Raw genomic sequence first — 71581 nt, 5'->3', positions numbered from 1 at the left:
TTGAGAGATTTGTTTACAGCCTCGACCTGGCCATTCGCTTGAGGGTCGGCTACTGATGAAAAACTCTTTATTATGTCGTTCTTTTCACAAAAGTTGGTGAACAAATCGCAATCGAACTGGGTTCCATTGTCAGATACGTTCTTCCTTGGTACCCCATATCGGCACACGATGCTTTTTACCACGAAATCAAGGATCTTTTTTGAAGTTATAGTCGCCAATGGTTCAGCCTCCGTCCACTTTGTGAAGCAATCCACGGCGACCACTGCATATTTTACTCCGCCTTTGCCAGTCAGGAGAGAGCCTATAAGATCGATCCCCCATACCAAGAAAGGCCATGGGGAAGTCAACCTGGTCAGCTCGGATGGTGGAGCTCGGGGTATTGTGGCGAATCTCTGGCATTTGTCGCATTTCTTCACGGACTCGAAAGAATCTGTTTTGATGGTTGGCCAGAAATATCCTTGGCGTACGATCTTCTTGGATGGGCTATGCCCCCCGGTGTGATCTCCGCAAAATCCTTCATGAATTTCTTCAATGATCTTCTTAGCTTCGGGAGGGGTTACGCACCTAAGTAACGGCATGGAATATCCCCTTCTGTATAGCCTCCCGTCCAGAATGGTGTAACGGGGAAGTTGATACATCAATTTTCGAGCATGGTTCCGATCTTTTGGAAGGACTCCATTTTCGAGATAATCAACTATTGGGGTCATCCAGGTCGGCTCTGTTTCGATCATACACACATCTTCCTCTTCTGGCTCGTTAATGCTAGGTGCTGATAGGTGTTCTATGGGTACAACATTCAGCCCTTCATTTTCGGTGGATGTGCCGAGTCGAGCTAAGGCATCTGCATTTGAGTTCCATTCTCGGGGAACTTGTTCGATTGCGTAAAACTCGAAACACTCCAATGCGAATTTTGCCTTCTCCAGATAAGCTGCCATTCTTGTTCCACGAGCCTGGTATTCTCCTAGGATTTGATTAACCACGAGTTGGGAGTCACTGTAGCAATGTATAGCTCTAGCTTTGAGCTCCTTTGCTATACGAAGTCCTGCGAGTAAAGCCTCGTATTCGGCCTCATTATTCGACGCTTTAAAGCCAAATCTTAAGGCAGAATGAAATCTGCTCCCTGCGGGGGTAACCAAAATGACCCCTGCCCCCATTCCATTTTCATTTGATGAGCCGTCGACGTAAAGTTTCCACAGCTCGTGGGACGTGGTTATTACCTCGTCATCGGCTATTCCAGTACATTCCACTATAAAGTCCGCCAATGCCTGTGCCTTAATGGTCGTTCTTGGGTGGTAGGTGATCTCGAACTGTCCGAGCTCAACAGCCCATTTAAGAAGTCGACCTGAAGCTTATGGTTTAGACAAGACTTGCCTAAGCGGTTGATCAGTCAGCACATGGATGGGATGCGCCTGAAAGTAGGGGCAGAGTTTACGAGATGAATGAATTAAACTGAGCGCGAGTTTCTCCATCAATGGGTATCTTGACTCTGCCCCCAGTAATCTCTTACTGATGTAGTAAACGAGTCTTGTCACCTTCTCTTCTTCTCGAACGAGCACTGCGCTTATCGCGTGTTCGGTGGTTGAAAGGTATAGGTACAGTATTTCTCCCGTTTCAGGTTTTGACAGGATGGGTGGTTCTGCAAGGTGCTTTTTGAGCTCCTGAAAGGCCAGCTCGCATTCCTCCGTCCATTCAAATTTCTTACCTCCTCTTAATAAGTTGAAAAATGGAAGACCACGATCCGTAGATTTCGAGATGAATCTGCTTAGGGCTGTCATCCTGCCAGTCAAACTTTGGACATCTTTGTGCCTCCGAGGTGAGGGCATGTCAATCAGGGCCTTGATCTTGTTGGGGTTAGCCTCGATTCCACGAGAGTTTAAAATAAAGCCCAGAAATTTTCCTGAAGACACCCCAAAAGTGCACTTCTGAGGATTTAGCTTCATGTTATACTTTCTGAGCACGCCGAAGCACTCTTCGAGGTCATCAACATGGTTTTTGTTGAGTTGAGACTTGACAAGCATGTCATCAACATAAACCTCCATGTTGTTCCCTATTTGTTCTGAAAACATCATGTTTACGAGCCGCTGGTATGTGGCTCCAGCATTCTTGAGCCCGAATGGCATGACATTATAGCAGTATAGCCCTTTATCCGTTATAAAGCTCGTATGTTCTTGGTCGGGGGCATGCATGGGAATCTGGTTGTATCCAGAATAGGCATCCATGAACGACATCAGTTCGTGCCCTGCCGTGGCATCCACGAGCTGGTCAATCCTTGGTAACGGAAAACAGTCTTTTGGGCAAGCTTTGTTGAGATCTGAGTAGTCAATACAGGTTCGCCACGTCCCATTGGGCTTTGGGACCAACACCGGATTGGCTACCCAGTCAGGGTAAAAGGCATCCCTAATGAATCGGTTTGCCTTTAACCTGTCAACCTCCTCCTTCAGTGCTTTCTTTCTGTCTTCGTCCAGATGTCTTCGCTTTTGTTGCTTCGGGGGGAAGCTTTTGTCTATGTTCAGTGCGTGGCTTGCTATATTTGGGCTTATCCCCACCATGTCTGAGTGTGACCACGCGAAGACATCCTGGTTTTTCTTCAAAAAGCAAATTAATTGCTATTTTGTCTCATCTTGGAGGTGTTTTCGACCTTCACCTTTTTCGAGGGATCAGCTTCCTCGAGCTGAACTTCTTCGAGCTCCTCTAAAGGTTCGAGGTCAACTTTCTCCTCAATCCTTGGATCAATCTCCTCGTCAATCTCTAAGACCGTTCCGTCTTTGTTTTGTATGATGACGAGTGTTTGTGGGCTTGTCTGTCTCTTTCCTCTCAAGGAGATGCTGTAGCATTCCCTCCCTGCTAATTGGTCTCATTTCAACGTCCCGACTCCGCTAGGGGTTGGGAACTTAAGGGCCAGATGCCTTACTGATGAAACTTCCCCCAGCCTGACCAGGGCGGATCTCCCGAGCAGCACGTTGTAGGCTGATGGTAAGTCTACTACCACGAACTCCATCATCTTGGTTGCCGAGACTGGGTAGTCTCCCAAGGTCACGGGGAGCTCGATGGATCCCATGCAGGCGGTTCCTTCTCCTGAAAATCCATACAAAGTAGTTGCACACGCTTTCAGGTCGCGAAGGGAGAGTCCCATCTTCTCGAGGGTTGCTTTGTAAAGAATGTCAACTGAGCTCCCATTATCTATGAGAACTCGGTGGACCCTTTTGTTGGCCAGCTGAAGAGTAATGACCAGCGGATCATGGTGAGGAAACTGGACATGGGACGCGTCTTCCGCACTGAAGGTTATTGGTTATGTCTCAATCCTCTGGCTTTTTGGGGCCCTAGGTTCGGGTTCATAAGGAGACCCGTCCCCGGTCTTCAGTTCGTTAACATATCTCTTTTGGGCGTTCCTGCCCACTCCTGCGAGATGAAGCCCTCCCGAGATGGTTATTACATCCTCTCCATCTATTGGTGGGGGCCTGTCTTCTTCCCGAGCTCGGGAATTATTGTTTTGTGTCGTCGGAGGCGCGGCTACTCTCTGGCTCGCGGCCGTCTGACTAGTACTCTGGTTTTTAACATATTGCCGGAAGTAACCTCTCGAGATCAATCCTTCGATCTCGTCCTTCAGTTGTCGACATTCATCGGTTGTATGGCCGGTGTCTCTGTGAAATCGGCAATACTTACTGGAGTCCCTCTTGGATTTTTGATTTCTCATCGGGTCCGGACGCCTAAAGGGGACCTGGTTTTCATTAGCCAGGTATATGTTCTCCCGAGACTCATTGAGCTCGGTGTATACTCTATACACGGAGAAATATCTCTCCCCTTTCTTTTTCTTTCCTCCCTCGGCTTCGGGGTTGCTTCCTTCGTTCTTTTTCCTCTTGGAGGGATTCTCGGTGACGGGTTTTGGAGCCGCTGGGTCCGCCGAGGTTGAGGCAGAGTTGACGTTTATCGTTGTAGTTTCGGGCTGGGAAGTCGCATTGAGCGTTGACCTCGCTTGCTCTACATTGACAAACCTCTGCGCTCGTCTGTTAAACTCAGTTATGGACCTTACTGGTTTCCTTTGCATGTCGTCCCAAAGGGCACTTCCCGGCATTACGCCGGCTCAGACAGCCATTAGGTGCCCACTGTCATCCATGTCCCGAGCTCGGGTGACTTCCAGATTAAACCTTATTAAGTAACTTTTTAGTGTTTCGCCCGGCTGTTGTCGGACGTTAGTCAAAGTGGATGCCTCCGGTCTGACCCCCATCATTGCTCTGAACTGCTTCTTAAAGTCTTTAGACAACTGCTCCCAAGAAGTTATCGAGTGTCTCTTGTATTTTTCGAACCAACTTTTGGCAGGTCCTGTCAACGATGCTGGAAACAACATGCGCCTGAGCTCGTAACCCACGTTACTGGCTCTCGTGATGGTGTTGAACGTGCTCAGGTGACTACACGGGTCGGTCTTTCCTTCAAATGTTGGGACGTGAGGAATCCGAAACCCTTGAGGAAATGGAGTATTGGAAATATGAGGAGCAAACGGTTCGAGCTCCTCGTCAGAGTCTTCATATCGATCATTCCTTTGCTCGTTTTTCAAAAGCTTAAAAGCCTTTTCAAGCTGGTCAATTCTTTCTTGGACTGGGTCCACAAGGGGTATTGTCTGGAATCGGCTGTCATCGATCACAATCCCAGGCTCGCGTCTCCGCAAGGGATCTCTACGCCTATTCAAGCGATTCCTTAAGTCCGGATTTGTCTGGTCACCATTACCCCGACTCTGATTCAGGTGATCTCGCAGGTCGGGACGATTTTTGCGGCTCCCAGTATTCTTACGACCTTGGTCATGCTTACTGACCGACCTGGTATCTCCGGACTCATCACTGGTAAAACTCGTTGCTTGGTTATTTCGTGATGGATTCTTCCTACGTCGCCTCGTCTCCACCGTGCGAGACCAAGACGTTTGAATTTTCTCAGATGGGGCGCCTCTCCGCTCCTGGAAAGCCTCCCCGTTTCCTTGTCTTCCCCCCGCACGCCCTTCCCCTGATCTCGAACTGGTTGAGCGTTCCTGCGGGGGGGGGCGAAGGATATCTTATGGGTGATGGAGGGAACCGTATAGGCGACGGTGGCTGCCACCCATGTCGCGGCCTAGAGGGTCCAGAATTTGCCCGAGATGGGTCGGTCGCATTTGGCGCGCTCCCAGGTGTCTGAGTTCGAGCCTCTGCAGGGGTTCGGTTATTCTCAGTTCCTGCAGGCACTTCCACAGGCGGGTTAGCCGGGGCTCGAGCCCGAGTATTCCTCTGGGGCCTAGGTGGAGCGGATGGCTCTGCTGGTGCCGGAGGTTGAGTCGACCTCCTTGTGGCAGCGTCTTTTCGTGGACGCCCACGGGGTCTACGGGGAGGAACATGCACGTCCCTTGGAGGAGGGACTTGGTTTTCGCGCGGAGGCGGGGGCTGAGCCACCTGCGCCTCTGCGGCTATCCTTGTCAACTCCTCATTCCGTTTGTTGGCCTCTGCCAACAGCTGCTTCAATTGTCGGTTTTCAAGTTCCACAATAGGAACATACCGCTCAGGATTGTAATACATATCCTTATCTCTTGGTGGAGGGGGTGGTCCCCGGGAATCAGATGACCCACTTCTCTCTTCAACATCCGGGTTCTCCATCGGCTGTTTTCCAGGACGCCTTGGGGTAATTTTCTTCAGGCGTGTTCTGATTGTTAGTGGCCATGACTTTTTCAGGGATGAATGCTTAAGGCTCTCAATGAAAGCACCAAACTGTTGACGCCGCTTTTCGTCAACAGTGAAAGAAGAGCACGTAAACAATAACTAATAATGGCCAATTAAAATATGACAACACACAACACAATTTTTTACGTGGTTCAGCAGTTAAATCTGCCTAGTCCACGAGTCTCTGTTATTAAACTCAAGATTATCTCTGAAAATTCTTAAGCATGAATTCTTCAGAGTTTTATCTCAAGGTTCAGAATTTCGGTCCTTTACAATGGTGCATGACATCTCTATTTATAGAGAATGATGCAGAATACTATCCCACATATTTTGGGTAGTTATTCTTTATGTGTAAATAAATTAAATGGCTTTAAATGCCTGTAATCCGATATAAAAAGAAACGTCCCCTGAAGACCAGGAGGCGTATAACTAATCAAATAATATCCCATGATTTTATGGGATTCACAATAATAAATGCAGAACACATCCCTTATAGACAACACTTGTAGATATTCAAAGTTATTATCATATATCTCCAAGCCCTTACTCTACCAGGTTTCTCATCAGCTTTCGAGCTAATGACATCTCCCGAGGTCACATGGCTTCGAGATCGTACATGTGTCAGGCTCGGAACCCTTGATCCGAGGTCTTCCCTGAGGATAGATGCGTCTCGAGAGCTACCCTTCGAGATCGTGAATATTTCGAGATCACCACATTCGAGGTCGTCTCAGTCTTGCTGGCTCGATATTTAGTCCTGGAGCATACTTCAAACTTTACGAGTTCATTCGTTGCGAATCCAACTTTCGAGGTCGCATTTAACATGACTCGAAATCTGGGTATAACATGATTGATACTAATTTTATATTCTTGCTAATGAAAAACGAATCAATACATAGGTCTGTGGGTGATATAGTTTACATCACAACTCCGAATTCTAGCGGAAAGGTCCAATCAAGTATCCATGGTGGGTCATGTTGTGCAATATTTGGACAAGTAATATAATATGTATAATTAATTTTGGTATGACACTTTTAAAGCACAATCACATATTTAATAAATAGATGACTAAAAATAATAAATAACTCTCTTAATTACCTAGTCACTAAAGAAGAAAACAAACTTCTCATATGACTACCTCGATCAAGGTCATATCCTTGAATGTTTGTATTGTATTGTATTGTATTAACCCATATATAATATATGGCAAGGCCCATAACTTGGAGAGAGAGAGAGAGAAAAAAGAGCCAACTAAGGCAGGCCACTACTATTTAGATAGATAGATATAATATTTTGAGATTTGCAAGCACCAATCTGAAAAGTACCTGTTTTTGGACACAAGTATACAAGTGACAAATTGTTTACATTGCATGATTATTTTTCTCAACGTCCCAATCCATGTCTCAGCCCCTACAACCACAAGTGAATCATAACATGGACACGCAGCTCCACTCTTTATCGTAAATAATAATAATAAGGTTTTTTATTTTGACAAAATTATTTATTTTTTAAAGTTATTTTATATTTTAGCTTAATTTTAATAATTTTTTACAAAATAATTTCTTATAATTTAGATAGTTAATCAAAAATTTAAACAGCAGTCTAAAACTTTAAAAAGACGGTTTAAAAATCATTTTACAAAAAAAACTATTAAAAATAGGCTAGACTACAAAATCACTTAAAAAAAAATCATTTTCACAAATTTTTCTAATAATAATAATAATATTTCTAATTGATATATACTTACATATGTATTTTTAAAATTTTATTTTATAGTAATAATATATATTATATTATATTTAAAAAGATCCTCGGTTTTATATGCGGAGTGATTGCTATCCTAGTCTTCTTTGGTCGTCCGCATGTCTATATCTGGTCTCAACTATTAAGGTACAAATTCTGTTATGTTATGCGTATTCAGATATTTTTGCTTTGTTACTGTTATTACTGTTTTTCCCCCTTAAAAAAACAAAACTCATAAAAGCAATTTCGTTAAATTCTATGGTACATTACATTCCTTAAAAATAAATAAATGAAAATAAATAAATGAATGGTAAGTGATCAGTTGAGTGGTGGTATAGATTTCTGACCACCCATATCTATGCCACTAGATTGAGTACAAAAATGCAGAAAATGACTTTTCATTGTCAGTTTAAATTGAAAACCAACCAAATTACAAACAAATTTTACCCAAAAAAAAAGACAAAAATTGAATATCATACCTTCCTTTCTATTATGTAAATCACTTTCCATCTACCTTTCTAAACTTTAATTTTATTGTCTATTCTAACATTCTCTTCCAAATAATTCCCCATTCCCTTTTTCCTAACTTATGTACTCTATTTTTTTTTGTTATAATATATTTCATCTTCGTAGTTCGTACATATAAAAATTAATATCATGTTCCAGAGTCAAAATTTATAAGTAAAAAAAAAGCTCTTTTTAAAAATAAAATTATACTACCATATATAATAATTTTTGTTTATTAAATTTATGATATCTAAATAGAAAATATATATATGATGCAATTACATACAATTAAAAATACAAATAATACAAACAAAAAAAATGTAGTGAACTTTTTTTTTTTAATTTAAAAAAAAAAACTAACACCAAGTAATATAGTGTATTAAAAAAAAAATTAGGGGACAAAGGCCCCTTGTCACCCATCTCCGTCAACGTTTGGCATGAATGGCCCCAACCCACTTTTTAATTATATATTTAGTCAACTTCCAGTAAAATGGTAAAGTCATTTGTACCCCTCTACTTGGCATGGCTAAAGTTTGCTATAATATTAAACCAAATGATAATTTACATACACCAAATTTGGTAGGTTGACTATTATTAAGTCATTTTTTTATTTAACAAAGTTAATTATTTTTACATGAATAACTAAATATCAAAAAAAAAAAAATTCATTCACATCATTTTTATTTAGCTTGTCCCACCTATCAACTCGAAGTCAAAGTTTTTTTATTGAAATGAATTGAAGTCAAATCTTTGTTGAACATATACTCAAACCAATACACGGTCATGTAATTAATTTTCATTAGTTTTACAATTAATCATGTGTTAAGAGATAAGTACAAATGATTTTGATTTTGCTAATTTGGAGGCACTTAAATTAAAAAATAATACCGGAATGCAAATTCCTTATGTATAAAAGAAAAATGGTTTAAAAAAAAAAGGAATGTTATGTTAGATTTGAATAAAAAATATCTCAACTATGGAGTTGTTTTATACCAAGGACAAAAGTCACGAGGTTAAAGGAACATCCAATTCTTTTTTTTTGGTGGTTACCTGAATAAAAATTAAAGTAAAAATCCAAAAGCAAGAAATAAAGGAAAAAATAAATAAATAATTACTGTTATATTGAAGACAAATTTGTATGTTGGCCAATTGTCGGGTTATATTATATTTATATTTATTGCATCTTTTGTTTCTATTCGTTGGTTTTAAATTTAAAGTTTTGTTTTTTATTTTCATTTTGCTAAATGTTGGTCATATTATAGAGATCCAGCTAGGAGATAGTACTGTGAGCCAATAAATAATGCTATGGCATTTCTTACTCGAATTAAGAGTATACCTCCAAAAGATGAATTCAAGTACACAATTCCAATCAGTAACATTTCATCCAAAAAAAAGGTTAGAACTTCATATATATAAAAGTCAATTATAATATAACAAATTCAGGTAACTAATGAACAGTAAACAAATAACTCCTCTCTCTCTCTCTCTCTCTCATTGTTTGTTTCAGCTAAATTAGAGTTCAAAATACACTATCATGGTGTCTACTTTCATTCACAGTAGTACACTACTAAAAATTGTAATTTAAATTCAAATAAATATTTTAAAGTTTATATATATGTGCGTATATGTGTGTATGTATATACATATGTATAAATGTATTCTCTACCAATGGAGTAGAGAACAAAATAAATTAATTCGTGTGGACCTATAGTCCACTTGGGAACCCAAAACAAAATGCAACGATAGAAGTTAGCTTATGAGTTATCTCTTAAATGACCAGGCGAGATACTATTTCGAAATCAAATCTTCTCTCTCTATATATATATAAAGATAAATATAAATATATAGATATAGATTAGATATATCCCAAAATTTCAACCTATAATCAAGTTTTATTTACAAAAAAAAGAAAATGGAGGAATCAATTAATTAATATACAACAAAAGTATGGCATTGTTTAGATGGTGGGATTGGATATAATTGACTAATTTTTATAATGTAATTTTTAAAAATTAAATTAGAGAATATGTTGAAAAAATTAATCTAATAACCTAAATAATCTCCCTGGTTGGGCGTAACTTAATCCCATTAAGAAATTTGAGATATTCTTATCCCACTTAATCTCCATCTCTATGTATTTCTTTGATAAGAGAAAAAAAAAGTTATTTGCATCCAACCAATTTTTTTCTAATTTAGTGCTGACAAATGATCACCCATTAATTCTTATATATTTTTTCTATTATATTTTTTAATCCAATCCAGTTATATCAAATCCCCCAATCCAAAGGTAGGTATATATTAGATCTAAACACTACAAGAAAAATGATTTTTACCAGCGCGTTTCGAAAAAGTGCTGGCAAAAATGATTTTTTCCCGCGTTATTCATGAAACACGTATCTAAATAATTGCTGACGTTTTTTTATGTTGGCAAAAGTCAATTTTGTCGGTGCTTTTCTGTAATGCGTTGGCAAAAGTCTTCACATTTTGGCGATCAAACTTTTCTTTACTTTTGTTGGCATATGTATTTAGACTTTTAGTGACGCATTTCGCGAAAAATGCGCCGGGAAAAACATTTTTAGCGGCGCATTTTGTGAAATACGTTGGTAAAAGTGTCTGAAAATTTTATTAACTCGATTTGTAATCATTACCGATCTTATCTCGAGGTAGTGCTTTCTGACAACCTTGGCTAATTATGAGATATTTCATATCTAATTAACAGTTTGAGTATGCCCGAAAAAGTTGCAAGATATACAATTTTACTAATAAAGACTATTCAAGTTGACTGTTGATGGTTAAAGTTTTGCTATCGATGTGAATCATAGTTAATATCACCCCCGACATTAGTTTCTTGCAACCAAAGTACAAATTATGGGGTATTTCAGACCTAATCAACAATCTGATTGCCCACGTGATGTTCCAAGATTAACAATTTTACTAACCGCAATATTGTTCTTCTTGACTGTTAGTGATCAAAGTTCTACTATCGGTATGAATCATAGTCGATCTCACCCTGGGGTAGTAATTTCTTGCAACCTTTGGATAAGTATGGAGTATTCCAGACCTAATTAATGGTCTGGTTATGGCCGATGTGACTCAAGATTACCAAATACACTAATTAAACAAATTACATTAATAGACTTTTAGTGGTGCATTTCGTGAAATGCATTGAGAAAAGTACTTATAGTGGCACATTTCGCGAAATGCGCCTGGAAAAACACTTTCACCAGTGCATTTCGTGAAATTCGCCGGCAAAAGTGCTTGAAAATTTTATACTCGATGTGCAATCATTACCGATCTTATCCCGAGGTTGTAGTTTTTTACAACCTTGGCTAATTATGGGATATTTCAGATCTAATCAACGGTTTGATTACGTCCGGGATGTTCCAAGATACACAATTTTACTAATAAAGATCGTTCAAGTTGACTGTTGATAGTTAAAGTTCTGTTATCGATGTGAATCGTAGTCGATCTCACCTTCATTAGTTTCTTGCAACCAAAGAACAAATTATGAGGTATTTCAAACCTAATTAATAGTCTAGTTGCCAGTGGGATGTTCCTAGATAAACATTTTCACTAACAAGACTGTTCTTGTTGAATGTTAGTGGTCAAAGTTCTGCTATTGGTGTTAATCATATTCGATCTCAACCCGGGACAGTAGTTTCTTGCAACCTTGGCAAATTATAGAGTATTTCAGACCTAATCAACAATTTGATTTATCACGGGATGTTCCAAGATTAACAATTTCACTAACCAAGATTGTTTTTGTTGACTGTTAGTTGTCAAAGTTCTGCTATCAGTGTGAATCATAGTCGATCTCACCCCGGGGTAGTAGTGTTTTGCAACCTTGGCTGATTATGGAATATTTCAGACCTAATTAATGGTCTAATTATGGCTGATGTGACTCGAGATTAACAATTACACTAATTAAACAAATTACATTAATAGAATTTTAGTGGCGCATTTCACGAAATGCACCGAGAAAAGTACTTTTAGCAGTGCATTAAATGCGCCGGCAAAAGTTGAGCGGGAAAATTCACGCCTTGCCCATTTTGAAACCCATGTGAGAGAGACTTTTGCCGGAGCGTTTCACCTAACGCGCTGGCAAAAGTCAACCCAACTACCTAATTAAAACGTTGGACTTTTGTCGGCGTGTTTTGTTGCACCGGCAAAAGTCTCATTAAAAGTCATTGCGCCGGCAAAAACGATGTCGTTTTGAATTAGGGCAGCAGAGACAACTTTTGCCGGCGTAATTTTTTATTTTTGCTAGTGCAACTAAACGCGCCGACAAAAATCTTAGCGATAAACATAGCCGCCCACCCCTTCTTCCCCATTTCGAAATTTTTACTGTCTTTTCTCCTTCTCTCTCTCTACTCTCTCCCTTTCTTTGGTTTCATGGCCCTCTCTGCCCCCTCCCACCCTTCTCCGCCCCTCTCCGTGCCTCTCTCTCCTTGTCCCTTTGTGCCCCTCTCCGCCCTACGCACAACCTCCACCACTACCATCCATGGTATTTTCTTTTTATTTTTTTTTATTTGGATGTTTAAATATATTTTTGTTTGCTAAGTTATTTTTTTAGGGATTGTCAAGAGCCACTGTGAAGGAGCCTCCAAGCACCTCTGCCCTCTACCAAGCCCCCGTTGTATTTTTTCTATATTTGTTTTATTTTTTATGTCAATTATTTTTTTTGTTAATATGTTTTTTTTTCTATGTATATATATGTATATGTTTAAAAAAAATCATATTTTTTGTGTAGGATGTGTTTTTGTTATTAAAAAAATACATATTGTATATATTTTTCTTAGGTATATATGTTTATGAAATTGTATTTTTTAGATAAATATGTGTATAATTAATTTTGGTCGGAAATTATTATTTGTTATGTTTTTATTTTTTGCATGTTCTTGGAATATTATGGATTTTTGTGTGTGTAATTTGCAGGTTTTAAATTTTTTTAGTAGTTAAAAATATAGCTGTTATGCTGCCTAATTTTTTTTTTTGCTTAAGAAAATTAACATTGTTGCACCCAGATTTTGAGGATGAAAATCTTGATCTCGAAATTCAGGTTCGTAAGGTGTGAGCTCGAAATAAGCACAATCATCATGTGATCTTCCAGTCATAGTTTGCTGTAAATGACGACCTCGTAAGCTCAAGCAGTACATAGCCTCGAAAAATGCTCCGAGCTTATAAAATAGGCGCGCAACTCGCGTTAGCAAGGGTTCAACACTTGCATAAACTTCTTGATGCATCTCTTGCTTTCAGACAAGATGCTTCGAGCTCGAGGGCTGTAAGCTCGAAGGTGACAGCTTTGTAAATGATTACTTGGTGGGAACATAGGCGAAGCAAGATGACAAACTCGTAATAGGCAAATGGTCTCGAAGGCGCACGGATCTGGTGTCTAAGCTCGTCAATTCTGTGTGAATGTAATTATTGTTATAAATTCCCTATGTTTAAGGGATCTGATGTAATTTGTTACTCAATCCCACATTTTATGGGATGTTACTGCGTGCGTAGTAAATAATCCATTTATTGGCATTATATTATTTGATTTACAGAATATCTTCCCGAAATATGTGAGAACCAATTCTGAAACCCTCTCTATAAATGGAGATGTAAACTTCATTTGTGAGGGACCGAAATATTGAGATTTGGAGAGAAAATTCTGGGCAATTATTCTCTGAAAGTTTCCAGAAAACTCCAAAGAGCTAATAATATAGACTCGTGGACTAGACATACTTTAACTGTTGAACCACGTAAAAAGATCTTTTTTTCATTTTTTTTATTCACTTCTTCTGGTATATTCTTGTTTAATTGCTCTTCTTTCTTAAGTTGACGAAAAATGGCGTCAACAAACATTAATTAGTTAAATACTTAATTATTATCCTTTATTTTTTTCATCATTTTATTTAAAATAATGTATAATTTTTTAGAAAAAAAAACTATTTTTTAACAAGTTTTTATATATTTTTTATGTTAATTTTTTATTTAAATATTTAAAAATATTTTTTTATGTATTTTTAGAATATGTAATAGAAAAAAAATTAGGAAAAATATAAGCACAAGTTGATTTTTTTTTTAACATATATTAATTTTTAAGAAAATGGTGTGTACTAATCAAATTTTGGGGTGCAATTATAATGGTACTTAATTAAATAAATAAGTGAAACTTTAATTATTATTAAAATAGTAAAAATAATAATTAATTTAATTATTAAATAAATAATTTTAAAATAAAATTGTTATTACTTACTAATTAATAGGTTAAAGTAACAAAAGTTTAACTATAATTAAAAATAATTATAATTTAACTAAATAAATTAGTAAAACTTTAATTATAATTAATAAATAAATAAATGATATTGTAATAATTAATAATCAACTAAATTATTAAATAAAATTTTAATTGTAATATAATATTACTAATTTACTTATAAGGAAAAAAAAATTGCATATGACATAATAATTTATTCTTACATAGCACATCATAATTTTTATATTTGAAAAATAAGAAATCATAATTAACTACATTTTCTTTGGTAATTATAAATATTTTTTTTTGCAAATATTATTCTTACACAATGATAATTAGGGGGACATAGAGTCATGAAATTATGACTATCATTTCCCTCAATTTAAGATACTTATTAATGTTTTCATAATTATTTTTGTTGAAGATATGGAGCGATAGAAGTTGATGAGTACTAGGAATCGTTGATCACCAATTATTATGAAGATGACGATGACGATGACGATGGTGCAGCTCACGAAGGCGGGGATGATGAGCACACCACTACCCATTTGTAGACATTTTTTCATTATTTCTAGTTTATATTATTAGAACACAAGGTATGTTTTTAATTTACTACGCTACTTTAACATTTTTATGTTTAGTGGAAACAATTAACATTAATAGTTATAATTTAATTTTTAATTATTACAAATGAATTTTTATTAAATAAATTAGGGTTTATACATTTTTTAACCCTATGTTTTTTCTGATTACCTGTTTGGACCCTGTGTTTTAAAAAATTCATTTTTGGACCTTATATTTTGTAAAATGGTTCAAATAGACCCCTAAATTCAATTTTGATGAAGAAAAAAATGAATATAACAACACAGTTTTTAAGCAGAATGAATTTATTTTTGTTCTGAATTGTTAGTTTGGTGAATTATTTGTGATTTCAGTTGAGAAAAATTTGACAAAAATCGAGTTTAGGGTTCTATTTAAACTATTCTACAAAATATAGGGTCCAAAATATAATTTATCAAAACACAGGGTCCAAAAGGGTATAAACTCAATAAATTATTATAATCACTAAATGAATTAAAAAAGAATAAAGAATTAATTCAATGTAGATTAAAATTATTAAATTAAAATATTTAAATATTTTTATATTTTATTTTAATTTTATAAAAATAAATATATTTTACTTTTTCTCTGCGTAAAATTGCGTCGGCAAAATACTTTATTGGTAAAAATAAAAAGAGTTTTGCCGGCGCAAGCATAAACTTTTGCTAGCGCAAAATTGCGCTGCCAAAAGTCTTACCCTATGCTAGGAGTTTTGCCAACGCGATTTTGCGCCGACAAAGGCTAAGATTTTTTCCGGCGCAAAATTGCGTCGACAAAAGTATTTTTTACGATTTCGTGCAAACTTTTTTCTCGGGTTACTGTTATTTTGCCGGCTCATTTCATTTTGTGTCGGCAAAAGTCCTATTATTGACAGAATTTCGCCGTCAGCATTTGCCGACGCACCCAGACAACTTTTGCCCCCGCGATCGGCAAAGGTATTATTTTTTGTAGTGAAATACTCAATTAACCAAAACCAATAATAATGAAAAGGGGCTTGACTTAAATTTTGAAAAGCATACACTATATACAAACATATATTATGTAAGGGGCATTCGTATTTACATATAATGTATTCGTATTATGGATTAATTGGTAACGTACGTAGAATTTGTTTATAATATATTTAATTTATGCTTAATTGAAAAGTAGAATTTGTCAAATATATATAATATATTTAATTTAGGCGAAACATATATATTATTTTACCGTAGTAATTAATATTATTATGAAAAAGGATAATTAATAAACTAATATAACTCTAGCGTCTTAATTTTCCTAATAATTAGGCTTAGTACATTGATTAGGGGATCAGGAGGACAATAATTGAATATTATGTGCATGTTTGTTATTATATGCATGATTATGTGAATTATGTGAGTTATATTATAATATGACTGTATTGACATGTTTAGGTATATTAATGCATGTGAGCCCGTTTCTTATTAGAATGTCATTTTCGTAATTTTAGCCCATTGATGACATATGTGAATATATAGGTGCATGTTGATTGAGACCACATTATTATGTGGATATATTTGAGTTATTCGGCACAAGACGATCCTAGGGAGCAAATTAGTGGTTTTGTCATAATGGGGACAAATACCCAGCTCGGGGTGAGCCTAGTGATATTTTAGTAATCTAGTATATTACTAGGATTTATCGGGTAATGGGAAATTGTTTAGTGATTATTTGAGGATATTGGAAGTAACAGGAATTATGATGCGTTAATTATGATTAGCGGGAAAAGTGGCAAAAGACTGATTTGCCCTTGTGGGCATTGAAGAGGGCATTAATGGGCAAGGGGTAATCTAGTCATTTCTCTCCTAGTAGTGACTTAGTCTCTCTCTCTCTCTCTCTCTTGGTGTGCCTTGGTGCCTTTTGCTTTCTTTGATTGAAGTCTCAAACTTGGATTTGGTGGATATTGATGGTTTAAAGTTGGAGGATTGAATCAAAGGCCGTCGAATTATATTGCGAAGGTAAGATCCCTAGCTCTGTTTTGCTAAATTCTGGTCTGGTTTTCATAGTTTTGAGTTTTGGAACTCAAGGTTTGAGTTTTGTTTTGGAAGGATAGTTTGTTAAGATTGAGGTTGGGTTTTGATGATTATAATGTATTGATGATGTTTTGGGACTGAATTATGGGTTTGGTACCACTTTGGGGTGAATTTTGGAGGAATTGGCTTGGGGAAAATGTTGGAAAAACTGGGTTCACATGGTCACGTTCTTCGGGCGCTGCGGCCCTCACGAATCCAGAAGCCAAGGCGGTTCCCTGAACTGCCATTGCGCTGCGACGCCTGGTAGGCTAAGTCGCGCCCCGTGTCTAAAAAATTGAGGGCTTGGCTCTTTGACTTGAGGAGAGCCGCGGGGCTTGAAAGGAGCGCCGCAACTCAAATTGGAAACCTTGGCCAAATTAGGTTTTGGGTGATGGGAACTCAAACCTAAGGGCTCAGGAAGGATTCTACTACCTGGTTTAGTAGAATTCGAGGTCTTGGAGACTAGTACTCGGTTCATAAGTCTTTATTTATTGGATATTGATGGATATCGTTTATTATGGTTGTGACTAGGGTACCACTTGGGCTTAGGATAGGAACGTGCTTGGGGGTCGTTGCTAATTAACTCGTGCTTGGACTAGTGGTAAGAAAACTGCACCCAATATGTGATATATGTGATTAGAGCTTGACCCGATTGTTAAATGTAGATATGGTTAGAGCTCGGGCCCCTATGAATGAGCATGATTATGATTATACGTGTGATTGCTTGATTAAGCATGCGTGAATACTCTGTATGTGAATAATTGTTAATGATGTATGCTTGTTTGCATTATCAGATTGAAAAACATTGACTTATAAGTTAAGGACGGCAATAGCGCGTTGAGGGCTGTCGATATGGTTAGACCTAATCAGAAGCGTGATATACGCTTGACTGACCCTAGTCGTTGGAAAATTAAAGCGTCAGGTACGCTGGGCCAACTCTAAGGCTGGTTGTACAGAGGATAGGGCAGTGGGCCCCGGGGTGACTCTATAGTCCTATATCCTAGGGCAACGGGCCCCATTATGACTTATTAGTCATTTATTTAGGACAGCGGCCTCGGGGTGGCTCTATGGTCACGTATTTAGGGCAACAAGCCCCGGTGTGACACTATAGTCACTTATCTGAATAGAATGCTTGCATGAGTAGGGTTATTACTACTAGGCATACTTATTATGATTCTATCGATATGTTATTAACTGCTTATGAGTATGTTTAAGTTTTCTTGCCGAGCCTCGGCTCACGGGTGCTTTGTGATGCTGGTAAGGGGAAAGAGATGTTGGACCAGCCATGAATTGGAGAGCTTCAGTGACGACGTGTACATATGCGGCTGCTCAACCACCACGGTCAGGATTTCTCCGAGGAACTAGGGTCAAACTCTATTTTTCTGCTTAGGTTAGCTGGTTGTAACATTTGAATAGTAATTAGCCTTTTAAACGTTATTTTGGAATCTCTTGTATGAACGTAAACATTTTTATAAAATGGTTATTCCTTTCGACCAATTTTTTTAACCCTAACATATAGTGTAACGATCTTGGCTATCTAGAGCGTTACAACTATTAAAACTACCTGAGAAAGAATTCGTAGGAATGAAATTAATTGCATTAATTAACTTCTCTTGTACTTTCTACCGATTTGGGATTGAAACAGTTTTAATATTTACATGCATGGTATGATTTTGTACCTGGATATATAACACTATTGATTTAAATTCGTACACATATATATTATTGTAGATAAACTTTATAAAACTTTCATATATATTATTGTGTGTAATAACTTTAATCTTTCTGTCTGAAAGAGACGTGAAAAGTGATAAATATACAATATTGCATGAGGACTATAATGTAATGATTATATATTCAAATATATATATAAGCAAAGAAAAAATTAATGTATGATGATAGATATATAACGGGCAAAGGTGTGGGGAGACTTTGGGTGCAAAATTTGTCCCTTGCCTTGCCAGCACATGGCATATTGATTGCCTTTTGGCAATATATATTATATATACAAACCAACGAGTTGTACACAGATTGATCCTATATATATATATATATATATATATATATGCAATTTCATTCTAACCCTACCCATGCCATGATCTCTCCACTCCACAATATGCTTTTAGTATTTCTTTTTATTACAGTTCTTATTATAAATATTGAATAATTGATGTGTGGAGAGGCGTATTTCACAGAGAGACAAACATTCTCGAGCTATAAAAGTATAAATGAACTTTTATATTAATTAATAGACATAACCCCCCCCCCCCCCCCTCTAAAAAAAAAAACCCTTCTCATTATAATTAACTATATAAATTTAACATATAAAGAGCATAAAAAATATTTTTGATATATAAAAGACTGTGCAAAGCATGATTATATTTTCTAATCAGCTAAATAAATTGCAACATGCGTTACTTAGTTGTACTTAATATTTAAAATAATGAATTTATTTTTATACCAAATTATTATATTACAGAAGGTTTTTTTTTCTTCATTAAAATATATTATTACTATATATATATATGTTTGACCCCTTTCTAAAAAAATATTTGACATTATATGTATTTAGAGATGTTGAGCTATATATATATTTAGATTTTTTTCAAAAAAATTGAATTTCCCAAAATAGATACGAATAAAATGCGAATATATGTATATAAATATTATTGAATATACTCAAACCCAACAAAAAAAAAACAAAGAATATAGTTAATTGTGTTATTTCAGTATTTTAAGTATCACAGAGACTGCCACGCTCACAGTATTGGTGTATGTAGACAGTGGTCAGTAGTGGTCACGGCCTGTATTGTTCATATATATCCAATATCACTATTCAAACTCCAAGTTCAGTTAGGGTCCTGGAGTACCTTATTAATTGAAAAAAAGAAGGAAAATGCGATAATTATAATAGATAATATAGCAGTGTTAATCTTCAAATGAGAATTAAGTAATCGGGGCATCAAATCAACAGTATAATAGGGCGGCTGGTGATTTGCCTTATCATCACATTAAAGACATTAAATTCTATATCATGATTAGCTTGTTCATTATTAATAATCATGATCACTCGTATGTTAATTATGTGAAATATGTGGAATATACATGATCCCTAATTTGTGTGGCCAAGATCCAAGCATCTCCGTACGGCGCCGCGTTTGGTTGGCTAGCTAGCTAGGGCTTCTTATTATACTATGTGTGAGGGTACTGAAATTATAGTGTTCCATTGCAGATAGGGTTTTTGTGCAATGGGGTCTCTCTACTAGCTTTCCACACATCTCTTTGGTTTATCTCTTTTTCTTTTGTCTTTTTTTTAACTTTGTTTGTTTGGGTTCTCTCTCTCTCTCTCTCTCTCATCTCATCTCACATTTGAACTCACGTGAATGCCTTACACACGCCTCTTTCTCTCTCTGTCCCTCTGATCTCGATCCTTTAAAATAGTTTTACCACTATACTGCTTAGGCCCTTTTGCCATCATATCATCATCACTATCATCTCTCTCATGACTATATTATTTTTCCATCTCAAATTTCTAGCTCTAGTTTGATCCACCAATATTGTTGGAAAAATACACAAGATTTAGTTACATATATATATGTTCTTCTTTCATTTTTGATAATATATACTTTTTCTTCTCTCTAAATTTGCCCTAAATGGATCTTCCTTCTTACCATAATAATTTATCATCACCATCTTTCGTCGAGCTTAAAGAAGATCACACTTCTTCATCTTTGTCTCTCTCGTATCCTCATCATGCTTTCATGAATCCAGCACAAGATCAAGGAAACTTTTTCTATAGATCAGAGACACAACGATTCCAACTTCAAGCGGTATATACTATTCAATATTAAATAATTAATATGCATGCTTCGTTATTATAAATAGTATATAATATATATATCTTTTGTTATTAAATTTTCTTTCTTCATGATCTTCTAAAGGCTGATCATAAAAAGATGAACGTTTCCTCTGGTGGATCATCATACGATCATCATCATCACCCAAGAGCTGAAGAAAGCCATGAATCATTTCATAATCATCATGATTTGAAATTAAGCATTACTACTACTGCTGCTGTTGCTATTGCTGAAGATCATATCAATTACGATATGAAAAATCATACCAGCCACGAAGAGAATATCAATTCGGTTAAGTGGATGTCTTCAAAGATGAGGATGATGAGAAAGATGATCACTAATTCGGATCAAACGGCCAGTAATGATACACCAACAAACTTCACTACTACTCCTCAAAACTTTGAACCACCGCCACCACTACCTGTCATGAAGATCAATATCAAGCATCCTGGATCGCCTCCTGGTAGTACTGATCACAGCACCAGTTCTTCCTCAAACAACAACGCCACAATCATTAGGGTTTGTTCCGACTGTAACACAACCAAAACCCCTCTTTGGAGAAGTGGACCAAGAGGCCCTAAGGTATATATATTTCCTATAATATATATATATATATTTATATGTAGTAAGCTTAAGCAAGATTTTTTAAAGATAAGACACAGAGAAATGACAGTATATAATTTTAAATTTGGTGCAGTCTCTTTGCAATGCTTGTGGAATTCGACAAAGAAAGGCGAGAAGGGCAATGGCGGCGGCAGCGGCTGCCGCCAACGGAACAGTTGTTCCGGTGGACGCACCATCTATGAAGAATAGTGCTAAAGCTCAGCAGAAAGAAAAGAAATCAAGAGTCGGTGGTGGTGATGATAATAGATGCGTTCCGTTCAAGAAAAGATGCAAACTCCCATCTCCATCCAGAGGGCGGAGGAAGAACAAGCTTTGTTTTGAGGATCTCATAGTGAGTGTGAGCAAGAATACTACGGCATTTCAACGAGTTTTCCCTCAAGATGAAAGAGACGCCGCTATCCTCCTAATGGCTCTATCTTATGGTCTTGTTCATGGATGATGAGATTATTATTCAACTATATATTTGTGTTATCACCATGTTCTCTCTCCGAATTTTAGAACTTTATTCGTTACTTTTTTCTTTTCTTTTTTATTTTTCAAATAAGTTTTGAGTTATGTTTTAGTATATCCATGTGCGTTAGACTGTACGTATATTGAAATGAGAGGGAGAGACTATCTAGCTTCTGCGAAGCTGGAATAAAAGTAGAGTTTATTATAACTTAGTGAGTGAGCTTAGGGTGCATTTGGAGATAACCAAATCGTGGGTCTCTTTTGTGTTCTTTAATCAGTATTAATTTCATCGTTATGTTATCCCCTCTGATATACTTAATAAGTTAAGTCACAAAAGTTTTTGTTTTTTCTTTTTTGGTTAATATGTTATATTTGCAGTACGCTTTTGATAAGAAAATTATTTCATTTGATCGGCTTGTTCTGACACTATTTGACCATTACTCTTTTAATGTTTTTGGTATGTATTAGTTCAGCTATTATGTATTTATTGATAATGATTCAGACTAGAAAGGTGTCACGAGGCTATAATACTTACTTAAAAAAAATTCCAATGTAATTTTATATATATATGGTGGCTATACTGGCTAGAAAGAATGTAGGGCTTCAATGTAAACATATCCCAGATCCCAGTACAATTAGAAAGCAGCACAGTGCCTAAACATGAGACACGTAATGATGATTGTGATGATTCAGATTAAAGTTTCAGCTTTTGGTGTGGTGAGATATCGCCACCTTGAGGATTGTACTTTTTGTCTCAGACATTGTCTGCATGCATCCCAATTAGCTATCATCTAGAAATTTCAATTCAAAGTATATAATTCACAAAAAATTCAATGTATGTACACACTACTGAAACTTTGCTCCTATACGCACCCAGATCAATTATTAATTGGTATTATTTCTATGATGATTATATACAATATTACTCTTGATTATTATGCTTTTTTGGCAATAATTGAGCTTTATAAGGAGAAGGATGATATATATATAGATTAGCTAGGTCGATCTCTGTAAACATGATACACAATTCGTAGGCTTTATAAGACGATCACTAGCTCTAACCTTTGGGGCAGTCTGTTAAATATGAGGTGTATTATGAACTTGTGATTATAGCTTTGTATGAAAAAAGTTGATGACACGAAATTCTTTTAGCCTGTCTCTACCTACTAAACAATAAACTGTAAGCATGGCAGTGAAGTATTCATTACTTTTATTATGTATCATGGTCAAACCCTAGCTAGATTGCCAGCTGGTTTGCATTGGTCGTCGTTATGTTCTGACTGATAACCTAGGATATATATATATATATATTGATATATGCTTGTATATATATTTATAAGATGTTTAATAATTCGATTCCTTGAATTGTTTGATCATAGGTAAATAGCACTTGGTCCCAAGTTTTATAATTTGTATTAATTAAGTCTCTAATCTCTAATTTTTTTTGGAGCAATTAAATCTCAATTTTTATATTTTGGCTCACATAGGTCCAATATCATATTTTATTGAATAAAACCTAATTTATAAAGGTAAAATGAGATTTTTAAACAAAAAAATATATAATACCCATTTTTTTCTTTTTAACTTTTTCAATTAATTAACTATTATTAAATATATTATTTTGATAAATATTCTTATCACTTATATTGTACTTCTAAAATATTTAATATATATTACTTATATATATATTGATTAGTTTATCTTCTTAATGAATTTTTTTACATACTTTAAATTTCATAAACATGAAATTTATCTATAACATAATTTTTTTTTCTTACTATAATTATTTTTTTTTAAACTCTTCGTAAATTGTTAAAGATTCTTTTCACTTTTGTAATTTATTGCTTAATTACATATGTATAAAAAAATTAAGCAATAGAGTTTAAATAAAAATGTATGTAATGAGAAAAATAATTTAGATATATATAAAAACACTCTTAATAAATTTTACTATTTTAAAATTCTAAAGTATACAGACTTTTTAATTAAAATTAATAAACTAATTAATATATAAATAATATATTAAATATTTTAGAAGTATAATAGAAAATTTATATTTTTAATTATTTCTAAATATTTCAAGAGAATATTTAGCTCAATTACCGAAATAATATATTTAATAATAATTAATTAATTAAGAAGGGTTTCAAGAGAAAAAAAAAAGTGCTATGTTTTTTTTATTGTTAAAATCCTATTTTATTTTTATAAATTATGATTTATGTGAACCAAAAAAAAATTGAAGATTTTGTTGCTTCAAAATAAAAATTAAAAACCTAAGTGATACAACTAGTAAACTTACTCATATATCATTCTTCACAAATGTGCATATCACGCGAGCGCACTGACTAAGTGACTAATATAAATAAATGTTATACATATATTGTTAAATATATAGATTTCATAAGGTAAATTAAATTACAATGATTTTCCTTTCACTTTTGTCTATTTTTATATTAACTTATAAGATAATAAGCATTATAATATATATTGTTTGTCATTTACCAAGTACAATTGATTGGTATATTCCTCTGTCCACCCATTTTTATACTTTCCTCAAATTTCGGGATGTAAAAAATGACCCATCGGATAGTATGTACTATATTTTACGAATTTCAAAAATAAATTGTAGGATTTTGTTCCCCTTCTTTTTTGATATTATATTCAATGCATTTATTATTATTATTATTATTTTGGCAAATTCTTTAGTGCCACACAGGACTGAGTTTTTCAGTTTGGGGTCCATTTTTTTGTCAAGTGTCAAAATTTTATAGGAGTTTGTCTCTTTTTCACATTTGTTTTTTACTTGCAATCACCGATTGTGTGAACCGGTTAGAAAGTTGTTGGTGATGTGGATATAAAAAGTATAGGCAAAAAAATAATTCCTTGTCAAAAAATATGTACAGTTGAGGGCTTGATCGTAAACTTAATATAAACTTGAGAGATATTTACAATTTTGATAACGTAAAAATTGTACTTCCGCTAAGTGATTTATATGTTATGTTGAGTAAGACGCAACAATAACCACGTAAGTAAAACTTATATATATTTTGTAATTGTTTTATAAGATTTTTTTAAGTTTTTCCCCTGTTCCCCAACAATCCTAACTCACCCCCCATCAATCATAAATATATATGCATATATATATATATCAATTACAACAACATATACGAAAAATTTAAACATCATTCATAAAAACAAGTTATAAAAATGCACACAAAACCTTATTTTGAACTGACCCAAGGTCACCGTCATGTGCGAAGAGCTCCGTTAGCCACCGTTAGCGAAGAACTCGACCCACCGTAATGGAGAAGTTGAGCCACCGTTTCTAGCCCCGTGCCTATGCTCTACACCTTGTTGCCGCCAACCCATGAGAATGAAAGAGATGGAGATATTTTACAACCAGTAGAAATAACTGATTCATGGAGTATATCCAAAAGAAGAATCAACGTATGTATATATATATATATATATATACCTAATGCCCAACAAAAAATTCACAAACAAATAATGGATATAATAGGAAATGGAGATTCGGAGTTAGAGTCGACTTAGCAGTTGGTGGAGTAGAAAATCGACTGAGCCATTGAGTTAGAGTTGCATTCTTGAGGTTGCAGCAGCCATGCCGACAAGGATTGAGATGGGAAGACAAAAATGGTCTTTTGAAGTGAGAAGGAAAGACATGCAGGGATGATGGAAGGGAGGGAAGAAGAGAGACGAAGGATTGTTTTTTTTTTTTTTTTTTAAGCAATTGATTGATAAAGAGTAACAGACCCCACCAAAAAAAAAATTCTAACCAGTTACAGGTTTTTAAAGGTAGTGTGGTATTTTAACAAATTTTTACAAAATAAATTGATCTGATGGCTGACAATTTTTATAGCTTAATCTAATGGTTAAAAATTTATGACGGATTTAGTCCGTCAAAAACAAGTGAGGGACTAAAAAATTGCCCTATTATTATTATTATTGTTGTTGTTGTTGTTTTTTTTTTTTTTTTTTTACATACTTCGGTGAACACCTTTTATTGACTGAAAGCCTCTGAAATCTAATAATAATTTATAATATTATTAAAATGTAAGATAATTGAGCAAAATTAACATATCAAATATATATGGAAATTTTTAGGTAGTGGGACATCATTTTTGTTTTTACCGGTATTTTTATATTTGGTACATGCAGAAATTATAATTCAATTTTTTTATATGATGGTGTACAATATTTATGTAACAAGCATTCTACCAATTTTTTCAAAAATTCGAATAATTTATGGTGCCGAAATAAGGGTTTAAATAGTCATTTTACACGTATGCCTGACTTTTTCTTGTACTCGTGTAAAACACATTGTTTGAACTCTGATTTCGATACTATAAATTATTCATAATTTTTCGAAAAATTAGTGGGATAGCTAACTATTATGTATTTTGTCATATAAACAAATTACATTATAATTTCTCAAATTGCCGAAAATAGAAAACACATTATCAATATAGACAAAAAGTGACGTTCTTACCTAAAAAGCTTCTTATATAGGGTGCATGTCTAGTGTAGGGGCGTGTAATTTTTCCCTACTTGTGGGGGGATTTTTTTTTTAATTTTTGATTTTGGAGCCAATGGTTAAAAAAGGAAAGGAACATGACATTTATAGTGGAAGTACACGCATCGTAATGTTTCCCTAGTGGTAGTGCCCAATAGGGTAGTAAAACACTAAAAGATGTGGGTGGTGGATTAACGGTCTCACGAACGGAGGGGAAAATCTGTGGGTTTACACAGGGCTGGGTGGTCGATGGGCAGGATTGGGTTGGGTGGAGTGGGAAGGAAGCAATCACTAGAGATGTAAATGAGGTGGGTCTGCCCTGCCTCGTAATAAACTTGACTCGCCCCGATCGGGGCAGGTCAGATCCGACTCGACTAGGGCGGGGCGCGCTGGTTAGACCCGACCTTATTTTAAAAAAAATAAAAATAAATAAACAACAACTTAGCATGATTGATTCATTGCCTTATCCACCTTATACCAAAAAAAAAAATACTTAGCATGATGGCCTAACATAGAGATTCTTCTTATTATATATGATCATCATTATATAGTGAGAGAGATGAATCTTAGGGCTTTCTTTCTTCCAAACCCAATAACCAGTTTCTCTTTCTCCTTTTCAAGACTTTTGAAAGACGTTGATGAAACATCATTTGCAGTAGTAAGATAAGTTGGAGTACATTACACTACAAGAAAAATGACTTTTGTCGACGCGTTTCCAAAAAACGCAGGCGAAAGTGAATTTTCCCGGCGTTAGTCATGAAATGCGCTGACAAAAGTCTAAATCACTGCCGGCATTTTTTTACGCCGGTAAAAGTCAATTTTGCCGGCACTTTTTCGTAATGCGCCAGTAAAAGTCAATTTTCCTGGCACTTTTCCGTAATGCCCTAACAAAAGTCCTCACCTTTTGGCGATCAGAATTTTCTTTACTTTTGTCAGCATGGAAAAACACTTTTGGTAGCGCATTTCGTGAAATGCGCCAGTAAAAGTGTCTGAAAATTTTATAAACTCGATTTGTAATCATCACCGATCTTATCTTGAGGTAGTAGTTTATGACGACCTTGGCTAATTATGAGATATTTCATATCTAATTAACAGTTTGATTATACCCGAAATGTTCCAAGATATACAATTTTACTAATAAAGACTGTTCAAGTTGACTGTTGATGGTTAAAGTTTTGCTAACGATGTGAATCATAGTCAATATCATTCCCGGCATTAGTTTCTTGCAACCAAAGCACAAATTATGGGGTATTTCAGACCTAATCAACAATCTTATTGCCCACATGATGTTCCAAGATTAACAATTTTACTAACCAATATTGTTCTTCTTAACTGCTAATGATCAAAGTTCTGCTATCGATATGAATCATAGTCAATCTCACCTTGGGGTAGTAGTTTCTTGCAACCCTTGGCTAATTATGGAGTATTTCAGACCTAATTAATGGTCTGGTTCTGCCCAATGTGACTCAAGATTAACAAATACACTAACCTAAACAAATTACATTGATAGACTTTTAGTGGCGCATTTCGTGAAAAGTGTCGGGAAAAGTACCTATAGTGGCGCATTTCGAATGTGCTGGGAAAAATACTTTCAGCGACACATTTTGTGAAATTCGCCGGCAAAAGTGCCTGAAAATTTTATAAACTCGATGTGCAATCATCACCGATCTTATCCCGAGGTAATAGTTTTTGACAACCTTGGCTAATTATGTGATATTTCAAATATAATCAATGGTTTGATTACATCTAGGATGTTCCAAGAAACACAATTTTACTAATAAAGATCGTTCAAGTTGACTGTTGATAGTTAAAGTTCTGTTATCGATGTGAATCATAGTCGATCTCACCTTCGGGCATTAGTTTCTTGCAACCAAAGCACAAATTATGAGGTATTTCAGACCTAATTAACAGTCTAGTTGCTCGCGGGATGTTCCCAGATAAACATTTTCACTAAAAAGACTGTTCTTGTTGAATGTTAGTGGCCAAAGTTTTGCTATTGGTGTTAATCATATTCGATCTTAACCCGGGACAGTAGTTTCTTGCAACCTTGGCAAATTATAGAGTATTTTAGACCTAATTAACAATCTAATTTATCAAGGGATGTTCCAAGATTAACAATTTCACTAACCAAGATTGTTCTTGTTGAGTGTTAGCTGTCAAAGTTCTGCTATCGGTGTGAATCATAGTCGATCTCACCCCGGGTAGTAGTGTTTTGCAACCTTGGCTAATTATGAAATATTTCAGACCTAATTAATGGTCTAATTATGGTTAATGTGACTCAAGATTAACAATTACACTAATTAAATAAACTACAATAATAGACTTTTAGTGGCACATTTCGCAAAATGCGCCGGGAAAAGTACTTTTAGTGACACATTTCGCGAAATGCGCCGGGAAAAGTACTTTTAGCGATGCATTTCACGAAATGCACCGACAAAATTTGAGCGGAAAAATTCCCGCCTTACCCATTTCAAAACCCATGTGGGAAAGACTTTTGCCAGCTCGTTTCACCTAACACGCCGACAAAAGTCCACATTTTAATTACGGTAGTTGGGTTGACTTTTGCCGGCGCCTTTCGTTGCGCCGACAAAAGTCTCATTAAATGAAACGATATTGTTTTGAATTAGGGCAGCAAGGGCAACTTTTGCTGGCGCAACTAAACGAGTCGGCAAAAGTCTTGGTGATAAACACAGCCGCCCACCCCTTCTTCCCCATTTCAAAATTTTTACTGTCTTTTCTCCCTCTCTCTCTCTCTCTCTCTCTACTCTCTCCCTTTCTCTGGTTTCATGGCCCTCTCTGTGCCTCTCCCTCTCTGTCTCTTTGTCCCGCTCTGCCCTACGCACGACCTCCACCACCACCATCCATGGTATTTTGTTTTATTTATTTTTATTTTAATGGTTAAAATATATTTTTGTTTGCTAAGTTATTTTTCTTAGGGATTACCAAGAGCCACTGTGAAGAAGCCCCCGAGCACCTCTGCCCTCTGCCGAGCCCCTACTGTAATTTTTTCTATATTTGTTATATTTTTTTTTTGTCAATTATATATTTTCTAATTTTTTTGTTAATATGTCTTTTTTTCTGTGTATATGTATATGTTTCAAAAAATCATATTACTTGTGTAGGATATTTTTGTGTTATTAAAAAAATAGATATTGAATATATTTTTCTTAGGTATATATATTTATGAAATTTTATTTTTTAGATAAATATGTTGTTATACTCAAAAATTGGAGATCAATGACGTGGCAATAGAGGTGACAAATGGTAGTACATGGTCCGTAAACGACACATTAAATAGTCAATAAATACATTGACTCCTCAGAGTTGTGATAAAGTAACCCTGTAGACTGATGAAGGATTTGGACTGCTTGAAAGATGTCATAATCAAGCCAAGTGCACCTTGGTCCGAGGAAAGCTAAGGAGAGTGCATCCTAGGAGGCTAAGGAGAATGCATCCTAGGAGAGCTAAGGAGAGTGCATCCTAGGAGGCTAAGGAGAATGCATCCTAGGAGAGCTAAGGAGAGTGCATCCTAGGAGAGCTAAGGAGAGTGCATCCGAGGAGAACTCAAGAGAGTAGTCCTAGGAGACCCCAAGAGGGTGGTCCTAGGAGACCCCAAGGATTTGGTCCGAGGAGAAACATGGCATGCTAGAGGAGAGTGCCATGTTAGAGGAGAGAAGTGCATGTCCTACCACCATGCACGTCCGACCAACAAATGTTTGTCCTACCACCATGCACATGTTCGACCAGCACTTGCATGGGTGGTCAGTAGGAGGTGGATCAACTAGCTAGAGGAGACTAAGTCAAGATTCCCAGAAACAACTTCAACAAGATATGCGGAAATCTCTCATTCTTCCCACAAATGGGGGGTTTGTTACATTTTGAATGTTTCTTTGTAATTTAAATGTAATAAATATAATAAAATATCCCGGTTCTAGGGGATACCGTATGTATGACCCTAAGCCTATAAATAGAGGGCTTATGGGATGAAAGAGGGGCTTCTTCTGCTTCTTCTTTCTAAAGAGAGAAATTTGGGTCTGAGTATTCTAGAGAGAGAAAGTGCTGGCATTTGAGTGAATTCTTGTATTTTTGCAATCTGTACTGAAGAAACTCAGTTGGTTCAGTCCATCTGATCTTGAGTATAGATCTATAAATCACAACTCTAAGTGAATTAGGCTATTACCAACAATCGGGGCTGAACCACTATAAAAATCTTGTGTGTTCTTTATTTTCTTTATTAAACCGTCTGTGTCGTTTAAAATCTCTTAAAGGCTTGTTGTATTTGATGTTCTCACGTCGTTGGCTAAAAACGCAGTCAACATATGTGTATGTATGTTTTGTATATGTTATTTTAAGAAAAATATGTGTATAATTAATTTTGGTAGGAAATTATTATATGTTATTTTTTTGCATGTGTTTGGGAATATTTTGGATTTTTGTGTGTAATTTGAAGGTTTTAAATTTTTTTGGTAGTTAAAAATATAGCTGTTATGTTGTCTAAATTTTTTTAAACTTAGGAAAATTAACATTAATTAGTCAAATACTTAATTATTATCCTTAATTATTTTCATCATTTTATTTAAAATAATGTATAATTTTTTTAGAAAAAAACTCTTTTTAACAAGTTTTTATATATTTTTTATGTTAATTTTTTTTATGTATTTTTTAGAATATGTAATAGAGAAAATATAAGCACAAGTTGATTTTTTTTAACATATATTAATTTTTAAGAAAATGGTGTGTACTAATCAAATTTTGGGGTGCAAATATAATGACACTTAATTAAATAAATAAATAAGTGAAACTTTAATTATTATTTAAAAAGTAAAATAATAATTAATTTAATTAGTAAATAAATAATTTAAAAATAAAATTGTTATTACTTACTAATTAATAGGTTAATGTAACAAAAGTTTAAGTATAATTAAAAATAATTATAATTTAACTAAATAAATTAGTAAAACTTTAATTATAATTAATAAATAATTAAATGATTTTTTTAAAAAAATATTGTAATAATTACTAATCAACTAAATTATTAAATAAAATTTTAATTGTAATATAATATTACTAATTTACTTATAAGGAAAAAAAATTGCATATGACATAATAATTTATTCTTGCATAACACATCATAATTTTATATTTGAAAAATAAGAAATCATAATTAACTATATTTTCTTTGGTAATTATAAATATTTATTTTTGCAAATATTATTCTCACATAATGATAATTAGGGAGACAAAAGTTATGAAATTATGACTATCATTTCACTCAATTTAAGATAATTATTAATGTTTTCTTAATTATTTTGGTTGAAGGTATGGAGCGTCAGAAGCTGGATGGGTGCTAGGAATCGTTGGTCACCAGTTATTATGAAGATTGTTACACCCAAATTTCGAGACCTGAGGTTGTGACCTCGAAAGCTGGATTCGTCAGGTGTGAACTCGCAATACCAAAAGTGCATGGGTCGTGGTCCTGGTGCCAAACCTCGAGGCAAGGTGGCAATCTCGAAGTTATGTAACCTCGAAATTATTTCTAAGCTCGAAAGACATAGTATCGGAGTATGTCCGTTGTCGGGTGTCTTTGGATCAAGTAGCCCGAGCTTGGCAAGGGTGTAAGCTCGGAATGTAATGACCTAAGTGGTATTTACCCACTCCTAGCTGGTCCTGGGGAAAGTTATACAGCTCGTAATTTACTCAGAGACCTAGACTGGGATGATGCTGATTACTGACCTCGAACGGCTTAGTGAGTCACCTGAGGAGACGCAGTCCATGCGTTCAAGAGATATTTATTGTTGTAACTTCCCTACAATATAGAGATATTAACTAGTCTGTTATACGCCCCTTGGTCTTTAGGGGACGTTTCATTGTATATAGGAGTTACAAACTTTAAAGTAATTAAATTTATTAATTTACAGAATAACTTCCCGAAACGCGTGGGATTAGATTTTGAGAACTCCTCTATAAATAGAGATGTCATGTACCTTTGTAAATGACCGAAATTTTGTGATCTTGAGAGAATCTCTCGAGAATTCATCCCTGAAAATTTTTCAGAGATTTCCTAAGTCCTAATAAAAAAGACTCGTGGATTAGACAGAGTTAACTGCTGAACCACGTAAAAAACTCTCATTGTTTTGCTGTATTATTCTTCTATGCCATAGTTTTTATTGTTTACGTGCTCTATATTTTAAGTTGACGAAAAACGGCGTCAATAAAGATGACGATGACGATGGTGCAGTTGACGAAGGCGAGAATGATGAGCACAACACTACTCATTTGTAGACATTTTTTCTTTATTTCTAGTTTATATTATTAGAACACAATGTATGTTTTAATTTATTCCGCTAACTTTAATATTTTTATGTTTAGTGGAGACAATTAACATTAATAGTTATAATTTAATTTTTAATTATTACAAATGATTTTTTATTAAATAAATTAATATAATTACTAAATGAATAAAGAATTAATTCAATGTAAATTAAAATTATTAAATAAAAAATAGTTAAATATTTTTATATTTTATTTTAATTTTATAAAAATAAATATATATTACTTTTCGCAGCGCAAAATTACATCAGCAAAGACTTTATTGGTAAAAATATATAGAATTTTGTCGGCGCAAACATAAACTTTTGTCAATGCAAAATTGCGCTGCCAAAAGTCTTATCTTTTGTTGGTGTAATTTTATGCCGCTAAGATTTTTGGACTTTGCCCATGCAAAATTATGCAGGCAAAGGTGTTATTTTTTGTAGTAACAATATGCTGAGCTATAAATATATATATATGGAGAGAGACGAAGAATATGAAGAAAAGGGTGCGACTTGTGGTTTTAGAAATGGATCTATTTATAATTTCTTAAAAAAACAAAAACCATAAATAATCATTTGGTTTTGCCACTCCTAGCAATCACCGAGGGAGTTAAGAGCCTCAATATATTTCTGATTAAGTAACCCAGATATTTAGTAACCTCGAGCCTATCCTGAATAGTAATACCTTGAACATCTTTACAACCAAATGATGAAGATAAACAAAACGAGTCATATATAATATATACATCTTTACATGTAATCAATGATATTCAATTTCACTAGATTTGTGTCCACAAATATAGAGTATTAGCACTCTTAAGATAGAGTGCAAGCATCTCACTAGTTCAATCTCCTATTCTCTGACATAAATAACAACTCAGCCCTGAACAAAGCTCGCATGCCAGCTCACTTTGGCTAAGGTTTGCAGATGGACAATAAAATCAAACCTGAGTACTTTAGTTAGTGTCGAAACAGAAGTTTGGGGTTCAATTCAATTTTTTTTTTAATTCATTTTCTAGAAGTTAGCTTTTGACTTTTGAAAAACACTAAAAAGTGGTCAAATCAAAGATTAGTACGATGCAGACAATAATGCCCACAAAAGTACTATCACAATAATAAAAAAAAGGCTTAGAACTCCAACAACGTTTAATATATCACAAATCATTAAATGTAAATCAATTTTCATTATTTTTTTTTATTTGTCATATTTTATAGAGTACAGGACATCATTTTAATGCAAGAGCATTCCCATTAGATGTTCTTCTCTATTTTTTAAAATACCTCATTAAAATACTATTTTATTTATTTTACCTCTAACTTTTACATTACACTATACATCAGCTTCTCTATTTTTTCTCTATATCATTTAAATATATTTTTTATTCATTTAAATCTTTTTCGATCATTATCAATATTATTTTTATATCTTTTAATATTTATCCCTATATAATATCAAAATATAATTATACTTTATTTTAGATTATTCCAAAATAAATAAAATACAAATTAATACAAAATTTAAAAATAATTCTCAATATAATAATTATAACAAAATATAAAATAATAATATGTTTATAAGTTTTAAAATAATTACTAAAATCATACAATACTATTCCTAATATCAAACATATATATAGAAAAGTTAGAAAAAAAATAATAAAATATTTATAAAGGAGTGAATAGTTGTTTCTACATGTAACTAATGAATAGTGTATTAAGCTAAAAAAAAATTAGAGTAGCTCATTTGATGGAGAACCATTTTATCATATTTGAGCTATAATTTTAAAATATAGTTATTTTAAAGGAGCCAATGTGAGTGCTCTAATAGGTTTTTTAATATTTTAGTAGAATAACTATTTTATTTAAAAATTTAAAGAAATATTATTTCAATATAAGATTGAAAAAAATTTAATAATTTTTTTATAAATTTTTTTATTTATATTAATATTTATTCTATTTTATTTCTATTCATTTTTTTTATTTTTTTTCACACTACTTCAATTTCATTTGTTATTTGTTTCAACCAAACGCGACCTAAGTTAAAGGTTAGCGGTAGTTCAAACAAGGAACAAAACAAAAATGCACGCTAGCTGAGGACGACGACCACTGAATAAATAGAGAAGTAGTGCATATAATTTGGACTTGTGAAACCAACCTCTTTTCTTTCCTTAACTTTTTTCTCCCTTCTGTTTAATGTTTTCGTCATTTTTTTTAATAAGAAGGTGTGACTAATTTGTTGCTTAGTGTAACTATTTTTTTTTTTCTGAAAAATAAATAGAGAAATTATAGGAAATGACCCAAAATAAAGCCATTAAGAAGTTAATGTCCTTATTTTTAAAATTGTAGATAAATGACCATTTTACATTGTTGATTACCTAAATTGCTCTTTTTTATAATTTATTTATTTATTTAGGACTGTATGGCTTTAATATAGTGGTATATGTATAATAGTTTTGTTTAATTAGTTTTTATTTTAAAGTTATATTGATTTTTTAAGTTTTTTATAGGTTGTTGGTATATTATTTTCCAATTAGTGTATATGTTTTTTGTGGTATGGTATATAATTTTTTTTGTGATATTTAATTTCTATTTTATTATACATAGTGGTAGTATATAATTTTGTATCATGGTATATACATTTTAATAGTAGTATATAACTTTGTTAGTATAGCATATACATTTTTTAGTAATAATTTTGTAAGTTTTGATGGTATATTATTTTTTAAGTCAGTATATATATTTTGTGGTATGGTATATCATTCAACAACCCATAAAAAACGAAAAAAAAATCAAAATAACTTTAAAATAAAAACTAATATACATATACCATAATATTAAAATATTTAGAATAAAATAGTAATTTGTTAAATGGTGTATTTGGTAATATGTGATATTAAATAGATGATTAGACTATTTTACTACAAAATTAAAAATATGGACATTTACTTACTTTCATATAACATTAAGGGTCATTTTGTACCATGTCCCAAATAAATAAATCAAATGGACGCATTCCTACTCTACACCTCTTCAAAACTACAACACTGGGCAATAAAACATGCTAAAAATAGTGCTGCCCTACTCTAGTGTTTTCTTATATAAGTAATGATATGTACACTCAAAATATGAATAAAAATATTATACACATTGATGTAGTATTATTTTTGAGTAATGCTAGCATACATTTAAATTGTACATATTTTTTTACACACCATGATGTGTATTTAATTTTAGCCTTATATATTTTTAAGTAGGGATTACATCAATTTTAATTATGTGGTTGAGATTAAATATTTGTCATGGTGTGCAAAAAGTATGCAAAGTGTATTACAATCATTACTCATTGTTTTTTTAAAACAGTGGGGTCACATCTTAAATAAATGTGATTGGTTGAAGAAAAAAAAACTGGCACGTCATTGTGTGTAATGTTTTAATACATATTTTGGGTGCACATATGATACTCTTTCCTAAGTGTGGATAGTATAATTTTTTTAAAAAAAATAGAAATATATATTGTTTGGTAACACCTTTTCTTATTTAAGTAAACATATGTGGTTAGTAAAAGTGTTTCTGAAAATTCTAATTGCTACTTGTTAATCATATTTCCATTTCAATTTTTATGAGGGTGAGTACTCCTTCAAGTACCTAGCTAATCTTTGAGATTTGGCCTAGAAAAATTCAAATTCACTATAAGATGAATATGTCCATACCATTCACAAATCCAAAATAAAGAAATTGAACTAAACACTATTATACTTGCATAGTCGAATTTGCACAACCATACTTGAGCATCCCATTCAAAATTAAACTTCTAAATCACTTAGAAACCTTCAGGTCAAACTCCCTTCTACTTCAAGATCAAGTTTCTAAATCTGTTTATAGAAGTCTTTAACCAAAATCCCATTGGTTTCACCTTCAAGATCTCATTGAGGTACAATCTGGTCTCCAACCAGAGTTGTTCTGACTGCAGCAACAACTAGAGCATCATAGCCATTTGCCAGAGAAGACTGAAATAGAAACACAAAAAAATGCAGAGAAGAATAGAGAAAGAAGATAATGACCAAATAAATCTATAGAAAGCAATATCAAAAGGGTTAGTTGAGACAAGCTCATAAGGAGCATATTTATATCCCTCCTCACTATGATATATTTAATTAAGGTGAATGAAAATTATTTATGTGATAATGATTCTCATTCACATGTTTACTAAAATAAAGAATGTGAGAACTTGGTGGGATAATATATTTCCCAAAATAATTACTTTATATTTTAAAAATATATAATTTAATTAATTTAAGCATTTCGATTACGTTGTTTTTTGATAATGTAAACAATATAAAATTATGATTCTTATTCCAAACAATTTTAGTAAACAACATAACACAAATATTAATTCTAATTCTTTTATATTTTATTCTCACTTATTTCTCAATTGATTTATTTAGATGACTATACTTTATTGAACATACCATATTAGAATTAATATAGAAATGACTATACAAAATTTTACCGAATATTTAACTGAATTAAAAATGACATAAGCTGACTTATAGACTTAACTAAAATAGCCACAGTCACAACCACAAATAATTTTTTCAACTAAAATCCTTGCACTTACAATTTTCATTTTCTAAATTTACGGTCATCAATTTTTAAAATTGTGAAGAATTAAAAAACAACACATAAATTACTAAAAAAACGCAAAATATTATTTAAACAATGATTTAAAAAAATATATTTTAGTGTATTATATAAATATCAACCCTAATTTGGAAAAAAAAATAAAGCTCATTTTAATCTCATACTTTTTAACTAAATATCAATTTTGTCCTTTTATTTTTAAAACTTTCAATGATAATCTCCTGTTTTTATAAAATATACAAAAATTTACTATTCACTTCATTTTGGTTAAACTTATTTTTTAAAAATAAAATAAAATAAAATCTTAACCTTATTTTTTTTCAAGTAATGAATATTTTATTAAAAAGAATAAGATTGTAATACAATTAATGTAATTTAATTAATTCATTAAATTTGTATTTTTGAAACTAAAAATAAAATAATATTATTAATAAAAATAAATTTGATCATTTTTAAAAAAAAAATTATAATAAGACATGAGATAAAAAAATGAAAATTAATTTTAAAAAACTAAAAATTATTAATTATAATAAAATAATGGTAAAAATGTCTTATTAAAAAAATTGAACATATTCAAACATAAAGTTAATTTTATTAAGAATTTTTAAAAATAAAGGTTCAAATCTGATTTTGTTTTTCACTTATATCAAATCTATTATTTCTTGTAAAAAAAAAATCTTTTATTTCGCTATAACTTCATGTACCGTAAAACGACCAGTAGCTTAGAGATAAACGAGAGCAAACTAAATGCGACATGTCGTTTATTGGACAAATAAAGGCACATGTTTGAGTCTTACAGACGGCGTCGTTTGTGCCCTCTAATTCCACGCAACGCAGCTGCGCCCTTTTGCTCCATCGTCAACTGACCTAACGCTGCAAAATCTTGAAGGAAATGGAATGAAGTGAAGAATCAGAGTTGAGTAAAGAGAGTTGGGACACGAAAAAGTGAGTGGTTCCACGAACTTGTTGAACAAAGCTTCTCAACACTAACTTGCTCTCCACTCATTCCCATACTCAGGGAAAGAGAGAACAACCCCCACAAGAGAGTTATTCACTCATTCGTAATCAGCAATGGCGGAGCCCTCATCATCAACACCTTTACCTCCAAAGGAATCGCTTATCAGGCGCTACAAGCTCGTTTGGCGTGTTCTTTTGATCTCTAATCTAGCTCTCGGAGGTCAGCTTCCAACTTTTTATTCTTCTACTTCATTACTTGCTTTCCGTTAACCTCATTTTGTGAAATTGTTTTACTTCGATTGCTTGGTAATGTTTTTCTTTTTTGTTTTGCCCCTCGTTTTGAAATGTCTCTTTGCTGTAGTTTCATTCGAATGATTTGGTTTATGGGTTTTGAGTTTTGGAGTCTATGGTATGCTGTGTTTGATGTGTGAAGTGATAAACTACGATGTTCTCAATGATATGTAATATCTTTTATGTGTTGTTTTATAAGAGATGAAGCTGTCATTACAAATCAAGCATGTCCTGTACAATACAAGGGGCATTTTTGGCTGTGGTAATGAATAATCAAGGATTGTTTAGTGTGATGCATAGCATTAATCATCTTATAGAGCCTGTTGTTTTGAGATATGGAGAGGGTCATTTGCAATTACAGGAAAATCTGATTATTGGGTAGTATGGCACTTTGAATATATTGATGATGCTTGAAGCAGATGTATAATGAAGTCAAGAAACAACTTTTACTGTGTTATGATTCAGTTGCTTCTGTTATGTCTGATGACACACATTGTGTCATTTTTATTATTGTGGTTATGAATTGATGCTAATTCGCGCTTCGTCCTTAGCATTTAACCCGGTTTGCTCATAGGTACACAGTCTGAGTCTTCCTTTTGCTGTATCATTTAAAATGATAGACCTCTTTTGACCAAGATAATTGGGCCATAAGTTTTCCATTTGAGGTCAAACACCACTGCCCCCACTCATATTTTGATGACACGAAAAAGTTAGCTGAGTTTACTTGTTTGGAGTAAAATTTGATATTATAGGTGGTGACCGTTCAGTTTGTTGTGATTTTAAATATGTAAGCAAGCAATGAAGTAGAAGAATAAAAAGTCTCTTTCTAGGACTCATGTTCTGGACGCTGAATTGTGTTTGTATTTCTTGCAGCTTACATATTTGCAAGTCCTAAAAAGAGAGATGCCAGTGTAGTGAACAAGCACAAAGCTTCAGAAAAAGGTGCTACAAAACGCAGAGCAGAAGAGGAGGTTACAACTGAGGAGGAAGTTAAAGCTGAAGAGGAAGATCCCAATTCTATCTATTTTCCAACTTATGAGACAGCAACATTCCCTCCACCAGCCATAAAACCTGTGAAGGTTCGGGAACCAATCCCCGAAGATCAGCAACGTGAGCTTTTCAAGTGGATGTTGGAAGAGAAAAGGAAACTTAAACCAAAAGATCCTGACGAAAAGAAACGAATTGATGAAGACAAGGCTATACTTAAACAGTTTATTCGTGCCAAAACTATACCGAAATTCTAGTTAGTGATTTCTTCTTCTTTGTTGAGAAAATTATCTTGTAGAGAATTACGAGAGATGAGGGGCCGTATTTCAGTGCTCTTCTGTTTCTAGATGGTTTTTTAGTATCCAATTTGAAAATCAGAGAGTTCTAATTCTTCTTAAAAACCCTGGCTATATGAACATAACATGCCAAACTAGGTAACGATATGCCTCGGTTAATTTGGTTTGGTTGCAATGACAACGACCTTTATAATGGGAAAATCATTTATCACATGGGATTGAAAAGATAAATTAACCATGAAAAAAATCAAGTAGCAAAAGGGGACTCCTACAGTCAAATACAATCATACATGTTGATGGAGAATCAACACAGATGATTAAGTTCGTTTACTAAAGTTATTTTTTAACGTGGTTCGGTCCAAATGGAAAATTTCAGTATATTATTATATCAAATTGTTGATTAAAGTTCTCACTATATTTAGAGAAGAGGAGAGAAAATGAGATGTTTTCCATGGTTGCAAGTATCTGTAAGCAGTTAGTCTTTCCTGTTATCCAATCAAGTGTAGTCAGTAGTCAATTCTAGTGAACAAACTACTTTCAGATATTGTTAAGAGGAACGATATTTGTATTCAAAATATGAACATAAATATTACACAATATTGTGGCAGTTTAACCTAGTGATTCATAATTATCAAAACTAGGATTACTGATTTAAAAAGCAGTGCCACGCTTGTAATGTTTGGATGCATCTATTGTTAAAGATGGCAAAGTGATTGGCATATTAAACATGTTACTATCTAAAGCATATGCTGACCTCTCTTTGTAGTGAGAGGTTAACAATGCCCTCTTTGTAAGGTGAGATATTTGCTGGTTTATACACTGTTAAATTTTAATAATACAAAGTAACGCGTGGGTGTCAGCTACAATACCTTAAAGAAGCAGTGAGTCTCATAAACAAAACAGCAGAGTATACGAGTCCCTCGGATGAAAACTTAAAGAGACGATATAAGCCCTGTAAGTTGTAAGATAAAACACAACTTTGACGTGACACCAACAAAAGAATAGCGCTGAATGATAAGATGAAAAGTGAAATTGAATTCCCTCTTTTACTTAATTCAAAGTTGTTGGAAGAGTTTTAAGTTACAAACTAGTCAAATATTTTAGGATCTATAGACAGCAGTAAGACAAAATCAGAAATTTCTCTTCTTTGCTTTTGTGAGGTGTTAATATATTTTTGGAAAATTTATGGACCCCACCATTTCTCTTGCCAAACCACATCCACACTTTTTATCCAATATCCTACTTTCAGCTCTTTCTTTAGCGATCCATTATTTACTTTGCAGAGAAGAGAAGAGACAACAGTCAGAAGAAGTATCTTGAAACCAATCAGCCAAAATTTCAAGCTGAAATCAGAGAAGCAATTCTTTTTACACTACTTAACCTTGCTTTTGTTTTCGATTTTCAACATCTTTGGAGCACAAATTGTCTTTGCCATGCCAGGAATTATCTTAGTTTCAGGTACTAACTTTCATGCCTTATATTGTAGTTCTAAAATGGCAAATTATAGTTACACTGACTCCTTTCATGTGATGTGAATTCATGACAGTATTGGAATTTGTGGACCTTCCAGTTTCATCACCTTCTTCATCAATATCAATAAAGGGTACGGAATTGTCTCGTCTTTAAACCATTTTTCCTTTCTTCTTTAAATCTGTTAATATAAACTAAGCTGTCATTGTAAATGCAGTTTCAATGGGGAAAAGAGAATACCAAACTTGGGACAAAGGAGACTTTTCCTTGTAATAATCAGTGCTCAAATTCAATCCAAAGGCTACACTTGATTTTCTTTCTTTAAAGTTTAAGCCTTGGTAATGATATACAGCTTCTGTTCATTTCTACAGCCCATTGACAACTCTCCGTGACAATTTGACTGTTGTTCTTCAGGATACTGAGGGCAATGAGATATCACAAGCAGGTTTGTCAAAATGTGCTCCATACGAACATATCTATCAAAGTTTTTAAGATTTTGAACTTATATCATAATCTATTTATATCATGGGCAGGTGTTGAAACCAAGTCAATAGTTGGAAAAGGTGTTTGGGATGATTTTTTCCCTCTTGAAGGAGGTGGGCATGTTCACATGAAGCTGCAGTTTGTACTCAACGAAGCCGAGCGAAACAGAATCCGCATAGTGGTATTTTTCAAACAAATCCTTTCTTTTTGTAATTCTTAGTATGGAAATGACAATGTTGTGTATGAGCAGTCTCAATTATTAGCATATGTTCTCATTTTTCATTGTAGAGAGAATCTGCAGTGAAAAAGAAACGTGGAGAACCTCTCGATTGCAGAACTAGTAGTGTTGCAGTTCCTACTGATGACAGTAGTCAAGTTGCTTCACCTGTTTGGCATATGATCTCATCAGGTTCGATATCGTTCACTGAAGAAGAAATCACGTTGTACTATATTTCAGAATAACATGAGTTCATGATCACAACTCAGAAATAAATGATAGATAGTTTTTGCAGTACACCCTTCTGATATATTTATGGAAAGCAAGGATTGAATAGTACTATTGGATTCTTTTTAACGGTTATGAACCTGTTTTAGAATGATGCAGATAAAAATAAAGAGACGTCATTAGCCATTCCTTCAACTCAGAGAGTTGATGTGCATCTAAGTAAATTGGATCAGAGGGAATCAAATGAGAAAGTTGAGGCTCAATCACTTTCTTCTAAGGCTCCTACAAGAGCTGTTTCTTCAAACGAACCATCTTCAATGAAGAGTTCAGAACCAAACTCTTCTCGTGGGAGACGAGGATCTTTGGAGAGGATTCCAAGTGTCAAGAAAATAATAAGTGCCTTCGAAACTAATGTAGATCAGGTATATTCTATTCTATATTAAGTTGAACTGGTTAACATCTTTCCTTGTGATGATTCACAATCGTTCCACACCACATCAGGATATGAGGCCTCAAATCAAATCACCACCAGAAAAACTACTAGAGAATAAGATTGGATTGGACCTCAAGGAAAGCAAGACAGTGATGAACATGAAAACTGTTCAGGGTACTGAGAAGTTGGAGGAGTTGAGTACAATGAAAGGAACGAACACCAGTCAGAATGGTCTGCTAAAACTAGTACATAAAGAAGTAGCCTTAAAGGAAGAGGTATCTCATGAAGACTTGATAAGAACATCAAATTTTGCAACACCTTCAGCTGCTGAAAGGATGCCTTATCAGCATGGGCCAAAAAGTCAACATGATGGTGACAAGCAAAATTCTGGTGGTAGTTCAGTTGTTGAAGACAGTGAAGCTGAACTTTCTTTGGAACATTCACAAAGTTCTACTCATGATATGACATCAGTAGCTGGCTATGAAAATATGGGTGATTCCTTTAAGGGCTCTGATGTATGGATATTCCCAGATCAAGTAAGACGATTCTGTGTAACAACTGGTGGTAAGAAGTTGATGGATTTCAGGGGAGGTTATAGTATTAGGCCAGAAGATCACAAGGAGAAGATGAACTTTTCCACACCAGAAAAGGTCATTGTTTTCGGACTTTTGGTTTTAATGAAAGCAAAACTCTAATCTTTTGGCTTTTGGATGTAATCTTATGAATTGGGGGTCTTATGTTGATACAGTTATTGTGTTTCTCTTCGTTTCAGCCCAAAGAAGATGGTGGCATTGGAAGTGAGGTGGACAGAAGCAAGAAAACTCACAAAGGGAGAGAATTAAAGGCTAATAGTGAGGAGGTTAAATCTACTACTGGACCAGTTGGGCAGGTTGTATTTACTCCTAAGCACCATATAGTTTCATGTTACTAAATGTCTTCATGAAGTTTTATCATTGTTAATTTTATGGGGGAAAGCATTCTTAGATATATAACCTGCAACTATTTGTAGCATGGTACTTTTCAAATGACTTGGCAAAACTAGTTGGCACTTGAAAATAAAATGGTGCTAATATCATTTTTCTTATCAGGTCATGAAAGTTGCAATTATGGTCGGATTTGGGGTACTTGTTCTCTTTGCAAGACAGAAATAACAGGTATATATGTCAGACTTTCTGGGTTATTTTCTCTGAGAAAAGTTCTGTGAAGTGAAATAGGTACTGAATTTCATATAAAGATGCATTGTTTTAATAAAATATCTGTCTTGATGTATCTATGCATTCTAATTTAGGTGTCTTGTTTTTTTAATTTCAGATAAAAATCAGGCAATGATATGACTTGATCATCAGCGAAGTTTTCATATTCACATTTCATATGTAAATTTTTTCTAAATGTACTATTATGTATATATTATTGTCCAAGTGATTAATTTTTCTTGTATTTCGAATTTGGAATGTTGTAAATCTTTGGTTGTAAGTGTTAGTTTAAGAGATAGTTAAATGTTGATTTGTTGCAAATTTTGATCATGTTGAAATTCTTTACCATGTATTTCAATGCTTGATGAAAATAAACAAATTTTTTTTTAAATGGCTACTGTTATTGTATACTATTAGCCTACATGTATGCAAGTTCATCAATTATGAGTTAATTATATTATTACGAAATATATACCTAATATTTATGTAAATTGATTTATTGCATCCAAAATATATAAAAAATTATTCTATTTTGTAAATAGGATGGTCTCAAATTTGACTAAATCAAGTATATAAAAAATATATAATAAATGTTTATTTATGTAATTGAAAAAAAAACTAACAAAAAATGAAATCCATTAAAATGTGGTGGATTTTTTAAGTCAAACAAACTAAATTATAAAATCCATTAAAAAATAACTAAATCAAAAAATAAAATCAAAAAGAAGGGACATATTCGTCATTTTGATCTTGGGGTTTCATTGAGAAAACTCTCAAAGTTTGTGGATGAAAGTATAATATAGAAAGATAATGAGAAAATCGTACAAATACTATAATTATAGAGTTTCTGGGAACACCAACCTGAGAGTGTAACCATAGCTAAAACCCTAGCAATCACCCCCAAAGCCCTGAATCCCTATTTTTAACGTTGGACCTCTACTGTGAATTTCTCAAGTGCCCTAACGTCAAAATGGTTCGGAGCATCAAAAACCCTAAGAAAGCGAAACGAAAGAACAAGGTCAGATTCAAATTCCCTTGCTTGAATCAATAGTCGGATATTTTGCGTGGCAATTTTTTAATGGGGATTTTTTTTTCTTTTCAGGGTAAAGAAAATGGGTCGTCTTCTGCTGCAGTACCGTCTATGCCAGTAAAAGTGTGGCAACCAGGTGTGGACAAGCTGGAGGAAGGCGAAGAGCTCCAGTGTGATCCTTCTGCCTATAATTCTCTTCACGCCTTCCATATCGGATGGCCATGTTTGAGGTATCTACTACAGTTTCATTGTTTTTCCCGAGAAAGTTAAGGAGATGCGTTAAGCTTAGATTTTTACATTTTTTTTTGTGAATATAATATTATTATTATTATTGCAACGCCGAAAAGTTAAGAACTTTGATCAGCCAAATGCGTAATTCTGGAAGTTCAACTATATGAAGTGTTCTTCTGAATTCAAGTAATTGTTTTTTGTACTCTAGTTTGATTTAAGGGATGCAAAAGTGAGGGGGGAAATGCATTTTTAGATGTTAAAAGTTTTCATTATTCCAAGACAAAATAAATTATTTAGATTTCCATGGGGATTTATAGAAATCTCATTTAAGTTATTGGTGTTAACGGTTAAATTACTTGGCAGCTTTGATATTGTTCGTGATACATTGGGGATGGTACGAACAGAGTTTCCACATACAGCGTATTTTGTTGCAGGAACTCAGGTAAGGTTTATTTTACATTAACATGTATGTTTCTTGTTCTGCAGACAGAGAAAGCTGCTGGAAACATCAGAATAAGATACTGTTTATTTTATGAATGTGAAACATTTGATGTTGGTTCAGTTGGAGTTCTTGGAAACTTTTATTTCTTTTGTATGTATATATAACAATTCTAACCAGTCTATCTTGCTCTGCAGGCAGAGAAAGCTACTTCGAACTCCATAGGAATATTTAAGATAACCAATATTTCTGGGAAAAGACGGGAACTAGTTCCTCCTACAAAATCCACCACTGATGGTACTGATATGGGAAGTGATGATGATAGTGATAGTGAATCAGAAAGTGAAGATGAAGGCCCTGATGGATCTGGGTCACAAGTTCTGCAGGCAATACTGCAGTTTTACTTTATTTACCAATTTTAGTTGCTGAGAAACATTGCTTATTCTCAACTTATCTTTATCTGGATCTTAGTTTCTTGTTTCTTGTGTTTACAGTTGCGTAGTGTGGCTCATCAAGGTTGTGTTAATCGCATACGTGCCATGACACAGAGCCCTCATATATGTGCATCATGGGCAGATACAGGTCATGTCCAGGTCAGACTTTGTTAGAATGCTTCGTCCACTTATTATCACTTTATTTGTGATATAATATGACCTTGCTTCTCTAAATGCCAGATCTGGGACTTCAGCTCTCATCTCAATGCTTTGGCAGCATCAGAATCAAATCTTGAGGGCGCTTCTTTAGTTCATACTCAGGCTCCCTTGTTTAAATTTGGGCACAAGGATGAAGGCTTTGCTATAGACTGGAGTCCACTTGTGCCTGGAAGGCTTTTATCTGGTATTCTTATAAGATATTTGTTTATTTAATTCTATTTTATATTCTTTAAAGTTAGTTGTTTTGTGGACAAATAGTAATTTAGTTATTTTTTTTATTAAAGGGGACTGCAAGAACTACATTCATTTTTGGGAGCCTACATCTGATGCATCATGGAAAGTTGATAATACTCCTTTTATTGGTCACACTGCCAGTGTAGAAGATCTTCAAGTAAGTTTTGAACTTATGAAGCAACAATTTCATATGGTCTTTAAAATGGTCTCCAGTTTAAGATCTATTTGGGATGCCTTACTTTTAATTCAGTGTCGTAATCAATCCCATTTCAACTTTTATAATTGCAGTGGAGCCCTACAGAACAAGACATATTTGCCTCTTGTTCTGTGGATGGAACTATAGCAATATGGGACGTCCGTATAGGGAAGAAACCTGTAGATTCTTTTAAGGCACATGATGCGGATGTTAATGTTATTTCATGGAACAGGTCTTTCAACTTGACAATCTCCTTTTCCTGTTGACTTGATATGTCATTGAGTTTCACTATATAACTTTTGGCCGTTCTCTATGAATGATTAGGCTTGCTAGTTGTATGTTGGCATCTGGAAGCGATGATGGGACATTTTCCATTCATGATCTCAGATCACTTAAGAACAAGGTATATACTACTGTATTAGGATGATATAACAATTTTTACTATCTTGAGATAAAATCCAGATGAGAGGACTGATATTTGTGTTACTTTATTTTCATTCTACTCTTTTATCTTTCTTTCTGCTCGTGCAGGAACGGGATACAGTGGTGGCGCATTTTGCATACCATAAACATCCGATCACATCTATTGAATGGAGTCCGCATGAAGCTTCCACTTTGGCAGTGTCTTCAGCTGATAATCAGCTCACGTAAGTAACAAACAATGACCAAATATATTTCATGAAATGATTCATCTCTAGAAATATTACAACACTACTATCTCTCTCACACCTTAGAGTTGAACTTGTTTTCTCATTTTCTATTTGCTTTCATACCAGAATATGGGACCTTTCTTTGGAGAGAGACGAAGAAGAGGAGGCGGAGTTCAGAGCTAAGACTAAAGAAGAAGTAAATGCCCCACAAGATTTACCTCCTCAACTTCTTTTCGTTCATCAGGTAACTATTCTTCAAACTTGTCAACACATGTAGAATCTCTCCTGGGTTAAGTAAGCTAACTTGTCATCCTTTCTCATTTGACAGGGACAGAAGGACATAAAAGAGCTCCATTGGAATTCTCAGATTCCAGGCATGATCATATCTACCGCAGGAGATGGTTTTAACATTCTCATGCCATCGAACATACAAAATACACTTCCCTCTGATGGTGCCTGAAATGCGAACCTCGTTGCTGAGAGACCTACAAAATTTTGATGATTTCCAAAATCCCATCTCCATCCCCCGTGCATAGTCACCTTTTTCATTTCTTTCTTTTTTCTGGCCAAGAACATTTGCAGTTTATTTTTTTTTTAATATTATTATTATTGAAAAAACATAATGCAGTGTTTTGGCTGTTTGGCTTTAAATTGTTTTTATAACATGTCAGTTTTGGTTTATGTTAAAAACTTATTTTAGCATGCGAGTTTGTGGAAGTTTTATTTTAGCACGAGAGTTCGTATAATATTATTTTAGCATGTTAAAGGCACATGTCATTCTTCCATTAGCCCACATTAAAAAAAAACTTTTTAAATATTATATAAATTATTATCTCTTAAAATTCTAAAATAAATATTTTTGAAATGTGAATATGAGTGCAATAAATTAGAAATATCAACTTTGGCTGTAAAAAATCCATAAAGATATCTGTAAGAAACTAATGATTGAACTAACCTCATGACCTCATTCGGTAATGCTTTCACTTTTATTTTTAAAAAAAAATGAAAGCACTTTTTTTCTTTCTTATTTTGCTTTTATAATATTTAATAGTAAAACTTTGTTTAGCGACTATGTTTTATGTTTTTCACTTTTATAAGATTGGTAAATTTTACTTTTAGAAGTAAAAAAAAGGTTAAAATTATAATTACAAAATTAATTTTAAAATTTTGTGTAAAATATTTGTTGCACGTGCTTTTTCGAAAAAGCCTAACCTGAGGCGTTATCCAAACATGTGCTTATTGTGTCCCAGTTGGAATACCTAGCTTGAGACTCTCAAGAGACTTAATTGTCTTCATTGCCCATCTCACGACTAGCTATTCAACACAATGCCACTTGGGCATGTAAAACATGATGGAAAAGGTATTAGAGAATATATGTTATTGATTCAATAGAAAATGTAAGATAATACAACTCTACGCAAAATATTATAAATAAATAATGATTGATTAAAAAAAGTGTTACAATTTATAACTGAAAATACAAACAAAGAAAAGAAGAAGAAGAAGAAGAAAAAGAGAATGGTGAAAGATACAACTCTAAACAAAATATTACAAATAAAGGAAAAGTGTTTGAAATGAAAGAAAAGAAGATTACAACTCTAAACAAAAGTTATAAGTAAATAGAAAATGAAAATAAGAAGAAAAGAAATAGAGAAAAATGCAAGAACAAAACAATAGTAAACTCTCACTTACACAACCTAAGTGAAGAGGGTTGGGGATCACCAACTTGAACAAGATTTAAAACATTTGTCCAAAAGCTTATTTCCCCATAACTCAAGCACTAAGAGATCTCTCACAGATTTTTGGAAATGCTTTCTGGAATAATCAAACTTCAAGGTGTATTTTCCAACCAAGTGCTTTGTGGATGGAAAATTGTATGTTTTACAAGTGAGCATTAGGCTCATATTTATAGAGTTTGAGATACCCCTTTGAATTTCAAATTCCACCAACCCACATGGCTGTTACCAATGTTTAATTGGATGTTTATGAAATTAAAATGGAGATTTGGGATGTTAGAACCGTTCAATTTAGAAAAAACTGAAAAACCAAATAGGCTGTCAGCCTCACTCGTTGCGGCCAGGACTTTTCAGTGGCCGCGGCCACAGGCCATTTTCAGCACAAAAAAGTCATTTTTCCAAAACGTCTCAAATCCTTTCCCACATGATTTTATAACCTTCAAACACCTATTGGGAGTTAAAAACATGTCTCCAACAGCCATATTTCATCATGGCTTTGTGAAATCCAATCTCAAATGTGTAACATATAATATACACATCATTGGGTAATATTTGGGAGTTACAAATTTGTAACTCCAAAATATGTCACATTTGGGCACACACATGTGTCTAATTTTTGTGACTCAATAATATGTTACAAGGTGTGACAAATCACATTTTGTCACATTATTTAATCTAATATTATATTATATGAAATAATATAACACATGGTGCACATGCCCACCTACTCTTGAGACCTAGTGGCGGCTACCAACAAGCAGTGGGTGTTAGTTCCGTGCAATTGACAATCCAGACTGTTAGACCCAAGATCATGCTTGGGAAGTGGATGGACGATGTCTCATCACCTCCCCAAGCATGGTCGCATCCTCGTTTCTTGCTCAAGGAAGGCTACTAGATGGTGACCAATCTTAAGAGTAAATTACTTTATCCATTTATAGGGTTTATAGGGCATAACCATGCAACTATCCTAATGTAATAATTTCCTTGCATGTAATCAAACATCTAAGCAACTTGCTTAACCCCATTGTCCACTACCACCTATAAATAGAGTTGTGGGAGTCATTGGTAAGAAAACAACCATTTGAGCAAGCCAAAATGTTGACAAATTGTAAACTCAAAGAAAGCTTAAGCCTTGCAAGTCCTTGTTAATACAATGACTCATTAGCTAACAACCACACTACGTAAAAATCCTTGTCTTAATCACCTTCTAGCTTTCTAAATCTTTAGTTAACAAAATCTTGCATTTACAATATTAAATAATATAATAAATGAAATAAGAGATAAAGTTTGAAAATAAAGATGAACGAGAAAATATCGATAGATGATAGAACAATTGAATAAATAAAAAGTAGACTAGAGAAAATGAAGTGACAGAGTAAAGGGGAAATAAAGTGGGGAGCAAGAGAGCAAATGATGAGAAAAAGTGAGAAAAAAATAAATAAAGCGAGGAAAGAAAATAATAAAGAATATGAATGATAGAAAATGATGGTCAAGAAAGTAATGTAAAAATGGAGGGAGTGAGGAGAGAAATATAATTGGGAAAAAGTGAGATTAAAAAAAAGGAGAGAAAAAGTGAAATTTGAAAGAAATGAAAGAAAAAGTGAGATAATATTATAATGTATATTTTAGAGATAGCATTAAGAGCTAGTAGTGAGTAGTGACAAACCATCTATAGATTATAATTACAAATTTGTTTAAATAAGTTTTGAAAGTAATTTTTTTTAAAATGTAAAAATATTTTTATCAAACATATTTTTGAAAAATAGTTTCTACTTTTTATTAGAAACAAAAAAATTAAATAAAAGTGTTACCACACAACACCAGCGTTATGAACTTTTGCTGGAAAAAAAAATAAAAAATTGAGAAGCTAAGTACAACAAACTAAAAATATTAAGAATTTTTACAACAAATGCTGTGAAAATAGTGGGTTGAAATGTATTAAAATTCACTAATTATTGAGAAAGCAGGATACATACAGAATCTCATTTGGTGACAAAACATTTACAATGTAGCCAATCAATACTTGCTTTTGTCGATTCTCAAATACAGAATGTAGAAAAAAAGTGATACCAAGAAAGAAAAAATTAATTCAAATGACACCGACACTGGTTTTAAATAATACATAAAGGTAACCATCTCTTCTAAATTACCACACAAAAATGGAGTGAAGCTAGTTTTTCCACATCTATCAACTATAGTAGAAGCTTTAAACTGCCATAAACTTATAGGGCGATTATAAGGGCACTTTTCAACTCAGTCTAGACCATCCGAGTGAGTAGCATTCCTATAGTTATAGTTCTGTGTTTGATTAATTAATACTATGAGTTAACAGGCTTTCCATTTAGTTTTGGGAAAGGATCTTGCTTGCTTAAAACCACAACTTTGCTCTTGTGAGCGAAGTACCCTTTTACAAGATTCTTGTATATCAGTATAGCCACAATGCACTCCACCTGCACAAAAAACCACGTATCTGATTAGATAGCGCGCCTGATGAACCATCAGTACCGGTATATACATCGACAGAGAGAGGTTGTAGCAATTTTCTTTAGCAAAATATAAAAGACAAAAGTACCTCATCCAGGTCCATGTCTATCTCAAACCATTTCAATGCTTTTACAATTATTTCCAACTTTAGTTGGTGTGCTTTAATTGGGTCCTTTTGCCTTTGGAGTATGTAACTGTTTCGTAAGCATGAGGGAAATCAGGAAAAAGTCCTCCAACAAAAATCTCAATCGAATTGGAACAATTTGGGAAGTGACTTGGAAACTTACATTTTCTTTATCAGTCTTTGGTAAACTTGGAGTTCTAGCTTCTCAAGAACGAGATATACACCTGATCTCAAGAACCTGATAATGCAGATAAGTAAGTTCTCAATCTCCCGCAAATCTTTCAGAATTACAACTCTAGACATTAAAAAAACCCACACATACCGATCTTCATGCTCTTGAAGGGCTTGTCGGAGAAGTCGGAGATCACCCCTTTTTAGAGCTTGCACTACATTCCTATACTGTGAAAAAATGTATTATTTGTCAGACATGGGGAACCAAGTTAGAAATTTGTTGATCCAGAAGGTCAAGAGCTACCAATGAGAATTAGCACATGCAATCTTTGATTATTTTAATTTCTCCATGATTACATCAGTGACAACAATAAAGCCCCACAGGAAAATCTCCCGTTGCAAATAAAGGCATTGTAATCCATGAACCTTGAATAAAGCAAAAACTCAAAAGCAATGTCATACCTCAACCAAGTTGTACTTCTCTAAAAGCCAATCCTTCGGTAAGATGCCTATTGAAAGCTTTACTGGTATGAGATACTTCAATATCATCCTATCCCAACTCAAAGAAATGAATTTGTGAGACAGAAAATCTTATGACTCATGTATAGCTTTTATACATCCAAAACGTCTATCAAAAGCAAAAAAGTAAATCACAATAAACCACAGCATATAAAACCTAAAATCCAGGAAAGTCGTAGTGCCACAAAGTTATATTTTAATCCGTGAAAGAAATATGAGTACATGATCATTCTGGTACCTTCCATTTGTCAGATATCAATTTTCAGCAGCACTTAAGACAGATATTGCAATTCAAAGTTATAATATGAAACCAACTTATAAACATAAAAGGGGGAAAATGTATACTTAGATGAAGAATACATGCAGCTAGAGCACAAGAATCAAACCTTATATTTGCTTCACTGTAAGGGTTGCAATTCTTTAAGGCATATGATAATTTGTGATCAGCCTGACAGGTCATAGAAATAAATTCTGTGAACAATAGACTTCATAATAGGAAAATTTTAATTTCAGATTTTTCTGATGCATATGACAAAGTTGAATAGTTGAAGTTTTAATATGACTGAATAAACAATCAGTAAGCGACATGTTTCTTCATTCAAGAAGCTAGGAAATCATTGTAGATGATTTTCATCACACAAATAAATGTTTTTTGTTTTATTTTTATAGTTGGATTCGGCAGAGAAGCATGAATGTTAGCAAAAATCGGAGTTAAATGTTTGTTCAATTTCTCAATAAAGAGACTCTAACCAAGGGATATAGTCCCCCAAATCCAAGAAAAATAGTATGACCTAGCCGACAGAAAACTCAAAATATACTGTTAAATTAAAGGATTTAGATTACTTACAGCAGGAAAATTTTCATTGAAAACCTCCAGACGACCTGTATAGTACATGTAGGTGACCTGGATAACATCTCACGACAGTGAACTTTCTCGCATAAAAACAACACAGTATGCAAATCAAATTGGAAAAGCCATTTCAAACCTTATCTCTTTTAGGAAATTCCTCAAAATCAAAGATACGAGCAGTTTCAATACTTCTTATCACACTGCGGCAAAGGTGAACTGTACCAAGCTGCAAAGTAATAAAAAAGTTCTCAATTTGAATAATGTGGTTCATGTTGCTAGCACTATTTAGAGTATATGAAAGAGAAGACAAAATGATTCAGGGAAATTATTTTCACGACTCTTTCGCTGAGAAAATGCCACAACATAAAATATTTGTTAGAAGCCTACTATAGATATTTCTTTTTCTCTTTATTCATCTCACATCCAGGATATGTACGGGTAAAAATCAAGAGAAGATACAAATTAAGTATAAATGAAGGTCTACAGAACACAAATATATTAAGCGAAATGAATTATGAAAATTTTACCTTGAAGTAAACTTTAAAGAGCTGGCAAGTCACGTATAATGCTCCAACACGTTTTGTGCCTTTTCCCTATAACACAACACCATATTGACTCAATAGCAGTAGCATTTCAAGAAAAAAAGAGAAGGAAAACTAATATACAATGTTGATTTCCATATAATGATTAATGTACTTGATCTTTATCATTGACAAGAAAAGTTCATGTTTTTATGTATTTATTTACTTAAATCTTGGTTTTGATTAGTTTTAGAGTCAACAAAATCACGAGATTGTGCATAGTAAGGAGTAAGGTACGAAGAGATAAACATACAGCAAGGACGCCAAAGACTTTCATAAGGAAAGAACCAGCTGCCTTCAATTTCTCTGGAGGTTTTCCACTTGAGCCCAATTCCCTATCAGCCTATATAAATATATATATTTTAAAAAAAATGTATATTACTTTGTCCTTTTCCGAAACAAACCTATCAAAACCCTACATTATATCATTCTGTATTCAAGTATGAAATTATAATTCATTACCTTCTCGGCAAGAATCCTAATTTCATAAGCAACAACATACAACGCCTCCAAAGCCCAAGCCGAATCCCAATTACGAAACTCCTGAATGAAAGCACTGTAATCCACTCTATTACCAAATTGCACATACACACACACATACACATGTATACATATATACATACGTATAATAATCGAAATTAATGAAGGAAAAAAAGAAAGAAAAAAAAAAGGGGAAATACTTGGAGGCTTTTTCAAATGATTGGTAGGCGTCGATCAAATTGGCGAGCCTGTAGTTCTGGAGAGCTCGAAAGAGAGGGACCAGGATTTCTCCGAGCTGAGAGTACTTGTCGGATTGCTTGATCAATCTATTGGCGTCCTGGTACACGTTTAGGGCATCGGCGAGGGACATGAGAGAGGGGGAGTTTGATGAGAGAGAGAGGAGAAATTTCAGGGAAGCTCCGTCCTGGTACGAAACGGCGTCGTAGAAGCGATTCAGGTAGTCGGTGATTCTTCTGTGCGCTTCCCCCATGCTAACGTACGCCATTTTTGGGGGAGTTTCTTCTTCTTCTTCTACTACTGCTAGTGCTGCTACTCACTCTCACAGTACGGCCTTCGTTCTTTCTTGCTGTTGCACGGACGACACTACCAGGGTCAGCTTCCCTTCCCTTCCTGTTCGGGCCCAAGCAGCAAAATGACGTCGTTTTTAATCGAGAATACTAGGAAATTCCATACCAGTGAAATTTTCTCAGTCAACCCTCCTAAAAATTATAACCAATTGTTTTATGATGTACAATATTATATTTATAACAAACTTCCTACTAAATTTCGGTAAATTACAATATAATATAAATTCAGATTTAAATTTTATAAAATATCATTATTATAATAATATATAATACAAAAGTGTAGATATTAATGTTATAAAATTATTATTAGGGCAATAATATATAATATTAATATTTTACTAGTTATATTAATATTAATTCAAATATTATAAAATATTATTATATATTTAATACTTATATTAATATAAATTTAAATATTATAAAATATTATATATAAGTGTCATGTGTATATTATAATATATAGGGATAATTACGTCACCCAATGTTTGGGTTTTGTATGCGGCATATACCCAATATTTATTTTTAGTGGTAATAGTACCCAAAATTAGTAAAAGTATAATTCTGTTAGTCTCCTCCGTTAGGTCTGTTAATGAGACTAACAGAATTACACTTTTACTGACTTTGAGTACTATTGCCACTAAAAAAAATATTGGGCCTATACCGCGTCCAAAACCCAAACATTGGGTACTTATGCTGCAAATATCCCTAATATATATAATACATAATCTTGATTTTTATTAAAAAATTATTATTTATATTTAAAAATAAAACATATTATTTTTTTATTTGATCTAACTCATATAAATATATATTCATATTGAATAACAATAATATATTATATTAGGTGTCGTGTGTATATAAATAGTATGACTGTATAACTACATAAGAAATTAGAATAATATTTATCTTCTATCCATAATAAACAAGTTTATTCTTCAATAATTAAGATGTAATTTGAATATAATATCATGAATATTTTGTACCTTAAATAGGGTAGTGTGTGATCTAAAATGTTATCATATATTTTGTAACGCCCCAACTCCAGGGACCGTTACAGTGTGCCTTGTAAACAGTGCTAAACTCGCTAACCGAGTCATTTGGCCAAAATCGTGAACTAAGTATAATTAGCGGTTTAGGGATTATAATTTTTGGTTAAGATGTAACGTTTCACTAGAACGTTTAATATATACATTGGGATCCCGAAAATTATAGTTTCAGAGTCTATTACAGAAAATATTTACAACAGGCCGTTCTAAGCGGCAAAACAGGGTTTAACCCTAGTTCCACTTTAAACCTCGCCTGTGGTGGACGAGCAGCTGCATATGTACACATCATCACCTAAGCTCTCCAACTCAAGGATGGTCCAGCTTTCTCTTGCCTTTACCTACACCACATAGCACCCGTGAGCCGAAGCCCAGCAAGAAAACTCAATAAAGCATGATATAATATCAACAATAATCATAATAGCCATTCAGGACCAACGGTCCAAAACAGATAGGTGACAGTAGCCAAAAGTCACAGAAGTGGGTACAGCTCCCTCTAGCCATGTGACGATAGGGTCACCAGGGCTTAATTGATAAGTGGTTCCTTCATAAGTTTGATTAGGATAGGTGCATGGTGATTGGTCACCAACATAACCATCTTCCCTACTCTAGAGTCGTAACTAAGGACAGCGTCCCCCAGCCATGTGACAAATAGTCACCGGGGTCATATACCTTGGCTGCGAACATCTGGTCTTAGACCAGGTAAGCGCTTATAGTTCTCATTGACCTTCCGGTCGGTCCAGCATTAATACCCTATATGGGTCATCCAATGCCAACCTTGATTAGATCTAATCTTCATTTGGCCCAGCGTTCACAACGCACTGCCACTTCTAACTCTTGAGTCAGTGAAACACGACCAGTGCTCAACCCGTGGTGAACTTAACTAATAAGTCACAGCTTCACAGACGGATCTAACACCATTGCCGATTCTGACTAATAAGCCAACGCCATACACAGGTAAGCCATGTCACCAAACATATATCACATGTCCAATATCCATAAACAAGGCATTCGACATGCTTACTTAACAGGTACTAGTACAATTAGGTCCATGCACAACACAAAGGCTCAAGCTCTGAACGATATCATACCCAGTGTACAAAGCATGCCCTAATCACATGTTTCTCGTGCATCACATGCATCATACTTAACAATCCAACATGCATCAATAGCAGCCACGCATGTCACGTTTAATAATCAACCAACATGCATCAAGAGCAACCATGCATGTCACATATACACAGGGTGCAGTCTTCCTTACCTCAGATTCGAGCTAGAATGATTTAAAGAACGACCCTTGAGAACAACCAACTTTTAGTCCTTTGGCGGTCATCTAGTCATAACCAAATATAGGATACCATCAATAAAAATGATCAACATAAGTTCCCGAACCAATATCTAGCTTCCGAGACATCAATCCACACTTAACCAAGTAGTAGGATCAACCCCGAGGCCTATGGTAAGCATCCCTAAGCTAAAAACACAATTTTGCCCAAAAATGCCCTGATGGGCCGCGACTCACCACAGCCATGCCGCGGCTCATCTCCCTGACAGAGGCATTTTTGCCTCAGAAGCCACCTTAGGCCGCGGCACACTAAAGCCAGGCCGCGGCTCATTACCCAGATCAGCCAAAAATTCAACACGCACCAGCTCGACCTCCCCTGCATATTCCCCTAGAACCAAGCCTTCAAACTAGTTCCAAACCTTCTCCAAACACTCAATTCAACCTCTAAACAACATCTATATCAAACCCTCATTAAAACCCAAATCAAACATCAACCTAACTCCCATTAATTCCAATTAACCACCAAGAATTCACAAGCTGAAATCTTAAACTAAAACAGAGTATAAACCAGAAACTTATGGTTGAACTTACCTCAAATCCGAGTTTGAATCCCCTTTAATGGCTGAAACAAGTTCCCTAGCTTCCACTTTTGATCTCCTAGCTTAACTCCTCAAGATGGCTCTCAAAACTCAAAGAAAAGAATGAAGAAAAACTTGTACGAGAGAGAAAAGAAAAGATGAGGATGGGCTCTGTTTTAATTCTGTTTTCCACAGCCTTCTAAACACTCAAAGGCTGATATAAATCCCTAAGGTCAAAAGACCATAATGTCCTTAAGCCAAATAAATCCCTCTAAAGACTTTCGAGGGTAAAACCGTCATTTCCCGCCTATCTCGTTAATTACAATTAACGCTCTCAAATTTCCGCTATTCTCAATATTCTCACATACCAATAAATCATATCTCATTACCCTTTTATTCCCGGTAATGTTCTAGTCATCAAAATGACCTCGAGACTCACCCCGAGATCCAAACTTAAACCCTTTATGACTAGACCGAACACTTACATCTCATGATCGTCTCATGCCGAATAGCTCGAACCAATCCACCTTATAAGGTGGCCATGTTAACTAATCACAACCATGCACCCAGGATACACAATTATGCCCACAGCGACCAAATTACCAAAATGCCCTCATAATAATAAATATTCCCAGATGCATGCGTTCACCATCATATAATAATAAATTTCACGTAAACATGCATAAAATTATTAAATACTATAATAAATCAATTATTGCACTCCCGGCCTCCTAATCAAGGTCCTAAACCTTATTAGGAAATTTGGGGCATTACATATTTTATATATATTTTAAAAATTCATAAACAATGTTTATATATTTTTTTAAATCATAAACAATGTTTTAATTTAATATTTACTTTATTATGATTATGTCATTTTTTTGTATATAATAATTTTTATTTATTTGAAATTTATATCACAATGCGCGTTTGCTTAGTTTCATTTAGAAAATTTATTAATTTATTTTTATTATGTTTCTTTCATTGTCATATAAATTTGAAATAAATAAATAATAGCGTATATTATAAAAGAATGACATGAACATATTAAAAAATAAAATAAACCAAATTAGATACATACTTTTTATATATAAAGATATGGTGCATTTTAGTTTTAAAATTAAATATTTTTTCTCTAATTTTCTTTTAGAAAAAATATCTACGAATTTCAATATAATAAAAATATCTAAATTAAAACTATGAATTTAAAAATTTTATTTGATCAACTTTTAATTATTTAATTTAAAAAATTTTAAAGCCAACAAAAAAGATATGTATATCTATATATTATTTCACTATTATCTATATGTTTGGATAAATAAAATATGTTAAATAACAAAATAAAAAATTAATAAATAAATAAATTTAAGCACATAAATATTTTTCGATTATAGTTTTGAAAACATAATTAGTAGAGTAATTTAAATATTTTAATATAAAATTTTAAAATACGTGATAAGAAATTATTATGACTAATTTATTACTTATTATTTTGTTTGTCAATTTATTTACTTTATTTAGATAATTTTATTTCTTTTTAATATATTTACTTTATTTAGATAACTTTTTAACTAATGGTGTTTGTTGACGCCGTTTTTCGTCAACAGTGAAAGAAGAGCACGTAAACAATAACTAGTAATGGCCAATTAAACAACACACGATTTTTTACGTGGTTCAGCAGTTAAATCTGCCTAGTCCACGAGTCTTTGTTATTGAACTCAAGATTATCTCTGAAAATTCTTAAGCATGAATTCTTCAGAGTTTTCGTCCTTTACAATGGTGCATGACCTCTCCATTTATAGAGAAGGATGCAGAATCTTATCCCACATATTTTGGGTAGTTACTCATTTTGTGTAAATAAATTAAATGGCTTTAAATGCCTGCAATCCGATATAAAAGGAAACGTCCCTTGAAGACCAGGGGGCGTATAACTAATCGAATAATATCCCATGATTTTATGAGATTTACAATAATAAATGCAGAACACGTCCCTTATAGACAACACTTGTGGATATTCAAAGTCATTATCATATATCTCCAAGACCTTATTCTCCCAGGTTTCTCATCAGCTTTCGAGCTAATGACATCTCCCGAGGTCACATGGCTTCGAGATTATACGTGTGTCAGGCTCGGAACCCTTGATCTGAGGTCTTCCCTGAGGATAGATGCATCTCGGGAGCTACCCTTCGAAATCGTGAATATTTCGAGGTCACCACATCGAGGTCATCTCAGTCTTATAGGCTCGATATTTAGTCCTAAAGCATACTTCAAACTTTACGAGTTCATTTCGTTGTGAATCCAACTTTCGAGGTCACATTTAACATGGCTCGAAATCTGGGTATAACATCTTGCCCCCTCAAAAGTATTTGTTCGAATCCTAAGAGAAGGAAACTTTTGAACTACTTCCTTCGGGAACCGTACCGTCATACACTTGAAAATGGACACGCGTCAGTTGGGTATTGCTCATTTTTGGTACGTGAGTACCTTGGAAATATGCCCACGATCATTCGTCTGCCATCTTTTCGGCCCCATCATGTCGCTGACCCCTGACCGTTGGATTTTATGAGGATTCTAGCCAATGGCCCAGATTAATCCTCTTTATCACTTCTCTCCCTTTATATACCCAAGGTCTTCTTCTTCCTCTTATTTTACACGCATCAGAAACAAATAAAAGGAAAGGACGAAACCAGAGGCCATCCCAGAGAACCTCTTTCTCGTGCATGTTTTCTAAGCCGAAAAAACAAAGAACCTCCGGTTTGTTCGAGTCCGTGAGCTCATATTTGCAGCCTCTCCTTCAGTCAACGATCTCTCTGCAATCGCCATTATTGTGTAAGTGTGCAATTTTTATTTTCCCTTATACCAGTTTCTGTCCATGGTGTCCTTGTTATTTCTGGGAATGCGTTGATATATTTCCTTAGTATTATATGCTAGGAAATTTTTGATCAATAGGCTTCTACATTTACGTTCCCATACTAGGTGTTGAATCTCTGGTTTCAAATCCAATTTTTGTGTAGAACAAACCCAAACATGGTCTCTTCATTTTTGGGTTTTTTCAAAATTTAAAAGACGTATCTTGCACACCAAGATATTTGGGTACACAATCTTGGTTTTTGAAGAATGCACGATACCTCACGTTACCTTTTCTGAATAACCGCCACATTTTTTCCCTGATATTTTGGGATTTTAAAAAAGTTATGTCCACTCTCCTCCTTTTTCCCGTAAAATATACGTTCTGATTCTTTTATAGGATTTTAGTATCGAGCTCGTTTTGTACCTAAACTCCGAGCTCGCTCTATCGAGCTCGTAATCCTTGCATGCATGGCCCTCACCATTTTTTCTTTCTCGCTAGATGTCACAAAATCTGGAAAGACGGTGGGGGTCGTTGCTGGCAATCCCTTACTCGCCAAAAACCCCGAGCCCGGAGTCGCTGTTCGCTCGGAATCAACGCCGAATTCGGGAGAACGAGCTTGCGCGCGAGCAAGAGGATATTCGAGCTCATTATCACCGTCAAATAGACGAGGTTATAGAGAAGAAGAGGAGAACTCTCCGGGAGGCCCTTTATCCAGAGTCCAACTCAGGGCCTAGGCCGATCCCCCTCGACCCCGCATTAAAGGTCACTGTCGCGTACAGTCCAGGAGAACTTCAATTTTCACTAATGGGGGAGCCTTCTTCCTCGCAGCCGAGGAAAGAAATGTTCGAGGCAGAGCACTATTGGAGCTCGGTTACCTCGACAAGTCAGATAACTGACATCTTGGCCCTCCATGGCCTCAGCTTGTCAGGTTCTTTGAAGTGTCGAGCTCCGGCCGCCCACGAACGAAGCTGTTTCGCCCCCGAGGACCGTGACGCCAAGATGAAATACGCGGCATGGAGCCAGGAACACATGAGGGCGGGGGCACTGTTGCCTTTGAAGTCTTTTTTCAAGGACTTCACGGATTTTGTTGGGTTGGCTCCGTTCCAGCTCAACACCAATTCTTACAGGGTGCTGTCTGCCCTGAAGTCGCTATACCACGAGCTGGAGTGGGAAGGGCCTTCGCCTGAGGAGATTTTATATCTCTTTTGTCTGAAAAGCAACCCCTTCCGAGCTCGGGGAGGAGATGGCTTTTACTATCTTTCGAGCTATCCCAAAGAGAAGAAGGTCTTTGAAGATCTCCCTAATCATCCACCGGATTTCAAAAAAGCTTTCTTCTGGACAGACGGTCTGTCCCCGTCTCGACACTACTCGTTCAAGCGGATTCGTAAGTATTTCAATTTCTCTTATTTCTATGCTCGGGGATTTAGTTGTAGGACCCGTACTTAGTTGAAATGTCTCTTGCTTTCCAGCCAATTTTCAGCGTCTTACTCCTGACGAGGCAATGAAAGGGCATAGGGAGACCCTGCTCCAACTCCCTCATGGTAGGAGGTCTCTCCTGTACCTTTTATGTAACGACCCGAATTCGCTAATCAGGCTTAGGACCTTGATTAGTGTGCCTGGAGGGCAATAAGTGGTTTAAATATGCTTATATGTGAATCTATGTGTTTATATGATTATGGTGCATGTTTAATTGAGTTAAATGTGATAAATGGAATATATGTGGTATACATGTGATATGTCTGTGCAGCACGACCCGAGACAGTCCTGGGGAGTAGTTAGCCAGAGAGTCACAACGGGGTTGAGATTCGGACTCGGGGCGAGTCGAGGGGTAATTCTGGTATTAGTTGAGTTATGGGATTATCGGGATATAGAAATGAATATTTGGAGATATATTCGAGGATAGAATGTCTAGGTGGGAATATTTGGGGAATTTACCATTTTTGCCCTCGGGGATGTTTTGGTACCCCGAGCTTTGAGGTAACCTTTAGACTTAAGTTATATAAAACAAAATAAAAGAAAGGAATAGTTTAGAAGCCTTGAGAAACCGACCCACACACTCCTAAGAACTGAAGTTAGTTTGCTTCCCTTTCTCTTTCACTTTCAAGGGAGGAATTCAGGAGGAAACCTAGAGGAATTACCAAGGAATTGAAGAGGTTCAGCTGGGAAACTTTAGGGGCTTGAAGCTTTGGGGATTGAGGATCATAATTCTGAGATTAAACTCAGCAAGGTAAGCTTTAAAGTCTTTCATTTTTCTGCTGGTTTAGAGGTTTGCATGTAGTTAAGCTAGCTTGATCCTTGGGTGTTTTTAGCCAAGTTCTTGAGAGCATATTTTAATGAGGTTTGATGTTGTTTCTGTGCTGGAGTAATTGTGTTGAGTATCTAGGAGTCTTGGGTTGGTTTTAGTGGTAATTGGCTTGAAGAAGGGATGAAAAGTTGATGGAAATTCTGGGTTTGCTGTTAGTGTCGCGGCCCTAGGAGGGGTGTGCCGCGGCTCGTATGCGCGCACAGCCTCGAGAGGCTGAAGGAACTTAGGCGCGCCGCGGCCCGCGTGCTGGTCAGTGGGAAGCTAGCCTCTGTTTTGAGGCTAGCCGCGGCTCTAGGGGGTGGGGCCGCGGCCCTTAGTGACAGTGGGGATTTTCATGATATTTTTAATCTAAGAACTTAAAAGGGAAGGCTCGGGATGGATTTTATCACCCGGAGTGATAGAACTCAAGATCTTGAAGGCTAGGGTTACGATTTGAGGTTGTTTGTTAGGTTGGAGTTTGATGGTCAAATATTGCTATGTGTTGTGACTAGGTCTTCGGCGAGGCTCACAATAGTGGACTGTGCTCGGGGCATCGGTGCTCAGGAAGCTCGGAACTCAGGTAAGGAAACCCCTGTTTCCATGGAGCTTGTGTGCAGGGCTGAGCCCAATGTGTTGAATTGGAATGATATGCAGGGTCGAGCCCTATATGCTGGAATTGTAGAGTGCAGCTCTTTGTCTGTTTATGCTTGAATACTTTACTTGTTGATATATCATGTTTGCTAGTATATGGGTGAACGGCAAGGGCCGAGAACGGTGTAGACCGAGAATGGCGTGAGGCCGGGAACGGCATCGGGCACATTGAGTGCAAGGCCGAGAACGGCAAAGGGCCGGGAGCAACATTGAGCACGAGGGGTGCGAGTTGCCAGGGCGAGTCCCTGAAAGGATACCTGGGATATCCTTACGGTGTGGACCGTGAATCTAGGGCTTAGTAAATGCCTGGGACGGCTAGGCCGTATATGCTTAGCCTTTGGTGGCCTGCTTGTATGTGTGATTTGTGTATTGCATATGTTATCTGTTATGGGTTTTCTTGCTGGGCCTCGGCTCACAGATGCTCTGTGGTGCAGGTAAGGGTAAGGAGAAGATCAACCAACCATGAGCACAGCTGGCGTGAGGCGGTGTGTACATGTCCGGCCAGCCTGGCCGCCACAGCCAGGGGATTTGATTTTGGGAGATGTTTGTAAGGGAACCTTGATTTTGTCGTCTAGTCGACTCTGATCAGTTTCGCGTTGTAAATATTTTTTTTCTAAACTATGTTTTGGGATCCCAAGTGTAAACTTTTATGATTAGCTATGAAAATCTATTTTCTCTAATGTTTTCTTCTAATTATGGCTTAGTTACACATTTTTAATTTAATACCTCGATTAGCGAGTTGAGGCACGATTTTAAACACACTTGGTAACGACTCTAAGGGAGTAGGGCGTTACATTTTACATGAGGATAAGCTCCAAAAATGCGGACTTTTGGGGGAGGGCCAGTCCACCTCTGACTGGTCCACTAAAAAGTATGAACACTGGGAGCAAGTGCCTTTGCCCACAAGCGTCTTCCCTCCGAGGAGAGAGGTCAGGCCCCCACTTCCAGTTCGCATAAGGAGTCCGCCGTCGGGGAATGAGGCTAATGACGAAGCCTCGAGCTCAGATTCGGATGAAGGTAAAGCCCTTCTTACCTCGAGAATGTGGTCCCCCACCTTACTAAAGCATAAACCCAATAGGTTAGTCTCATGCCCACATGATGGATACCACTTCTACATATGGAGTTGGGTAAACGACTGTGTTCATAGGTTCGTGATAACTCTACAAAATAGAGTTATTTTACCACTTTTTATATGCTAATTGTTGCTTAATTCTTGAGTTTTTAATTGATTTATTAAGTTTTTAAGTAATTTTGAATTTATTAGGTTTATTTTAATTTTATAGATTTTTGTGTATTTTTATTGTTATATTATTGTAAAATGTTATGGCTTAATTATTTAAAAATAATATTGTTAAGTTAGGAGTAAAAAGATGCAATTTTGAGCTTAAATGTTTAAGTAAATTAAGTTTTAATTAAAATTTTCATAGAAGTTATATGGTATATTTTATTAATGAAAATATTTAATTTTAATTTAGTTTATTATTTATTTTGTAGGGAATTTATTATTTTTATATTTGGAAAATGAGGAGAAAGAAAGGAAAATGGCATTCTTGAAGAGGAAATAACAAAAATTGGCACAAGGGCCTGCCTCCTTCACCACCTCCTGAAGCCCAGTTCGCCAGGCCCAATAGCGCCCAGCCCATTGCTTTTCCCACCTAAAGCCAGCCGTTTCACATCATCTCCTCATCAAGCCTTCAGCACTTCACGCCTAACTCCATCCAGCTGGCACCGCCTGAAGCTCCAGCAGCCAACTGCATCACATATGCATATCAACAAACCACTTTGTCACATGCCCCTGCCTCCTGAAGACTTCCAAGCTGTACGGGCCAGCCTTACATCCAAGGCCCAATATGAAGCAACACAGCCATGCAGCTTCATCACACGTGAAGCAATCATGCTCCCATGCCAAGGCCCAAGTCAACCTTGCCAAACAGCCACAAAAAGACCAAAATGCCAAAAATCATATTTTTCCTTCCCAATATTTTTCACTCAAATATCAATTCACTCTTCCCTATTTTTCTTACCTAAATAAATATTCCTAATTTATTTTTTCACCCTAGCTTTTCACTAATCTTTTGTCCAACCAAACATTTTATCTTTCCAATACTCTTACACTTACTCTATTTATCCTACCACTTCCCAACACAATTAAATTAATCAATTTATTTATTTTAATTTGATTAATTTAATCTCCATATTTTGCATATAAATAGAGTCTTGTAAGACCATTTGGGGAGCTCTTCTTCTTCATCTTTTTTTCAACCTCTTCTACACTCCATAGTTCTCTCTTGTTTTCACTATTTTCTATCTACCATTTTCATCTTTTGAAGAGCATGTCAAGTATGTTATTTTGTAATTTTTATCTAGTTATGAGCTTCTAATCTTTTTCAAAGGTTATTAAGATGATGATGAAGCAAAATGTAACTATATAGTATTTTTTTATTGTATGTTGATTTCCCATTTGTGTTACATTGTTTATGAATTTTTCTATAAAAGATATGCATTTTTCATCTATTATTGAGTGTTAAAACATATTACACTTAGTTCTTCATTATGCAAAAATATGATATTCTTTGATTAAATGTTTTTCATTAAATTGTTCACATCTAATTCTTAGAGCATAAGTATCATATTTTGCCTAAACATAATCTCTTTAATTTTTTGTAGTTTCATTAGGTTGTAACACAACTAATGCTTAGAAATTATATCTTATATAAGTGAAGAAAAATCCTACCTTTTTGAAAGAGTAACTTGTGCTTGAATAGAAAATATATTTTGAAAAAATATATAGTGTGATTTATTTCAACTATATTAAAACTTGGGCATCAATATACTTATAAATACTATTGAACTTGCATTTTGTGGATTCTAAAATCTTAATAATCTTATTTTATATATCTCATTTGAAAACCATTTTTCTATTTAATCTTAAATATTTTTATTACTTGTCTTTTATTTTTCTAAAACAAAATCTCATCAAATATTTGGAACTAGGTTAGAATATTCTTACTTTGTTTGAAATAGTTTCTTTTGATGTTAGTCAACTCCCATGGGTTCGACCTCGTACTTACATGAACATTATATTCCGAAACGATTCGTGCACTTGCGAGTTTAAATTTTAAAACACACCCTTTTGGGATCAACAGTTCGATAGTGGGCTCGGGAAGTATGACACCATGTATACTTCGGACGAGGTATGGAACGGGATAGCTATCCAATATGGGACCAACGATTATAGGGACCTTTCGAGGTTGTCACCCACTAATAGGGAAGGTACTCCCCCTGCTTCTTCTGAAGATGGGGGAATTTCATGGTCCCCGAGCTCTAGTTCGGGGAAGAGTTCCAGTTAGGTCTTTTCTTTACTTGGTTTTTTTTCTTCTTTATTTTCCAAGCTTATTATCATTATGTCTAACTCCGATTGGAACCGTGCAGGTGCCATGGACTCCGACCTTGACAATATCATCAAGAGCGGTGGTGCCAAAAGGACCAAGCGTCCCAGGGCACCATCGCGAAAGGTGGACCGGCCCACCAAAGTTCTCAAAAGGGCCGAGAAGACACCTCCTCCCCCAGCTCCTCTTGTTACCGGCTCCATCACGGCGCCGTCTCCCTGTGGCATCGACTTCGGAGGTCGATGCCTCTAACACGACCGAGCCCCAACTTCCCGTAGTGGTTCGATCAACACTTGGTCCACCTTCTAGAAAGCCTTCTGCCCCTCGAGCTCAAAAGCTGTCATTTTCTACCCACATGGATGCATATGTGGTTGACAATGCCGCTGGGTCCCATGGGTCTACACTGGTCTCGGATGTTATGTCCCGGATCGGCCAGAGCTTTGGCAGTCTCGAAGCTCCCCAATGGCAATGCTTGAACGACACCCAAGACTGCACTGTCCTTTACGAGAAGAGTATCGAGCTTGCTGCCGCGGTAAGTGTCCTACAGTCCTATTTCTTGGTTATAATCATACTGACCTGGAGCTAATGATGATTTCTTCCTTTGTCAGTCTCTTGCCTTTACTGCCCAGCTCAACTATAAGTTGAACAACGAGATCCACTCGAGCAAGTCTCATGCTCAGGAGGCGAAGGATCTCCACCTCAAAGCAAGCAATGATCTGAAGGCAGCCAATGCAAAGCTTGATGCAGGAGCTAAGGAACTTGAGGGCATGGCCTCTGAGCTCGGGAAGCTGAAGGCTAAGCTCGAGGAGCTTGAGAAGGAGAATGCCGAGCTCGCGGATCTTAAGAAGGAGATCACCCGGCTCCAGGAGACTAACAAGAAGCTCGAAGATGAAAAGGCCGCCACCTTTGACATTATGGAGGATGAAAAAGCTCGTCTCCTTGCTGAGTACAAAGAGAAGAAGGACCAGGCGGTTGACTCGGCCATGTACCGAATGTGGGCCAACAACGAAGACCTGGATACCAGCTTCTTAGGTCCTCACGAGGCGACACTTCTTGACAGGTGGAATGCTCGGCTTGAGAAGGAAGAGGCTGCTCAGGAGGCCGCTTCGGCGGGAGCCCAGAAGGATAGTCATGCTATTCGTCCTGAGGAGTCCGGTGCTGCTGACACTGAGAAGGCCAAGGAGACTCCTCCTTCTTAAATCTGATCTCGGGGAAATCATTTAATGGGGCTGCGTCCCCTTATTTTTGTAATTATTTTAATTTATGCCCACGGGGCTGATACAATTTCTTTTATTATTGACCTATATATGCTTTACATTTCTCAGCTCGAAATAGTTTTCACATTTTATATTGATGAATCATTTATGTTTATTTATTCATACAAACATAGTGTGGATTTAGGCTCGAAACTCGATGCATTCATGCATAGTTTGTTCGAATTATCCGCTTCTGACCTCGTTATTCATCAAAGTCGGATATTACTTTAACCATGAACCCGTAAGTACTTATATGGTATGTAATGTGAATGGTTTGGTTATATCTTTTTTGCTTAGTTACTTTTCCTCGTCCTCGGTTTTTACTCCAAGGTTAAGAGTTTGAAACTATTTTTCTTTAAGATATTCCAGCCTCGATCTCGGCTTGTCCCGAAGTAGTTTTAGGTTCCTACTTATCGTCAATTAGTTTTTTGGCTGGTTTGTTCCAAACCTGTTAAGTTTGCACATCTGGTTAACTCCAAACGCTTTCTGTTTTTGATAACTCGGTTATGTCCGAACTATCTAAGCTCGCGTATCTGGTTATATCCAAATACTTTATGTTTTTGATAATTCGGTTACGTCCGAACTATCTAAGCTCGCGTATCTGGTTATATCTAAATACTTTATTTTTTGATAATTCGGTTACGTATGTCCGAACTATCTAAGCTCGCGTATCTGTTTATATCCAAATACTTTATTTTTTGATAATTCGGTTACGTCCGAACTATCTAAGCTCGCGTATCTGGTTATATCCAAATACTTTTATGTATTTTTTATTTTTTAAGCTGATGGTATATATATACCAATGATGCCCCCTTAATATCCTATGAGTGTGACCATAGGTTATTAAATTAAGAGAGATTGCAAAAATAAAAAGAGATAATATATTGAACGAAATAGATCTTTATTTGATGGAATTCAAAAGCAAACAAACTAATACATATAGAAAATCATGGTTATAGGCAACACTTTTCCTACACTACTGATAGTAAGGTCTAAGGTGTTCGCCATTCCATGCTCATGGTACCAGGCTCCCGTCCAATCTCGCAAGTTTGTACACTCCGGGACAGATGATTGACTCTATCTGGTATGGTCCTTCCCAATTCGGCCCGAGCACTCCAGCTGCTGGATCTCGTGTGGCCAAGAATACGCGTCTCAACACCAGATCTCCCCTTCCGAACTTTCGATCTCGAACCCTCTTGTTAAAATACCTGGTAGTTCGTTGCTGGTAAGCAGCGTTTCTCAGCTGAGCCTCTTCTCTCTTTTCTTCAATCAAGTCTAATGTTTCCTCGAGCTGAGTGTGGTTTGAACTTTGATCGTAAATCTGAGTTCGGATCGTCGGGATTTTGACCTCGATGGGCAACATTGCCTCGCAGCCGTATGCTAGAGAGAACGGGGTATGCCCTATTGATGTTCGAGCTGTGGTCCCATATCCCCAAAGGACTTGGGGCAATTCTTCGGGCCACCGTCCCTTCGCTTCCTCCAACTTTTTCTTCAGAGAACTTTTGAGAGTTTTGTTTACAGCTTCGACCTGGCCATTCGCTTAAGGGTGGGCTACTGATGAAAAACTCTTTATTATGCCGTTCTTTTCACAAAAGTTGGTGAACAAGTCGCAATCGAACTGGGTTCCATTGTCGGATACGATCTTCCTTGGCACCCTATATCGGCACACGATGCTTTTTACCACAAAATCAAGGATCTTTTTTGAAGTTATAGTCGCCAATGGTTCAGCCTCCGTCCACTTTGTGAAGTAATCCACGGCGACCACATCATATTTTACTCTGCCTTTGCCAGTCGGGAGAGAGCCTATGAGGTCGATGCCCCATACTGCGAAAGGCCATGGGGAAGTCAACATGGTCAGCTCGGATGGTGGAGCTCGGGGTATCGTGGCGAATCTCTGGCATTTGTCGCATTTCTTCACGTACTCGAAAGAATCCGTTTTGACGGTTGGCCAGAAATATCCTTGGCGTATGATCTTCTTGGACAGGCTATGCCCCCCGGTGTGATCTCCGCAAAATCCTTCATGAATTTCTTCAATGATATTCTTAGCTTCGGGAAGGGTTATGCACCTAAGTAACGGCATGGAATATCCCTTTCTGTATAGCTTCCCGTCCAAAATGGTGTAACGGGGAAGTTGATACATCAACTTTCAAGCCTGGTTCCGATCTTTTGGAAGGACTCCATTTTCGAGATAATCAACTATTGGGGTCATCCAGGTTGGCTCTGTTTCGATCATACACACATCTTCCTCTTCTGGCTCGTTAATGCTAGGTGATGATAGGTGTTCTATGGGTACAACATTCAGCTCTTCATTTTCGGTGGATGTGGCGAGTCGAGCTAAGGCATCTGCATTTGAGTCCCGTTTTCGGGGAACCTGTTCGATTGCGTAAAACTCGAAACACTCCAATGCGGATTTTTTCCTCTCTAGATAAGCTGCCATTCTTGTACCACGAGCCTGGTATTCTCCGAGGATTTGATTAACCACGAGTTGGGAGTCACTATAGCAATGTATAGCTCTAGCTTTGAGCTCCTTTGCTATACGACGTCCCGCGAGTAAAGCCTTGTATTCGGCCTCATTATTCGACGCTTTAAAGCCAAATCTTAAGGCAGAATGAAATCTGCTCCCTGCGGGGGTAACCAGAATGACCCCTGCCCCTGCTCCATTTTCATTTGATGAGCCGTCGACGTAAAGTTTCCACAGCTCGTGGGCCGTGGTTATTACCTCGTTGTCGGCTATACCAGTACATTCTACTATAAAGTCCGCCAATGCCTGTGCCTTAATGGTCGTTCTTGGGTGGTAGGTGATCTCGAACTGTCCGAGCTCAACAAACCATTTAAGAAGTCGACCTGAAGCTTCTGGTTTAGATAGGACTTGCCTAAGCGGTTGATCAGTCAGCACATGGATGGGATGCGCCTGAAAGTAGGGGCGGAGTTTACGAGATGAATGAATTAAACTGAGCGCGAATTTCTCCATCAATGGGTATCTTGACTCTGCCCCCAGTAATCTTTTACTGATGTAGTAAACGGGTCTTTGCACTTTCTCTTCTTCTCGAACGAGCACTGCGCTTATCGCGTGTTCGGTGGTTGAAAGGTATAGGTATAGTATTTCTCCCGTTTCCGGTTTTGACAGGATGGGTGGTTCTGCAAGGTTCTTTTTGAGCTCCTGAAAAGCCAGGTCGCATTCCTCCGTCCATTCAAATTTCTTACCTCCTCTTAATAAGTTGAAAAATGGAAGACCACAGTCCGTAGATTTCGAGATGAATCTGCTTAGGGCTGCCATCCTGCCAGTCAAACTTTGGGCATCTTTGTGCCTCCAAGGTGAAGGCATGTCAATCAGGGCCTTGATCTTGTCGGGGTTAGCCTCGATTCCACGAGAGTTTACAATAAAGCTCAGAAATTTTCCTGAAGACACCCCAAAAGTGCACTTATGAGGATTTATCTTCATGTTATACTTTCTGAGCACGCCGAAGCACTCTTCGAGGTCATCAACATGGTTCTTGTTGAGTTGAGACTTGAC

General features: G+C 35.4%; 5 protein-coding genes across 7 annotated transcripts; 4 read left to right on the top strand and 1 right to left on the bottom strand.

Moving 5' to 3' along the window:
- The first annotated feature begins 20135 nt into the window (after window positions 1-20135).
- Window positions 20136-22078, top strand: LOC133797207 (GATA transcription factor 21). Its single transcript, XM_062235038.1, has 3 exons — window positions 20136-20626; window positions 20738-21235; window positions 21351-22078. Exons 1-3 carry the CDS (start codon window positions 20450-20452, stop codon window positions 21714-21716), a joined length of 1041 nt encoding a protein of 346 aa, XP_062091022.1. The 5' UTR covers window positions 20136-20449; the 3' UTR covers window positions 21717-22078.
- Window positions 22079-38027: 15949 nt separating this feature from the next.
- Window positions 38028-39846, top strand: LOC133797206 (uncharacterized). The gene is made up of 2 exons (XM_062235037.1): window positions 38028-38387; window positions 39332-39846. Exons 1-2 carry the CDS (start codon window positions 38282-38284, stop codon window positions 39700-39702), a joined length of 477 nt encoding a protein of 158 aa, XP_062091021.1. The 5' UTR covers window positions 38028-38281; the 3' UTR covers window positions 39703-39846.
- A 1154-nt stretch (window positions 39847-41000) lies between these two features.
- On the top strand, window positions 41001-44156 carry LOC133797205 (uncharacterized). Of its 3 annotated transcripts, none has more exons than XR_009875621.1 (11): window positions 41001-41199; window positions 41288-41344; window positions 41429-41480; window positions 41583-41656; window positions 41745-41875; window positions 41983-42103; window positions 42299-42561; window positions 42641-43222; window positions 43345-43461; window positions 43661-43786; window positions 43884-44156. XR_009875621.1 is itself a non-coding variant. In XM_062235035.1 (11 exons), exons 1-10 carry the CDS (start codon window positions 41175-41177, stop codon window positions 43721-43723), a joined length of 1485 nt encoding a protein of 494 aa, XP_062091019.1. In that variant the 5' UTR covers window positions 41001-41174; the 3' UTR covers window positions 43724-43726; window positions 43884-44156. The 3 variants fall into 3 exon arrangements, 2 of the variants coding, with proteins under 2 accessions (XP_062091019.1, XP_062091020.1); XM_062235035.1 differs by having other exon boundaries at window positions 43661-43726; XM_062235036.1 differs by having other exon boundaries at window positions 41429-41549; window positions 41626-41656; window positions 43661-43726.
- Window positions 44157-44612: 456 nt separating this feature from the next.
- LOC133797208 (protein HEAT STRESS TOLERANT DWD 1) lies at window positions 44613-47900 on the top strand. Its single transcript, XM_062235040.1, has 12 exons — window positions 44613-44783; window positions 44868-45025; window positions 45390-45468; window positions 45663-45851; window positions 45960-46058; window positions 46140-46302; window positions 46403-46509; window positions 46641-46780; window positions 46873-46951; window positions 47080-47195; window positions 47325-47442; window positions 47527-47900. Exons 1-12 carry the CDS (start codon window positions 44736-44738, stop codon window positions 47656-47658), a joined length of 1428 nt encoding a protein of 475 aa, XP_062091024.1. The 5' UTR covers window positions 44613-44735; the 3' UTR covers window positions 47659-47900.
- Window positions 47901-50855: 2955 nt separating this feature from the next.
- Window positions 50856-54864, bottom strand: LOC133797204 (enhanced ethylene response protein 5). The gene is made up of 12 exons (XM_062235034.1): window positions 54344-54864; window positions 54126-54219; window positions 53917-54006; window positions 53610-53675; window positions 53219-53308; window positions 53080-53136; window positions 52619-52680; window positions 52176-52263; window positions 51865-51941; window positions 51706-51780; window positions 51507-51612; window positions 50856-51384 (listed from the first exon to the last, which is right to left on the bottom strand). Exons 1-12 carry the CDS (start codon window positions 54646-54648, stop codon window positions 51253-51255), a joined length of 1242 nt encoding a protein of 413 aa, XP_062091018.1. The 5' UTR covers window positions 54649-54864; the 3' UTR covers window positions 50856-51252.
- Window positions 54865-71581: the final 16717 nt, after the last annotated feature.

The sequence above is a fragment of the Humulus lupulus genome, chromosome 8 (assembly GCF_963169125.1).
Source record: "Humulus lupulus chromosome 8, drHumLupu1.1, whole genome shotgun sequence".
NCBI classification, from domain to species: Eukaryota; Viridiplantae; Streptophyta; class Magnoliopsida; order Rosales; family Cannabaceae; genus Humulus; species Humulus lupulus.
This window is presented reverse-complemented; position numbering and strand designations above follow the sequence as displayed.

What these genes read in the sequence shown, in the direction of transcription:
- LOC133797207 (XM_062235038.1), top strand. Translation starts at nt 20,450, where the DNA reads ATGGATCTTCCTTCTTACCATAATAATTTATCATCACCATCTTTCGTC. An exon ending in AACGATTCCAACTTCAAGCG is followed by an intron (nt 20,627 to 20,737) that starts GTATATACTATT and finishes GATCTTCTAAAG; the next exon opens with GCTGATCATAAAAAGATGAA. An exon ending in GTGGACCAAGAGGCCCTAAG is followed by an intron (nt 21,236 to 21,350) that starts GTATATATATTT and finishes AATTTGGTGCAG; the next exon opens with TCTCTTTGCAATGCTTGTGG.
- LOC133797204 (XM_062235034.1), bottom strand. Translation starts at nt 54,648, where the DNA reads ATGGCGTACGTTAGCATGGGGGAAGCGCACAGAAGAATCACCGACTAC. An exon ending in TACAGTGAAGCAAATATAAG is followed by an intron (nt 52,264 to 52,618) that starts GTTTGATTCTTG and finishes GAGTTGGGATAG; the next exon opens with GATGATATTGAAGTATCTCA. An exon ending in TAGACATGGACCTGGATGAG is followed by an intron (nt 51,385 to 51,506) that starts GTACTTTTGTCT and finishes TTTTTTGTGCAG; the next exon opens with GTGGAGTGCATTGTGGCTAT.
- LOC133797206 (XM_062235037.1), top strand. Translation starts at nt 38,282, where the DNA reads ATGGCGGAGCCCTCATCATCAACACCTTTACCTCCAAAGGAATCGCTT. An exon ending in CTCTAATCTAGCTCTCGGAG is followed by an intron (nt 38,388 to 39,331) that starts GTCAGCTTCCAA and finishes TATTTCTTGCAG; the next exon opens with CTTACATATTTGCAAGTCCT.
- LOC133797208 (XM_062235040.1), top strand. Translation starts at nt 44,736, where the DNA reads ATGGTTCGGAGCATCAAAAACCCTAAGAAAGCGAAACGAAAGAACAAG. An exon ending in CTGGGTCACAAGTTCTGCAG is followed by an intron (nt 45,852 to 45,959) that starts GCAATACTGCAG and finishes TTGTGTTTACAG; the next exon opens with TTGCGTAGTGTGGCTCATCA. An exon ending in AATGTTATTTCATGGAACAG is followed by an intron (nt 46,781 to 46,872) that starts GTCTTTCAACTT and finishes ATGAATGATTAG; the next exon opens with GCTTGCTAGTTGTATGTTGG.
- LOC133797205 (XM_062235035.1), top strand. Translation starts at nt 41,175, where the DNA reads ATGCCAGGAATTATCTTAGTTTCAG. An exon ending in TTGGCATATGATCTCATCAG is followed by an intron (nt 42,104 to 42,298) that starts GTTCGATATCGT and finishes AGAATGATGCAG; the next exon opens with ATAAAAATAAAGAGACGTCA. An exon ending in TCGAAACTAATGTAGATCAG is followed by an intron (nt 42,562 to 42,640) that starts GTATATTCTATT and finishes ACACCACATCAG; the next exon opens with GATATGAGGCCTCAAATCAA.